The sequence below is a fragment of the Salvelinus fontinalis genome, unplaced genomic scaffold (assembly GCF_029448725.1).
Source record: "Salvelinus fontinalis isolate EN_2023a unplaced genomic scaffold, ASM2944872v1 scaffold_0001, whole genome shotgun sequence".
Lineage (NCBI taxonomy): Eukaryota > Metazoa > Chordata > Actinopteri > Salmoniformes > Salmonidae > Salvelinus > Salvelinus fontinalis.
Window position 1 is genome coordinate 2523978 of NW_026600210.1, and position 72089 is coordinate 2596066.

The 72089-nt window shown below is 43.1% G+C and overlaps 1 protein-coding gene across 5 annotated transcripts; it reads left to right on the top strand.

Moving 5' to 3' along the window:
- Positions 1 to 17674: 17674 nt before the first annotated feature.
- dnaja (DnaJ heat shock protein family (Hsp40) member A) lies at positions 17675 to 57135 on the top strand. 5 transcript variants are annotated; one of them, XM_055910089.1, is made up of 8 exons: positions 17675 to 17946; positions 18266 to 18411; positions 22091 to 22268; positions 22485 to 22589; positions 32482 to 32709; positions 53768 to 53998; positions 54572 to 54672; positions 56264 to 57135. In XM_055910089.1, the coding sequence occupies exons 2-8, from the start codon at positions 18280 to 18282 to the stop codon at positions 56492 to 56494; spliced, it is 1206 nt and encodes a 401-aa protein (XP_055766064.1). In that variant the 5' UTR covers positions 17675 to 17946; positions 18266 to 18279; the 3' UTR covers positions 56495 to 57135. The 5 variants fall into 5 exon arrangements, with proteins under 5 accessions (XP_055766064.1, XP_055766063.1, XP_055766065.1 ...); XM_055910088.1 differs by having other exon boundaries at positions 17676 to 17946; positions 18257 to 18411; XM_055910090.1 differs by having other exon boundaries at positions 17820 to 17909; positions 18257 to 18411.
- The last annotated feature ends 14954 nt before the right edge of the window (positions 57136 to 72089 follow it).

Genomic DNA, 72089 nt, shown 5'->3' on the forward strand with positions numbered 1-72089 from the left:
CCCTCTACAGACTCCTACCCTCTACAGACTCCTACCCTCTACAGACTCCTACCCTCTACAGACCCCTACCCTCTACAGACCCCTACCCTCTACAGACCCCTACCCTCTACAGACTCCTACCCTCTACAGACTCCTACCCTCTACAGACCCCTACCCTCTACAGACCCCTACCCTCTACAGACCCCTACCCTCTACAGACCCCTACCCTCTACAGACCCCTACCCTCTACAGACCCCTACCCTCTACAGACTCCTACCCTCTACAGACTCCTACCCTCTACAGACTCCTACCCTCTACAGACCCCTACCCTCTACAGACCCCTACCCTCTACAGACCCCTACCCTCTACAGACCCCTACCCTCTACAGACCCCTACCCTCTACAGACCCCTACCCTCTACAGACCCCTACCCTCTACAGACTCCTACCCTCTACAGACTCCTACCCTCTACAGACTCCTACCCTCTACAGACTCCTACCCTCTACAGACCCCTACCCTCTACAGACTCCTACCCTCTACAGACTCCTACCGACTCCTACCCTCTACAGACTCCTACCCTCTACAGACCCCTACCCTCTACAGACCCCTACCCTCTACAGACCTCTACCCTCTACAGACCTCTACCCTCTACAGACCTCTACCCTCTACAGACCTCTACCCTCTACAGACTCCTACCCTCTACAGACTCCTACCCTCTACAGACTCCTACCCTCTACAGACTCCTACCCTCTACAGACTCCTACCCTCTACAGACTCCTACCCTCTACAGACTCCTACCCTCTACAGACTCCTACCCTCTACCGACGTCTACCCTCTACAGACCCCTACCCTCTACAGACCCCTACCCTCTACAGACCCCTACCCTCTACAGACCCCTACCCTCTACAGACCCCTACCCTCTACAGACCCCTACCCTCTACAGACCCCTACCCTCTACAGACTCCTACCGACTCCTACCCTCTACAGACTCCTACCCTCTACAGACTCCTACCCTCTACAGACTCCTACCCTCTACAGACTCCTACCCTCTACAGACCTCTACCCTCTACAGACCTCTACCCTCTACAGACTCCTACCCTCTACAGACTCCTACCCTCTACAGACTCCTACCCTCTACAGACCCCTACCCTCTACAGACCCCTACCCTCTACAGACCCCTACCCTCTACAGACCCCTACCCTCTACAGACTCCTACCCTCTACAGACTCCTACCCTCTACAGACCCCTACCCTCTACAGACCCCTACCCTCTACAGACCCCTACCCTCTACAGACCCCTACCCTCTACAGACTCCTACCCTCTACAGACTCCTACCCTCTACAGACTCCTACCCTCTACAGACTCCTACCCTCTACAGACCCCTACCCTCTACAGACCCCTACCCTCTACAGACCCCTACCCTCTACAGACCCCTACCCTCTACAGACCCCTACCCTCTACAGACCCCTACCCTCTACAGACTCCTACCCTCTACAGACTCCTACCCTCTACAGACCCCTACCCTCTACAGACTCCTACCCTCTACAGACTCCTACCGACTCCTACCCTCTCCTACCCTCTACAGACTCCTACCCTCTACAGACTCCTACCCTCTACAGACCTCTACCCTCTACAGACCTCTACCCTCTACAGACTCCTACCCTCTACAGACTCCTACCCTCTACAGACTCCTACCCTCTACAGACTCCTACCCTCTACAGACTCCTACCCTCTACAGACTCCTACCCTCTACAGACTCCTACCCTCTACAGACTCCTACCCTCTACCGACGTCTACCCTCTACAGACTCCTACCCTCTACAGACCCCTACCCTCTACAGACCCCTACCCTCTACAGACCCCTACCCTCTACAGACCCCTACCCTCTACAGACCCCTACCCTCTACAGACCCCTACCCTCTACAGACCCCTACCCTATACAGAACCCTACCCTCTACAGACCCCTACCCTCTACAGACTCCTACCCTCTACAGACCCCTACCCTCTACAGACTCCTACCGACTCCTACCCTCTACAGACTCCTACCCTCTACAGACTCCTACCCTCTACAGACTCCTACCCTCTACAGACCTCTACCCTCTACAGACCTCTACCCTCTACAGACCTCTACCCTCTACAGACCCCTACCCTCTACAGACTCCTACCCTCTACAGACTCCTACCCTCTACAGACTCCTACCCTCTACAGACTCCTACCCTCTACAGACTCCTACCCTCTACAGACTCCTACCCTCTACAGACTCCTACCCTCTACAGACTCCTACCCTCTACAGACTCCTACCCTCTACAGACCCCTACCCTCTACAGACCCCTACCCTCTACAGACCCCTACCCTCTACAGACTCCTACCCTCTACAGACTCCTACCCTCTACAGACTCCTACCCTCTACAGACTCCTACCCTCTACAGACTCCTACCCTCTACAGACCCCTACCCTCTACAGACCCCTACCCTCTACAGACCCCTACCCTCTACAGACTCCTACCCTCTACAGACCTCTACCCTCTACAGACCTCTACCCTCTACAGACTCCTACCCTCTACCGAATCCTACCCTCTACCGACGTCTACCCTCTACCGACTCCTACCCTCTACCGACGTCTACCCTCTACAGACTCCTACCCTCTACAGACCCCTACCCTCTACAGACCCCTACCCTCTACAGACCCCTACCCTCTACAGACCCCTACCCTCTACAGACCCCTACCCTCTACAGACCCCTACCCTCTACAGACCCCTACCCTCTACAGACCCCTACCCTCTACAGACTCCTACCCTCTACAGACCCCTACCCTCTACAGACTCCTACCGACTCCTACCCTCTACAGACTCCTACCCTCTACAGACTCCTACCCTCTACAGACTCCTACCCTCTACAGACTTCTACCCTCTACAGACCTCTACCCTCTACAGACCTCTACCCTCTACAGACTCCTACCCTCTACAGACTCCTACCCTCTACAGACTCCTACCCTCTACAGACTCCTACCCTCTACAGACTCCTACCCTCTACAGACTCCTACCCTCTACAGACTCCTACCCTCTACAGACTCCTACCCTCTACAGACTCCTACCCTCTACAGACTCCTACCCTCTACAGACCCCTACCCTCTACCGACTCCTACCCTCTACAGACTCCTACCCTCTACAGACTCCTACCCTCTACAGACTCCTACCCTCTACAGACTCCTACCCTCTACAGACTCCTACCCTCTACAGACTCCTACCCTCTACAGACTCCTACCCTCTACAGACTCCTACCCTCTACAGACCCCTACCCTCTACAGACCCCTACCCTCTACAGACCCCTACCCTCTACAGACTCCTACCCTCTACAGACTCCTACCCTCTACAGACTCCTACCCTCTACAGACTCCTACCCTCTACAGACCCCTACCCTCTACAGACCCCTACCCTCTACAGACCTCTACCCTCTACCGAATCCTACCCTCTACCGACGTCTACCCTCTACAGACGTCTACCCTCAATTGTTTGTTATAATCAATTTGCAGGGGCCTCCCGAGTGGCGCAGCGGTCTAAGGTACTGCATCGCAGTCTGAGGCGTCACTAGAGACCCGCGTTCGATCCCAGGCTGTGTCACAGCTGGCCAGCGTCATCCGGGATAGGAGAGGGAGGCGGAGATTAACATGCGCTCTAGTGACTCCTGTGGCGGGCCGGGCGCATGGCCCCTGACACGGTCGCCAGGTGTATGGTGTTTCATCAGAACATTGGTGCGGCTGGCTTCCGGGTTAAGCGGGCATTGTGTCAAGAAGCAGTGCTGCTTGGCTGAGTCGTGTTTCGTGGGACGCACGGCTCTCAACCTTCGCCTCTCCCGAGTCCATACGGGAGTTGCAGCGATGGGACAAAACTACCTACCAATTGAAAACCACAAAATTGGGGAGAAAAAAAGGGGTAAAAAAAAGATAATTAATTTTTATGTCTACAGACTTCTACCTTCTACAGACTTCTACAGACTTCTACCTTCTACAGACGTCTACAGACTTCTCCCTTCTACAGACTTCTCCCTTCCACAGACTTCTCCCTTCTACAGACTTCTCCCTTCTACAGACTTCTCCCTTCTACAGACTTCTCCCTTCTACAGACTTCTACCTACTACAGACTTCTACCTACTACAGACGTCTACAGACTTCTCCCTTCTACAGACTTCTCCCTTCTATAGACTTCTACCTTCCACAGACTTCTCCCTTCTACAGACTTCTACCTTCTACAGACTTCTCCCTTCTACAGACTTCTACCTTCCACAGACTTCTACAGTCTACAGACTTCTCCCTTCTACAGACTTCTCCCTTCTACAGACTTCTACCTTCTACAGACTTCTCCCTTCTACAGACTACTACAGACTTCTCCCCTCCTGAGTGCTATGTAGCCTACAGGGTCCAGTTTCAACCGACTCTGTGGGTTCAGACCCATTGTCTTACATCAGATGACGATTCCCCTTATCGTCGGGTTGAGGGACGCCCGTTGCGTAGGAGTGACGCCACCTGACGTAAGACAATGGGTTCAGACGGGGATCCATATCGACACCATAAGGTGTTTACTGTGTTCACTATGCACAGTGCTGTGTGTCGGTGATGCTGAGCCATGCTGCTATTACAATACAACGGAGTAACTTGTTAAAACTAGCAACATTATCAAAGCTTTTCCATATTTCACTACTTCGTCATTGATGGGGAAGTGTTTGTGTCCCATGTTTTATTATGCCGGCATTGGGCGTGCTGCTTATCTAGTGGATTAAGTCTGCACAGCTTGGTTTGATCGAGTCGTTTCTACTTGTTTTGATACCATTAATAACGCTGGCAGTACATGGAAAATACTATCTGGCATTAAAATGACTAATAAACAGGCGGAATTGTTCCAGACCTTTCTATTTATGCAGTTTTTTGGTTGTTGGATAGACTCACAGGTCAGGTGATCACACACACACACACCGCTACAACCTGCTTATTAACTAGCTCAGTCGGCCCTGTTGTGGCGAAGAATAGTGTTTCTCAGTTCTCATACTGTATGAATGAATTACATTTTATGTTTGTGTCGACTCGCCGATTGACAACCCTATCGGATTCTCGGGAACAGGCCCCAAATCCCCATCATTTGCGTGGAGAAAAAGGGGGTGGAGGTTGGGCTGCCTTCTGAGAAAACCCCCAAAGCCATCCGGCTCTATTGGCCAATGTACAATCGTTGGAAAATAATATCGATGACCTACGATCAAGATTATCCTACCGATGGGACATTTAACAGTAATATCTTATGTTTCACCGAGTCGTGGCTGAACGACGACACGGATAATAAAGAGCTGGTGGGATTTTCCATGCACCGGCAGAACAGAGAAACTACGTCTGGGAAGACGAGGGGTGTGTGTCTATTTGTCAATAACACCTGGTGCTGTGATGTCTAATATTAAATAAGTCTCGAGGTATTGCTCGCCTGAGGTAGAGTAACTGATACAGTTTGGAATACGGAGCATAACCATCTTAGCGTTTGTTCTTCCTAGAGCTCTACTTCCTGATTCGGCCAGGGCAGATGTTCTGGATAGAAAAGGTCATATGTTCATCAGTAAAAAAGATCCAAGTATTTATAAACTCCAGAACTTCTTCACGAAAAAAGAAAAATGAAAAACACTTCTCTTAGCACCTGTTTTTTCTAAAATGCATTATCTGTGTTTTTGTCTGGTTGATCATGAGTCTCCATCTTTTACACCAAGTCATTATCTGTGTTTTAGTCTGGTTGATCATGAGTCTCCATCTTTTATACCAAGTCATTATCTGTGTTTTAGTCTGGTTGATCTTGAGTCTCCATCTTTTATACCAAGTCATTATCTGTGTTTTAGTCTGGTTGATCATGAGTCTCCATCTTTTATACCAAGTCATTATCTGTGTTTTAGTCTGGTTGATCATGAGTCTCCATCTTTTATACCAAGTCATTATGTGTGTTTTAGTCTGGTTGATCATGAGTCTCCATCTTTTATACCAAGTCATTATGTGTGTTTTAGTCTGGTTGATCATGAGTCTCCATCTTTTATACCAAGTCATTATGTGTTTTAGTCTGGTTAATCATGAGTCTCCATCTTTTATACCAAGTCATTATGTGTTTTAGTCTGGTTGATCTTGAGTCTCCATCTTTTATACCAAGTCATTATCTGTGTTTTTGTCTGGTTGATCATGAGTCTCCATCTTTTATACCAAGTCATTATCTGTGTTTTAGTCTGGTTGATCTTGAGTCTCCATCTTTTATACCAAGTCATTATGTGTTTTAGTCTGGTTGATCATGAGTCTCCATCTTTTATACCAAGTCATTATGTGTGTTTTAGTCTGGTTGATCATGAGTCTCCATCTTTTATACCAAGTCATTATCTGTGTTTTAGTCTGGTTGATCATGAGTCTCCATCTTTTATACCAAGTCATTATCTGTGTTTTAGTCTGGTTGATCATGAGTCTCCATCTTTTATACCAAGTCATTATGTGTGTTTTAGTCTGGTTGATCATGAGTCTCCATCTTTTATACCAAGTCATTATCTGTGTTTTAGTCTGGTTAATCATGAGTCTCCATCTTTTATACCAAGTCATTATGTGTGTTTTAGTCTGGTTGATCATGAGTCTCCATCTTTTATACCAAGTCATTATGTGTGTTTTAGTCTGGTTGATCATGAGTCTCCATCTTTTACACCAAGTCATTATGTGTGTTTTAGTCTGGTTGATCATGAGTCTCCATCTTTTATACCAAGTCATTATGTGTGTTTTAGTCTGGTTGATCATGAGTCTCCATCTTTTATACCAAGTCATTATCTGTGTTTTAGTCTGGTTGATCATGAGTCTCCATCTTTTATACCAAGTCATTATGTGTGTTTTAGTCTGGTTGATCATGAGTCTCCATCTTTTATACCAAGTCATTATGTGTGTTTTAGTCTGATCATGAGTCTCCATCTTTTATACCAAGTCATTATGTGTGTTTTAGTCTGGTTGATCATGAGTCTCCATCTTTTATACCAAGTCATTATGTGTGTTTTAGTCTGGTTGATCATGAGTCTCCATCTTTTATACCAAGTCATTATCTGTGTTTTAGTCTGGTTGATCATGAGTCTCCATCTTTTATACCAAGTCATTATGTGTTTTAGTCTGGTTGATCTTGAGTCTCCATCTTTTATACCAAGTCATTATCTGTGTTTTAGTCTGGTTGATCATGAGTCTCCATCTTTTATACCAAGTCATTATGTGTTTTAGTCTGGTTGATCATGAGTCTCCATCTTTTATACCAAGTCATTATCTGTGTTTTAGTCTGGTTGATCATGAGTCTCCATCTTTTATACCAAGTCATTATGTGTGTTTTAGTCTGGTTGATCATGAGTCTCCATCTTTTATACCAAGTCATTATGTGTTTTAGTCTGGTTGATCTTGAGTCTCCATCTTTTATACCAAGTCATTATGTGTGTTTTAGTCTGGTTGATCTTGAGTCTCCATCTTTTATACCAAGTCATTATCTGTGTTTTAGTCTGGTTAATCATGAGTCTCCATCTTTTATACCAAGTCATTATGTGTGTTTTAGTCTGGTTGATCATGAGTCTCCATCTTTTATACCAAGTCATTATCTGTGTTTTAGTCTGATCATGAGTCTCCATCTTTTATACCAAGTCATTATCTGTGTTTTAGTCTGGTTGATCATGAGTCTCCATCTTTTATACCAAGTCATTATGTGTGTTTTAGTCTGGTTAATCATGAGTCTCCATCTTTTATACCAAGTCATTATCTGTGTTTTAGTCTGGTTGATCATGAGTCTCCATCTTTTATACCAAGTCATTATCTGTGTTTTAGTCTGATCATGAGTCTCCATCTTTTATACCAAGTCATTATCTGTGTTTTAGTCTGGTTGATCATGAGTCTCCATCTTTTATACCAAGTCATTATGTGTGTTTTAGTCTGGTTAATCATGAGTCTCCATCTTTTATACCAAGTCATTATCTGTGTTTTAGTCTGGTTGATCTTGAGTCTCCATCTTTTATACCAAGTCATTATCTGTGTTTTAGTCTGGTTAATCACGAGTCTCCATCTTTTATACCAAGTCATTATGTGTTTTAGTCTGATCATGAGTCTCCATCTTTTATACCAAGTCATTATCTGTGTTTTAGTCTGGTTGATCATGAGTCTCCATCTTTTATACCAAGTCATTATGTGTTTTAGTCTGGTTGATCATGAGTCTCCATCTTTTATACCAAGTCATTATCTGTGTTTTAGTCTGGTTGATCATGAGTCTCCATCTTTTATACCAAGTCATTATCTGTGTTTTAGTCTGGTTAATCACGAGTCTCCATCTTTTATACCAAGTCATTATCTGTGTTTTAGTCTGGTTGATCACGAGTCTCCATCTTTTACACCAAGTCATTATCTGTGTTTTAGTCTGATCATGAGTCTCCATCTTTTATACCAAGTCATTATCTGTGTTTTAGTCTGATCATGAGTCTCCATCTTTTACACCAAGTCATTATCTGTGTTTTAGTCTGGTTGATCATGAGTCTCCATCTTTTATACCAAGTCATTATGTGTGTTTTAGTCTGGTTGATCATGAGTCTCCATCTTTTATACCAAGTCATTATGTGTGTTTTAGTCTGGTTGATCATGAGTCTCCATCTTTTATACCAAGTCATTATCTGTGTTTTAGTCTGGTTAATCACGAGTCTCCATCTTTTATACCAAGTCATTATCTGTGTTTTAGTCTGGTTGATCATGAGTCTCCATCTTTTATACCAAGTCATTATCTGTGTTTTAGTCTGGTTGATCACGAGTCTCCATCTTTTACACCAAGTCATTATCTGTGTTTTAGTCTGGTTGATCATGAGTCTCCATCTTTTATACCAAGTCATTATGTGTTTTAGTCTGGTTGATCACGAGTCTCCATCTTTTATACCAAGTCATTATCTGTGTTTTAGTCTGGTTAATCATGAGTCTCCATCTTTTATACCAAGTCATTATCTGTGTTTTAGTCTGGTTGATCACGAGTCTCCATCTTTTATACCAAGTCATTATCTGTGTTTTAGTCTGGTTGATCATGAGTCTCCATCTTTTATACCAAGTCATTATCTGTGTTTTAGTCTGGTTAATCATGAGTCTCCATCTTTTATACCAAGTCATTATCTGTGTTTTAGTCTGGTTGATCACGAGTCTCCATCTTTTATACCAAGTCATTATCTGTGTTTTAGTCTGGTTGATCATGAGTCTCCATCTTTTATACCAAGTCATTATGTGTGTTTTAGTCTGGTTAATCATGAGTCTCCATCTTTTATACCAAGTCATTATGTGTGTTTTAGTCTGGTTGATCATGAGTCTCCATCTTTTATACCAAGTCATTATGTGTTTTAGTCTGGTTGATCATGAGTCTCCATCTTTTATACCAAGTCATTATGTGTGTTTTAGTCTGGTTGATCATGAGTCTCCATCTTTTATACCAAGTCATTATGTGTGTTTTAGTCTGGTTGATCATGAGTCTCCATCTTTTATACCAAGTCATTATGTGTGTTTTAGTCTGGTTGATCATGAGTCTCCATCTTTTATACCAAGTCATTATCTGTGTTTTAGTCTGGTTAATCATGAGTCTCCATCTTTTATACCAAGTCATTATCTGTGTTTTAGTCTGGTTAATCATGAGTCTCCATCTTTTATACCAAGTCATTATGTGTGTTTTAGTCTGGTTAATCATGAGTCTCCATCTTTTATACCAAGTCATTATGTGTGTTTTAGTCTGGTTAATCATGAGTCTCCATCTTTTATACCAAGTCATTATCTGTGTTTTAGTCTGGTTAATCATGAGTCTCCATCTTTTATACCAAGTCATTATGTGTGTTTTAGTCTGGTTGATCATGAGTCTCCATCTTTTATACCAAGTCATTATGTGTGTTTTAGTCTGGTTGATCATGAGTCTCCATCTTTTATACCAAGTCATTATGTGTGTTTTAGTCTGGTTGATCATGAGTCTCCATCTTTTATACCAAGTCATTATGTGTGTTTTAGTCTGGTTGATCATGAGTCTCCATCTTTTATACCAAGTCATTATGTGTTTTAGTCTGGTTGATCTTGAGTCTCCATCTTTTATACCAAGTCATTATCTGTGTTTTAGTCTGGTTGATCACGAGTCTCCATCTTTTATACCAAGTCATTATCTGTGTTTTAGTCTGGTTGATCTTGAGTCTCCATCTTTTATACCAAGTCATTATGTGTTTTAGTCTGGTTGATCATGAGTCTCCATCTTTTATACCAAGTCATTATGTGTTTTAGTCTGGTTGATCATGAGTCTCCATCTTTTATACCAAGTCATTATGTGTGTTTTAGTCTGGTTGATCATGAGTCTCCATCTTTTATACCAAGTCATTATCTGTGTTTTAGTCTGGTTGATCATGAGTCTCCATCTTTTATACCAAGTCATTATCTGTGTTTTAGTCTGGTTAATCACGAGTCTCCATCTTTTATACCAAGTCATTATGTGTTTTAGTCTGGTTGATCATGAGTCTCCATCTTTTATACCAAGTCATTATGTGTGTTTTAGTCTGGTTGATCATGAGTCTCCATCTTTTATACCAAGTCATGGTGTGTTTTAGTCTGGTTGATCATGAGTCTCCATCTTTTATACCAAGTCATGGTGTGTTTTAGTCTGGTTGATCTTGAGTCTCCATCTTTTATACCAAGTCATGGTGTGTTTTAGTCTGGTTGATCATGATTCTCCATCTTTTATACCAAGTCATTATGTGTTTTAGTCTGGTTGATCATGAGTCTCCATCTTTTATACCAAGTCATGGTGTGTTTTAGTCTGGTTGATCACGAGTCTCCATCTTTTATACCAAGTCATTATCTGTGTTTTAGTCTGGTTGATCATGAGTCTCCATCTTTTATACCAAGTCATTATGTGTGTTTTAGTCTGGTTGATCATGAGTCTCCATCTTTTATACCAAGTCATTATGTGTTTTAGTCTGGTTGATCACGAGTCTCCATCTTTTATACCAAGTCATTATCTGTGTTTTAGTCTGGTTGATCATGAGTCTCCATCTTTTATACCAAGTCATTATGTGTGTTTTAGTCTGGTTGATCATGAGTCTCCATCTTTTATACCAAGTCATTATCTGTGTTTTAGTCTGGTTGATCATGAGTCTCCATCTTTTATACCAAGTCATTATGTGTTTTAGTCTGGTTGATCTTGAGTCTCCATCTTTTATACCAAGTCATTATCTGTGTTTTAGTCTGGTTAATCATGAGTCTCCATCTTTTATACCAAGTCATTATGTGTGTTTTAGTCTGGTTGATCATGAGTCTCCATCTTTTATACCAAGTCATTATCTGTGTTTTAGTCTGGTTGATCATGAGTCTCCATCTTTTATACCAAGTCATTATCTGTGTTTTAGTCTGGTTAATCATGAGTCTCCATCTTTTATACCAAGTCATTATCTGTGTTTTAGTCTGGTTGATCATGAGTCTCCATCTTTTATACCAAGTCATTATCTGTGTTTTAGTCTGGTTGATCTTGAGTCTCCATCTTTTATACCAAGTCATTATCTGTGTTTTAGTCTGGTTAATCATGAGTCTCCATCTTTTATACCAAGTCATTATCTGTGTTTTAGTCTGGTTGATCATGAGTCTCCATCTTTTATACCAAGTCATTATCTGTGTTTTTGTCTGGTTGATCACGAGTCTCCATCTTTTATACCAAGTCATTATCTGTGTTTTAGTCTGGTTGATCACGAGTCTCCATCTTTTATACCAAGTCATTATCTGTGTTTTAGTCTGGTTGATCTTGAGTCTCCATCTTTTATACCAAGTCATTATGTGTTTTAGTCTGGTTGATCATGAGTCTCCATCTTTTATACCAAGTCATTATGTGTTTTAGTCTGGTTGATCATGAGTCTCCATCTTTTATACCAAGTCATTATGTGTGTTTTAGTCTGGTTGATCATGAGTCTCCATCTTTTATACCAAGTCATTATCTGTGTTTTAGTCTGGTTGATCATGAGTCTCCATCTTTTATACCAAGTCATTATCTGTGTTTTAGTCTGGTTGATCATGAGTCTCCATCTTTTATACCAAGTCATTATCTGTGTTTTAGTCTGGTTAATCACGAGTCTCCATCTTTTATACCAAGTCATTATGTGTTTTAGTCTGGTTGATCATGAGTCTCCATCTTTTATACCAAGTCATTATGTGTTTTAGTCTGGTTGATCTTGAGTCTCCATCTTTTATACCAAGTCATGGTGTGTTTTAGTCTGGTTGATCATGAGTCTCCATCTTTTATACCAAGTCATGGTGTGTTTTAGTCTGGTTGATCTTGAGTCTCCATCTTTTATACCAAGTCATGGTGTGTTTTAGTCTGGTTGATCATGAGTCTCCATCTTTTATACCAAGTCATTATGTGTTTTAGTCTGGTTGATCATGAGTCTCCATCTTTTATACCAAGTCATGGTGTGTTTTAGTCTGGTTGATCACGAGTCTCCATCTTTTATACCAAGTCATTATCTGTGTTTTAGTCTGGTTGATCATGAGTCTCCATCTTTTATACCAAGTCATTATGTGTTTTAGTCTGGTTGATCACGAGTCTCCATCTTTTATACCAAGTCATTTTCTGTGTTTTAGTCTGGTTGATCATGAGTCTCCATCTTTTATACCAAGTCATTATGTGTGTTTTAGTCTGGTTGATCATGAGTCTCCATCTTTTATACCAAGTCATTATCTGTGTTTTAGTCTGGTTGATCATGAGTCTCCATCTTTTATACCAAGTCATTATGTGTTTTAGTCTGGTTGATCTTGAGTCTCCATCTTTTATACCAAGTCATTATCTGTGTTTTAGTCTGGTTAATCATGAGTCTCCATCTTTTATACCAAGTCATTATGTGTGTTTTAGTCTGGTTGATCATGAGTCTCCATCTTTTATACCAAGTCATTATCTGTGTTTTAGTCTGGTTGATCATGAGTCTCCATCTTTTATACCAAGTCATTATCTGTGTTTTAGTCTGGTTAATCATGAGTCTCCATCTTTTATACCAAGTCATTATCTGTGTTTTAGTCTGGTTGATCATGAGTCTCCATCTTTTATACCAAGTCATTATCTGTGTTTTAGTCTGGTTGATCTTGAGTCTCCATCTTTTATACCAAGTCATTATCTGTGTTTTAGTCTGGTTAATCATGAGTCTCCATCTTTTATACCAAGTCATTATCTGTGTTTTAGTCTGGTTGATCATGAGTCTCCATCTTTTATACCAAGTCATTATCTGTGTTTTTGTCTGGTTGATCACGAGTCTCCATCTTTTATACCAAGTCATTATCTGTGTTTTAGTCTGGTTGATCATGAGTCTCCATCTTTTATACCAAGTCATTATGTGTGTTTTAGTCTGGTTGATCATGAGTCTCCATCTTTTATACCAAGTCATTATCTGTGTTTTAGTCTGGTTGATCACGAGTCTCCATCTTTTATACCAAGTCATGGTGTGTTTTAGTCTGGTTGATCTTGAGTCTCCATCTTTTATACCAAGTCATTATGTGTGTTTTAGTCTGGTTGATCATGAGTCTCCATCTTTTATACCAAGTCATTATGTGTGTTTTAGTCTGGTTGATCATGAGTCTCCATCTTTTATACCAAGTCATTATGTGTGTTTTAGTCTGGTTGATCATGAGTCTCCATCTTTTATACCAAGTCATTATCTGTGTTTTAGTCTGGTTGATCATGAGTCTCCATCTTTTATACCAAGTCATTATGTGTTTTAGTCTGGTTGATCTTGAGTCTCCATCTTTTATACCAAGTCATTATCTGTGTTTTAGTCTGGTTGATCATGAGTCTCCATCTTTTATACCAAGTCATTATGTGTTTTAGTCTGGTTGATCATGAGTCTCCATCTTTTATACCAAGTCATTATCTGTGTTTTAGTCTGGTTGATCATGAGTCTCCATCTTTTATACCAAGTCATTATCTGTGTTTTAGTCTGGTTGATCTTGAGTCTCCATCTTTTATACCAAGTCATTATCTGTGTTTTAGTCTGGTTGATCTTGAGTCTCCATCTTTTATACCAAGTCATTATCTGTGTTTTAGTCTGGTTGATCACGAGTCTCCATCTTTTATACCAAGTCATTATCTGTGTTTTAGTCTGGTTGATCATGAGTCTCCATCTTTTATACCAAGTCATTATGTGTTTTAGTCTGATCATGAGTCTCCATCTTTTATACCAAGTCATTATGTGTGTTTTAGTCTGGTTGATCATGAGTCTCCATCTTTTATACCAAGTCATTATGTGTTTTAGTCTGATCATGAGTCTCCATCTTTTATACCAAGTCATTATGTGTGTTTTAGTCTGGTTGATCATGAGTCTCCATCTTTTATACCAAGTCATTATCTGTGTTTTAGTCTGATCATGAGTCTCCATCTTTTATACCAAGTCATTATCTGTGTTTTAGTCTGGTTAATCACGAGTCTCCATCTTTTATACCAAGTCATTATCTGTGTTTTAGTCTGGTTGATCATGAGTCTCCATCTTTTATACCAAGTCATTATCTGTGTTTTAGTCTGGTTGATCATGAGTCTCCATCTTTTATACCAAGTCATTATCTGTGTTTTAGTCTGGTTGATCATGAGTCTCCATCTTTTATACCAAGTCATTATCTGTGTTTTAGTCTGGTTGATCATGAGTCTCCATCTTTTATACCAAGTCATTATGTGTTTTAGTCTGGTTGATCTTGAGTCTCCATCTTTTATACCAAGTCATTATCTGTGTTTTAGTCTGGTTGATCATGAGTCTCCATCTTTTATACCAAGTCATTATGTGTTTTAGTCTGATCATGAGTCTCCATCTTTTATACCAAGTCATTATGTGTGTTTTAGTCTGGTTGATCATGAGTCTCCATCTTTTATACCAAGTCATTATGTGTGTTTTAGTCTGGTTGATCATGAGTCTCCATCTTTTATACCAAGTCATTATGTGTGTTTTAGTCTGGTTGATCTTGAGTCTCCATCTTTTATACCAAGTCATTATGTGTTTTAGTCTGGTTGATCATGAGTCTCCATCTTTTATACCAAGTCATTATCTGTGTTTTAGTCTGGTTGATCATGAGTCTCCATCTTTTACACCAAGTCATTATGTGTGTTTTAGTCTGGTTGATCATGAGTCTCCATCTTTTATACCAAGTCATTATGTGTGTTTTAGTCTGGTTGATCTTGAGTCTCCATCTTTTATACCAAGTCATTATGTGTGTTTTAGTCTGGTTGATCATGAGTCTCCATCTTTTATACCAAGTCATTATGTGTGTTTTAGTCTGGTTGATCATGAGTCTCCATCTTTTATACCAAGTCATTATGTGTGTTTTAGTCTGGTTGATCATGAGTCTCCATCTTTTATACCAAGTCATTATCTGTGTTTTAGTCTGGTTGATCATGAGTCTCCATCTTTTATACCAAGTCATTATGTGTTTTAGTCTGGTTGATCTTGAGTCTCCATCTTTTATACCAAGTCATTATCTGTGTTTTAGTCTGGTTGATCATGAGTCTCCATCTTTTATACCAAGTCATTATCTGTGTTTTAGTCTGGTTGATCATGAGTCTCCATCTTTTATACCAAGTCATTATGTGTGTTTTAGTCTGGTTGATCATGAGTCTCCATCTTTTATACCAAGTCATTATGTGTGTTTTAGTCTGGTTGATCATGAGTCTCCATCTTTTATACCAAGTCATTATGTGTGTTTTAGTCTGGTTGATCATGAGTCTCCATCTTTTATACCAAGTCATTATCTGTGTTTTAGTCTGATCATGAGTCTCCATCTTTTATACCAAGTCATTATCTGTGTTTTAGTCTGATCGTGAGTCTCCATCTTTTACACCAAGTCATTATCTGTGTTTTAGTCTGATCATGAGTCTCCATCTTTTACACCAAGTCATTATCTGTGTTTTAGGGACAGGAGCTTGCAATCAAGAGAAAATGTTGCTCTGAAAAAGTCTCAACAGAAAGGTGGATAATGAAAATAGAAGTTTCAGGGAAGAATGGATAGAGTATTAGGCTTTCTTACCATATTTCTCTCATGTCAAACCAGAGTGTCTTGTTTGCAACGAAACGGTTGACATTTTTGCTAATAATGAAATATTAGACATCCTTATGAATCTAAGCATGACACTAGATGAAGTTATCTTTCCACCCAGACAGAGGCTCGACCTCACGCAGAAAAGGTTATGCTTCAACTGCTGGCTACTCCTCCATAACCCAACAACAGAAATGCTTCCCTAACAGCTGCCTGGGTTCAAACATCTCCTTTCAGAAAGTGAAAAGCTCAATTAATAGGGACAGAATAGCAAAGTCCATTTGTTTGGTTTCCTCGAATATTGAGGGCAGCTTCAGAATGTCATAAAGACAAATCAATATATCAAAATGGACAAACAGTACTGTAACGACCCTGGGTGTATAAACGCGGATATCAACTCAGTCGATAGCGCGCTGGACTTTGGGCTAGAAGGTCGAGGGTTCGCCTCCTGTTTCATTATAATACTATTGCCGCTTTTTTCTTGTGAAGGTCTTTTAAACACCAAATCAATCGAAAAGTGTATTTTTAAGAGCTTGCACGCGCTGAAAATTGAATTACAATGCACAGTAGACGGGCCCGTGAGTGTCAACGCCATCATGCACTTCAAATTAGAAAGTGTAATAAATACCATTTGAAAATAACACAAGCATATTGCTATTACATTGTTATAACTAACTTCTTTCTAAGCAGGGTTTCTCACACACCCAGAGACAGATGGCTGACACAGAACATTCAGAAACACTGATAAGAAAAGGGTGCAGACACACACACATACTCAAGGACAGAGGGCTGACTACGCACACACAAAATCTCCTGTTTTAGCTGAACATTTTGATAACAAAGAACTTTTGTTGCAAGACTCAGAAGGATGACGCACAGCTCATCCGGACCAATCTGAGAAGACAACAACCTGATCAGGACCAACCAGAAAACCAGATCTACCAGACTCAACCTACTTTCTGTGTTGTATAAAATGTCTATGCATTTCTGTTATCTGGGCTTTTTCTGGAGGTTCTCTATGAGCCGAAGGAACGAGACCGTATACGCTTGTACCAGATATCTTTACTCATAATTAAACTGTCGCTTGTCATACAATTTATCACCTTGTCTGAATCGATCCTTGACCGGCTCGCCCTTCTCCATATCCAATTATCAACAGAAGCAAGTCTATTTTTCTCTTCTGCTGGTAGTAAAGCGAGCGGATAAATTGCCAAAAAATATTGTTTGTGCATTTATGTCTGGAAATGTGTATATTTCGTGTTAAGTTTATCTGCCAGTGCCAATAATACCTATTTGAAAACAGTAACCAGGTGAGAAAGTAAAGCGGTCTGCTACAGAAATAGTGTGGGTCAGCCAGTGCCGGTAAAACATGAGCCTATCACAATAATGAAACAAAATCTAGGCTATTACAGCATTATCTATCATTACCGTATTATTTATCATTACCGTATGTCAGAGGCCTGAAAATGAGCAAAGGGACGTGAAACCTGGTGATATATCTTACGCTCTAAAATGCGATGGGTGTCAACTGAGAACACCGAAATAAATGTTGCCAAGGCAGAGAGGAGTGACCGACACCGAACAGTGCCCCCCCCCCAAAAAAAGCCTAACTGACGTCGAAAACGTCACAAAACGTCCTTCTAATATATGCAGGAACGTCCCGGACGGCGTTCCCCGGGACCTCCCCCCAAGCGGACCAGGCTTTGATGGACAGGCCGCTGTTTCTAGACTCGTCTCGGCCGAGCAACGACACATCTGGCGTCACGACGAGCTCCAGAAAGTTCTCTCACAGTCTGACATATATAAAGACCCAGCCGTCTTCCTCAGAGGCACTATTCAAGCAGGACGTTTACCGGGACTTACGACAACGGTAAAAAGCACGACGTTTACCGGGACTTACGACAACGGTAAAGACACTGTGTTACTATGGAATTGTAATATTTTGTGTTCAATATTAGCCGTTCATTAGAAGAAGCTCTTCGATAAAAGCCAGACGACAGCTAACTAGCGTTGCTAGGCGAGATTCTTGTTTTACTAGGCTAGTTGCCAACTACTATATGTGGCTATTTATTTGAAACATAACATTGTAGCTTGTCGGTATTTAACTATTTGGTAGCCAATATTCGGCTTTTCTTTTCCTTGAGAAGGGGATGGGTTTGTTTACTTGCTTTTAAGCGAACAGTCATTTATTTAGTCTAATTCTCACGTCTCCGTTAGTTACTACAGATCCTGCCACGAAGATGGTTAAAGAGACCGGTTTCTATGACACGTTAGGTGTGAACCCTAAAGCCACACCAGACGAGATTAAAAAAGCATACCGAAAACTGGCACTGAAATACCACCCGGACAAGAACCCGAATGAAGGAGAGAAGGTAAGCTGAGGTCTATTTTTAAACAGCGCACATGGCTAAATGACTTCTAGGACTGACAGGGACATGTGATTAAGGAACCTTCTGGAATGACCTCGGGGGGAAGGCGCTGTGTGGATTGCCAACCAGGTCTCAGAGCATTTCATAGGATTCTGTACGTATAACCCGAGACTAAGGAACCTTCTGGAATGACCTCGGGGGGAAGGCGCTGTGTGGATTGCCAACCAGGTCTCAGAGCATTTCATAGGATACTGTACGTATAACCCGAGACACTTCATTTAGTATGATGGTATGTATTCATTTGTGGGATGTCCATCACCCATTTCGTATGATAATACAACATGTAATTCGTAACTTATTTTACGACTTTGCAAAACGTACACTGTTACGGATTTCCAAATAAGTACAATATGTTACATATTTGCTCAATATATGTTACAAATACTGGCTAGGTGGCTAACATTAGCTAGGCCAGTGGTTAGGGTTAAATTTAAGAGTTAGGTTAGGGGACAGGTCAGCAAACATGCTAAGTAGTTGCAAAATAGCTTAAAAGTTGCTAATTAGCTAAAGTTGTCAGTGATTTGAACTCTCAACCGTTGGGTTACAAGATGTTCGTGTTATCCACCCCAACCAACCAAGCACCCAATTAAGTAACCATCTGCCTTTTGTAACCGTAACGTATACTACACGGAACAAAAATAAACGCAACATGTGACGTGTTGTTCTCATGTTTCTGCTGAAATAAAAGATCCAAGAAATGTTCCGTGTGCACAAAAAGCTGATTTCTCAAATGTTGTGCACAAATTTGTTTAAATCCCTGTTAGAGAGCATTTCTCCTTTGCCAAGATAATCCACCCACGTTACAGGTGTGGCATATCAAGAAGCTGATTAAACAGCCTGATCACCACACAGGTGCACCTTGTGCTGGGGAACAATAAAAGGCCACTCTAAAATGTGCCGTTTTGTCACACAACACAATGCCACAGATGTCTCAAGTTGGGGGGGGGGGGGGGGGGTAATTGGCATGCTGACTGCAGGAATGTCCACCAAATCTGTTGCCGTAAGTTGCCTCCAACATTGTTTTAGAATTTGGCAGTACGTCTGACCGGCCTCACAATCACAGACCACGTACGTGTAAGGCGTTGTGTTGGCGAACAGTTTGCTGACGTCAACGTTATGAACAGAGTGCCCCATGGTGGGATTATGGTATCTATGTGCAGGCATAAGCTATGGACAACAAACACCATTGCATTTTATCGATGGCAATTTGAATGCACAGAGATGCCGTGATGAGATCCTGAGCCCCATTGCCATTCATCTGTATATATCAATGATGTCGCTCTTGCTGCTGGTGAGTCTCTGATCCACCTCTACGCAGACGACAACATTCTGTATACTTCTGGCCCTTCTTTTGACACTGTGTTAACAACCCTCCAGACGAGCTTCAATGCCATACAACTCTCCTTCCGTGGCCTCCAATTGCTCTTAAATACAAGTAAAACTAAATGCATGCTCTTCAACCGATCGCTGCCTGCACCTGCCCTCCTGTCCAACATCACTACCCTGGACGGCTCTGACTTAGAATATGTGGATAACTACAAATACCTAGGTGTCTGGTTAGACTGTAAACTCTCCTTCCAGACTCACATCAAACATTTCCAATCCAAAGTCAAATCTAGAATTGGCTTCCTGTTTTGCAACAAAGCATCCTTCACCTATGCTGCCAAACATACCCTCGTAAAACTGCCCATCCTACCGATCCTCGACGTCGGCGATGTCATTTACAAAATAGCCTCCAACGCTCTACTCAGCAAACTGGATGCAGTCTATCACAGTGCCATCCGTTTTGTCACCAAAGCCTCATATACCACCCACCACTGCGACCTGTATGCTCTAGTTGGCTGGCCCTCGCTTCATACTCGTCGCCAAACCCACTGGCTCCAGGTCATCTACAAGTCTCTGCTAGGTAAAGTCCCCCCTTATCTCAGCTTGCTGGTGACCATAGCAGCACCCACTCGTAGCACGCGCTCCAGCAGGTATATCTCACTGATCACCCCCAAAGCCAATTCCTCGTTTGGCCGCCTCTCCTTCCAGTTCTCTGCTGCCAATGACTGGAACGAACTGCAAAAATCTCTGAAGCTGGAGACTCTTACCTCCCTCACTAGCTTTAAGCACCAGCTGTCAGAGCAGCTCACAGATTGCTGCACCTGTACATAGCCCATCTATAATTTAGCCCAAACAACTACCTCTTCCCCTACTGTATTTATTTATTTATTTTGCTCCTTTGCACCCCCCTATTTCTCTCTACTTTGCACATTCTTCCACTGCAAATCAACCATTCCAGTGTTTTACTTGCTATATTGTATTTACTTCGCCACCATGGCCTTTTTTTGCCTTTACCTCCCTTATCTCACCTCATTTGCTCACATTGTATATACTTTTTCTCTACTGTATTATTGACTGTGTTTGTTTTACTCCATGTGTAACTCTGTGTTGTTGTATGTGTCGAACTGCTTTGCTTTATCTTGACCAGGTCGCAATTGTAAATGAACTTGTTCTCAACTTGCCTACCTAGTTAAATAAAGGTTAAAAAAACAAAAAAAAAGAATCTGCCACTATCTCCTCATGTTTCACCTTTGCCCCCGCACATTGACTCTACCGGTACCCCCTCTATATAGCCTCACTACTGTTATTTTACTGCTGCTCTATCTATCGTATTTTTCTTAACTGCATTGTTGGTTAAGGGATTGTAAGTCAGCATTTCACGGTAAGGTCTGCACTTGTTATATTCGGCCCATGTGACTAAGTTTGATTTGATATACATGTAGGTAGAGTTATTAAAGTGACTATGCATAGATAATAACCAGAGTAGCAGCAGTGTAAAAAAGGGGGTGGGGGACAATGCAAATAGTCTGGGTAGCCATTTTATTTGATTAGCTGTTCAGGAGTCTTATGGCTTGAGGCCATTTTGTCCTAGACTTGGCGCTCCGGTACCGCTTGCCATGCGGTAGCAGAGAGACCAGTCTATGACTAGGCTGGTTGGAGTCTTTGACAATTTTTAAGGCCTTCCTGTGATACTGCCTGGTATGGAGGGCATGTGAAATCCATAGATTAGGTCCTAATGAATTCATTTAAATGAACTGATTTCCTTGTAATGAACTCAGTAAAATCTTTACGATTTTTTTTGCATTTTGTGTTTGTTCCGGGGACACTCAAGTTATACTGAACAAACGTTTACTATGTTACGTCTAGTCTGAGACCAGGGTGGGATTGCAGCGCCACCACCCCTAACTGTAGCCTTAGCTCTGCTCTAGGCTGATTTAAATGTACTCGGTGAACACTGAATATAACACACACCTGTTTTGCTCTTCAGTTGTTCTCTCACTGTAAAATTAGCCTGAAGCCTAAGATGAGTGGAGTTGCATAAGGATTTATTCCTTCAGAGAAGCAAGGATAAATGATTTAACACTGACGAGCTGTTTTTGATATGGTAGTTAAACTGAAAAATAAGGAAGGTCCACGCTAATATTGAAAGGAAAATCTATTCCATCTTTGGTATTGCAGTAAAAGACACAAAATGTTGAAATGTAGTTACAATTGTTATGGAGTTGGCTATTACGGTGTTATAAGCATCAAAAAACCCTTTGGCATGATATTGACATAACGGTCTCTCCCCTCCCAGTTCAAGCTGATATCTCAGGCCTATGAGGTTCTGTCAGAGCCCAAGAAGAGGGACCTCTACGACCAGGGTGGAGAGCAGGCTATCAAGGATGGGGGCATGGGGGGAGGAGGTTCGCCTATGGACATATTCAACATGTTCTTTGGAGGCGGCGGCCGAATGCCTCAGAGGGATAGGAGAGGTAATACTAATGTTACAAATGTACTGTCTCATATTGGGGTTTCCATGACACTGAGGCTTAAACTAGTCCAGGACTAGCAAGACCAGTGGAGAATGTCCATTGAAAACGTTTGTTAGTCCAGGATTAGGCTAATCTGTGTCCAGGAAACTGCCCCATTATCTGTTACTTGTGTTACTGAAATATTATTGTGTAGTGATGATAATGTGTTTGGTCCAGGTAAGAACGTGGTCCATCAGCTCACTGTGACTCTGGAGGAGATGTACAATGGAACCAAGAGGAAATTGGCCCTGCAGAAAAACGTAATCTGTGGAAAATGTGAAGGTATGTTGAGATCCAATATCGAAACAAAGCTCCCCCATTATCAGATCTGAGCCCATATTCACAGATCTATCAGAAGTACTGATCTAGGTTCAGTTTTACCTTTGAAATCATAATGACTAAGAGTGGATACCTGATCCTAGATCAGCACATTTACTCTGAGGATACAGGTCCAGGTCTTCCTTCTGAGTTCCACCAGGTCTGAAGTCCATTACTCTGGCTGTCTTTACTGCAGGGTACGACCCCTAACTCTGGTTGTCTTTACTCCAGGGTACGACCCCTAACTCTGGTTGTCTTTACTGGAGGGTACGACTCCTAACTCTGGTTGTCTTTACTGCAGGGTACGACTCCTAACTCTGGTTGTCTTTACCGGAGGGTACGACTCCTAACTCTGGTTGTCTTTACTGCAGGGTACGACCCCTAACTCTGGTTGTCTTTACTGCAGGGTACGACCCCTAACTCTGGTTGTCTTTACTGGAGGGTACGACTCCTAACTCTGGTTGTCTTTACTGGAGGGTACGACTCCTAACTCTGGTTGTCTTTACTGGAGGGTACGACTCCTAACTCTGGTTGTCTTTACTGCAGGGTACGACCCCTAACTCTGGTTGTCTTTACTGGAGGGTACGACTCCTAACTCTGGTTGTCTTTACTGCAGGGTACGACCCCTAACTCTGGTTGTCTTTACTGCAGGGTACGACCCCTAACTCTGGTTGTCTTTACTGCAGGGTACGACCCCTAACTCTGGTTGTCTTTACTGCAGGGTACGACCCCTAACTCTGGTTGTCTTTACTGCAGGGTACGACCCCTAACTCTGGTTGTCTTTACTGCAGGGTACGACCCCTAACTCTGGTTGTCTTTACTGCAGGGTACGACTCCTAACTCTGGTTGTCTTTACTGCAGGCTACGACCCCTAACTCTGGTTGTCTTTACTGGAGGCTACGACCCCTAACTCTGGTTGTCTTTACTGGAGGGTACGACTCCTAACTCTGGTTGTCTTTACTGCAGGGTACCACCCCTAACTCTGGTTGTCTTTACTGCAGGGTACGACTCCTAACTCTGGTTGTCTTTACTGCAGGGTACCACCCCTAACTCTGGTTGTCTTTACTGCAGGGTACCACCCCTAACTCTGGTTGTCTTTACTGCAGGGTACGACTCCTAACTCTGGTTGTCTTTACTGCAGGGTACGACCCCTAACTCTGGTTGTCTTTACTGGAGGGTACGACCCCTAACTCTGGTTGTCTTTACTGCAGGGTACCACCCCTAACTCTGGTTGTCTTTACTGCAGGGTACCACCCCTAACTCTGGTTGTCTTTACTGCAAGGTACGACCCCTAACTCTGGTTGTCTTTACTGCAGGGTACCACCCCTAACTCTGGTTGTCTTTACTGCAGGGTACCACCCCTAACTCTGGTTGTCTTTACTGCAGGGTACCACCCCTAACTCTGGTTGTCTTTACTGCAGGGTACCACCCCTAACTCTGGTTGTCTTTACTGCAGGGTACGACTCCTAACTCTGGTTGTCTTTACTGCAGGGTACGACTCCTAACTCTGGTTGTCTTTACTGGAGGGTACGACTCCTAACTCTGGTTGTCTTTACTGCAGGGTACGACTCCTAACTCTGGTTGTCTTTACCGGAGGGTACGACTCCTAACTCTGGTTGTCTTTACAGGAGGGTACGACTCCTAACTCTGGTTGTCTTTACCGGAGGGTACGACTCCTAACTCTGGTTGTCTTTACTGGAGGGTACCACCCCTAACTCTGGTTGTCTTTACTGCAGGGTACGACTCCTAACTCTGGTTGTCTTTACTGCAGGGTACGACCCCTAACTCTGGTTGTCTTTACTGCAGGGTACGACTCCTAACTCTGGTTGTCTTTACTGCAGGGTACGACCCCTAACTCTGGTTGTCTTTACCGGAGGGTACGACCCCTAACTCTGGTTGTCTTTACTGCAGGGTACGACTCCTAACTCTGGTTGTCTTTACTGGAGGGTACGACCCCTAACTCTGGTTGTCTTTACTGCAGGGTACGACCCCTAACTCTGGTTGTCTTTACTGCAGGGTACGACCCCTAACTCTGGTTGTCTTTACTGGAGGGTACGACCCCTAACTCTGGTTGTCTTTACTGCAGGGTACCACCCCTAACTCTGGTTGTCTTTACTGCAAGGTACGACCCCTAACTCTGGTTGTCTTTACTGCAGGGTACCACCCCTAACTCTGGTTGTCTTTACTGCAGGGTACCACCCCTAACTCTGGTTGTCTTTACTGCAGGGTACCACCCCTAACTCTGGTTGTCTTTACTGCAGGGTACCACCCCTAACTCTGGTTGTCTTTACTGCAGGGTACGACTCCTAACTCTGGTTGTCTTTACTGCAGGGTACGACTCCTAACTCTGGTTGTCTTTACTGGAGGGTACGACCCCTAACTCTGGTTGTCTTTACTGGAGGGTACGACCCCTAACTCTGGTTGTCTTTACTGCAGGGTACGACTCCTAACTCTGGTTGTCTTTACTGGAGGGTACGACCCCTAACTCTGGTTGTCTTTACTGGAGGGTACGACTCCTAACTCTGGTTGTCTTTACTGCAGGGTACGACCCCTAACTCTGGTTGTCTTTACTGGAGGGTACGACTCCTAACTCTGGTTGTCTTTACTGCAGGGTACGACCCCTAACTCTGGTTGTCTTTACTGCAGGGTACGACTCCTAACTCTGGTTGTCTTTACTGCAGGGTACGACTCCTAACTCTGGTTGTCTTTACTGGAGGGTACGACCCCTAACTCTGGTTGTCTTTACTGCAGGGTACGACCCCTAACTCTGGTTGTCTTTACTGCAGGCTACGACCCATAACTCTGGTTGTCTTTACTGCAGGGTACGACCCCTAACTCTGGTTGTCTTTACTCCAGGGTACGACCCCTAACTCTGGTTGTCTTTACTGCAGGGTACGACTCCTAACTCTGGTTGTCTTTACTGCAGGGTACGACTCCTAACTCTGGTTGTCTTTACTGGAGGGTACGACTCCTAACTCTGGTTGTCTTTACTGGAGGGTACGACCCCTAACTCTGGTTGTCTTTACCGGAGGTTACGACCCCTAACTCTGGTTGTCTTTACTGCAGGGTACCACCCCTAACTCTGGTTGTCTTTACTGGAGGGTACGACCCCTAACTCTGGTTGTCTTTACCGGAGGGTACGACTCCTAACTCTGGTTGTCTTTACCGGAGGTTACGACCCCTAACTCTGGTTGTCTTTACTGGAGGGTACGACTCCTAACTCTGGTTGTCTTTACTGCAGGGTACGACCCCTAACTCTGGTTGTCTTTACTGGAGGGTACGACCCCTAACTCTGGTTGTCTTTACTGCAAGGTACGACCCCTAACTCTGGTTGTCTTTACTGGAGGGTACGACCCCTAACTCTGGTTGTCTTTACTGGAGGGTACGACTCCTAACTCTGGTTGTCTTTACTGGAGGGTACGACCCCTAACTCTGGTTGTCTTTACTGCAGGGTACGACCCCTAACTCTGGTTGTCTTTACTGCAGGGTACGACCCCTAACTCTGGTTGTCTTTACTGCAGGGTACGACCCCTAACTCTGGTTGTCTTTACTGCAGGGTACGACCCCTAACTCTGGTTGTCTTTACTGCAGGGTACGACTCCTAACTCTGGTTGTCTTTACTGCAGGCTACGACCCCTAACTCTGGTTGTCTTTACTGGAGGCTACGACCCCTAACTCTGGTTGTCTTTACTGGAGGGTACGACTCCTAACTCTGGTTGTCTTTACTGCAGGGTACCACCCCTAACTCTGGTTGTCTTTACTGCAGGGTACGACTCCTAACTCTGGTTGTCTTTACTGCAGGGTACCACCCCTAACTCTGGTTGTCTTTACTGGAGGGTACGACCCCTAACTCTGGTTGTCTTTACTGCAGGGTACCACCCCTAACTCTGGTTGTCTTTACTGCAGGGTACCACCCCTAACTCTGGTTGTCTTTACTGCAAGGTACGACCCCTAACTCTGGTTGTCTTTACTGCAGGGTACCACCCCTAACTCTGGTTGTCTTTACTGCAGGGTACCACCCCTAACTCTGGTTGTCTTTACTGCAGGGTACCACCCCTAACTCTGGTTGTCTTTACTGCAGGGTACCACCCCTAACTCTGGTTGTCTTTACTGCAGGGTACGACTCCTAACTCTGGTTGTCTTTACTGCAGGGTACGACTCCTAACTCTGGTTGTCTTTACCGGAGGGTACGACTCCTAACTCTGGTTGTCTTTACAGGAGGGTACGACTCCTAACTCTGGTTGTCTTTACCGGAGGGTACGACTCCTAACTCTGGTTGTCTTTACTGGAGGGTACCACCCCTAACTCTGGTTGTCTTTACTGCAGGGTACGACTCCTAACTCTGGTTGTCTTTACTGCAGGGTACGACCCCTAACTCTGGTTGTCTTTACTGCAGGGTACGACTCCTAACTCTGGTTGTCTTTACTGCAGGGTACGACCCCTAACTCTGGTTGTCTTTACCGGAGGGTACGACCCCTAACTCTGGTTGTCTTTACTGCAGGGTACGACTCCTAACTCTGGTTGTCTTTACTGGAGGGTACGACCCCTAACTCTGGTTGTCTTTACTGCAGGGTACGACCCCTAACTCTGGTTGTCTTTACTGCAGGGTACGACCCCTAACTCTGGTTGTCTTTACTGGAGGGTACGACCCCTAACTCTGGTTGTCTTTACTGCAGGGTACCACCCCTAACTCTGGTTGTCTTTACTGCAAGGTACGACCCCTAACTCTGGTTGTCTTTACTGCAGGGTACCACCCCTAACTCTGGTTGTCTTTACTGCAGGGTACCACCCCTAACTCTGGTTGTCTTTACTGCAGGGTACCACCCCTAACTCTGGTTGTCTTTACTGCAGGGTACCACCCCTAACTCTGGTTGTCTTTACTGCAGGGTACGACTCCTAACTCTGGTTGTCTTTACTGCAGGGTACGACTCCTAACTCTGGTTGTCTTTACTGGAGGGTACGACCCCTAACTCTGGTTGTCTTTACTGGAGGGTACGACCCCTAACTCTGGTTGTCTTTACTGCAGGGTACGACTCCTAACTCTGGTTGTCTTTACTGGAGGGTACGACCCCTAACTCTGGTTGTCTTTACTGGAGGGTACGACTCCTAACTCTGGTTGTCTTTACTGCAGGGTACGACCCCTAACTCTGGTTGTCTTTACTGGAGGGTACGACTCCTAACTCTGGTTGTCTTTACTGCAGGGTACGACCCCTAACTCTGGTTGTCTTTACTGCAGGGTACGACTCCTAACTCTGGTTGTCTTTACTGCAGGGTACGACTCCTAACTCTGGTTGTCTTTACTGGAGGGTACGACCCCTAACTCTGGTTGTCTTTACTGCAGGGTACGACCCCTAACTCTGGTTGTCTTTACTGCAGGCTACGACCCATAACTCTGGTTGTCTTTACTGCAGGGTACGACCCCTAACTCTGGTTGTCTTTACTCCAGGGTACGACCCCTAACTCTGGTTGTCTTTACTGCAGGGTACGACTCCTAACTCTGGTTGTCTTTACTGCAGGGTACGACTCCTAACTCTGGTTGTCTTTACTGGAGGGTACGACTCCTAACTCTGGTTGTCTTTACTGGAGGGTACGACCCCTAACTCTGGTTGTCTTTACCGGAGGTTACGACCCCTAACTCTGGTTGTCTTTACTGCAGGGTACCACCCCTAACTCTGGTTGTCTTTACTGGAGGGTACGACCCCTAACTCTGGTTGTCTTTACCGGAGGGTACGACTCCTAACTCTGGTTGTCTTTACCGGAGGTTACGACCCCTAACTCTGGTTGTCTTTACTGGAGGGTACGACTCCTAACTCTGGTTGTCTTTACTGCAGGGTACGACCCCTAACTCTGGTTGTCTTTACTGGAGGGTACGACCCCTAACTCTGGTTGTCTTTACTGCAAGGTACGACCCCTAACTCTGGTTGTCTTTACTGGAGGGTACGACCCCTAACTCTGGTTGTCTTTACTGGAGGGTACGACTCCTAACTCTGGTTGTCTTTACTGGAGGGTACGACCCCTAACTCTGGTTGTCTTTACTGCAGGGTACGACCCCTAACTCTGGTTGTCTTTACTGCAGGGTACGACCCCTAACTCTGGTTGTCTTTACTGCAGGGTACGACCCCTAACTCTGGTTGTCTTTACTGCAGGGTACGACCCCTAACTCTGGTTGTCTTTACTGCAGGGTACGACTCCTAACTCTGGTTGTCTTTACTGCAGGCTACGACCCCTAACTCTGGTTGTCTTTACTGGAGGCTACGACCCCTAACTCTGGTTGTCTTTACTGGAGGGTACGACTCCTAACTCTGGTTGTCTTTACTGCAGGGTACCACCCCTAACTCTGGTTGTCTTTACTGCAGGGTACGACTCCTAACTCTGGTTGTCTTTACTGCAGGGTACCACCCCTAACTCTGGTTGTCTTTACTGCAGGGTACCACCCCTAACTCTGGTTGTCTTTACTGCAGGGTACGACTCCTAACTCTGGTTGTCTTTACTGCAGGGTACGACCCCTAACTCTGGTTGTCTTTACTGGAGGGTACGACCCCTAACTCTGGTTGTCTTTACTGCAGGGTACCACCCCTAACTCTGGTTGTCTTTACTGCAAGGTACGACCCCTAACTCTGGTTGTCTTTACTGCAGGGTACCACCCCTAACTCTGGTTGTCTTTACTGCAGGGTACCACCCCTAACTTTGGTTGTCTTTACTGCAGGGTACCACCCCTAACTCTGGTTGTCTTTACTGCAGGGTACCACCCCTAACTCTGGTTGTCTTTACTGCAGGGTACGACTCCTAACTCTGGTTGTCTTTACTGCAGGGTACGACTCCTAACTCTGGTTGTCTTTACCGGAGGGTACGACTCCTAACTCTGGTTGTCTTTACCGCAGGGTACGACTCCTAACTCTGGTTGTCTTTACCGGAGGGTACGACTCCTAACTCTGGTTGTCTTTACCGGAGGGTACGACCCCTAACTCTGGTTGTCTTTACTGCAGGGTACGACCCCTAACTCTGGTTGTCTTTACTGCAGGGTACGACCCCTAACTCTGGTTGTCTTTACTGCAGGGTACGACCCCTAACTCTGGTTGTCTTTACTGGAGGGTACGACCCCTAACTCTGGTTGTCTTTACTGCAGGGTACGACTCCTAACTCTGGTTGTCTTTACTGGAGGGTACGACCCCTAACTCTGGTTGTCTTTACTGGAGGGTACGACCCCTAACTCTGGTTGTCTTTACTGCAGGCTACGACCCATAACTCTGGTTGTCTTTACTGCAGGGTACGACCCCTAACTCTGGTTGTCTTTACTCCAGGGTACGACCCCTAACTCTGGTTGTCTTTACTGCAGGGTACGACCCCTAACTCTGGTTGTCTTTACTGGAGGGTACGACCCCTAACTCTGGTTGTCTTTACTGGAGGGTACGACCCCTAACTCTGGTTGTCTTTACCGGAGGTTACGACCCCTAACTCTGGTTGTCTTTACTGCAGGGTACCACCCCTAACTCTGGTTGTCTTTACTGGAGGGTACGACCCCTAACTCTGGTTGTCTTTACTGGAGGGTACGACTCCTAACTCTGGTTGTCTTTACCGGAGGTTACGACCCCTAACTCTGGTTGTCTTTACTGGAGGGTACGACTCCTAACTCTGGTTGTCTTTACTGCAGGGTACGACCCCTAACTCTTGTTGTCTTTACTGGAGGGTACGACCCCTAACTCTGGTTGTCTTTACTGGAGGGTACGACTCCTAACTCTGGTTGTCTTTACCGGAGGTTACGACCCCTAACTCTGGTTGTCTTTACTGCAGGGTACCACCCCTAACTCTGGTTGTCTTTACTGCAGGGTACCACCCCTAACTCTGGTTGTCTTTACTGCAGGGTACCACCCCTAACTCTGGTTGTCTTTACTGCAGGGTACGACCCCTAACTCTGGTTGTCTTTACTGCAGGGTACGACCCCTAACTCTGGTTGTCTTTACTGCAGGGTACGACCCCTAACTCTGGTTGTCTTTACTGGAGGTTACGACCCCTAACTCTGGTTGTCTTTACCGGAGGGTACGACCCCTAACTCTGGTTGTCTTTACCGGAGGTTACGACCCCTAACTCTGGTTGTCTTTACCGGAGGTTACGACCCCTAACTCTGGTTGTCTTTACCGGAGGTTACGACCCCTAACTCTGGTTGTCTTTACCGGAGGTTACGACCCCTAACTCTGGTTGTCTTTACCGGAGGTTACGACCCCTAACTCTGGTTGTCTTTACCGGAGGTTACGACCCCTAACTCTGGTTGTCTTTACCGGAGGTTACGACCCCTAACTCTGGTTGTCTTTACCGGAGGTTACGACCCCTAACTCTGGTTGTCTTTACCGGAGGGTACGACCCCTAACTCTGGTTGTCTTTACCGGAGGTTACGACCCCTAACTCTGGTTGTCTTTACCGGAGGTTACGACCCCTAACTCTGGTTGTCTTTACCGGAGGTTACGACCCCTAACTCTGGTTGTCTTTACTGGAGGGTACGACCCCTAACTCTGGTTGTCTTTACTGGAGGGTACGACCCCTAACTCTGGTTGTCTTTACTGCAGGGTACGACCCCTAACTCTGGTTGTCTTTACTGCAGGCTACGACCCATAACTCTGGTTGTCTTTACTGCAGGGTACGACCCCTAACTCTGGTTGTCTTTACTCCAGGGTACGACCCCTAACTCTGGTTGTCTTTACTGCAGGGTACGACCCCTAACTCTGGTTGTCTTTACTGGAGGGTACGACTCCTAACTCTGGTTGTCTTTACTGGAGGGTACGACTCCTAACTCTGGTTGTCTTTACCGGAGGGTACGACCCCTAACTCTGGTTGTCTTTACCGGAGGTTACGACCCCTAACTCTGGTTGTCTTTACTGCAGGGTACCACCCCTAACTCTGGTTGTCTTTACTGGAGGGTACGACCCCTAACTCTGGTTGTCTTTACCGGAGGTTACGACCCCTAACTCTGGTTGTCTTTACTGGAGGGTACGACTCCTAACTCTGGTTGTCTTTACTGCAGGGTACGACCCCTAACTCTGGTTGTCTTTACTGGAGGGTACGACCCCTAACTCTGGTTGTCTTTACTGGAGGGTACGACTCCTAACTCTGGTTGTCTTTACCGGAGGTTACGACCCCTAACTCTGGTTGTCTTTACTGCAGGGTACCACCCCTAACTCTGGTTGTCTTTACTGCAGGGTACCACCCCTAACTCTGGTTGTCTTTACTGCAGGGTACCACCCCTAACTCTGGTTGTCTTTACTGCAGGGTACGACCCCTAACTCTGGTTGTCTTTACTGCAGGGTACGACCCCTAACTCTGGTTGTCTTTACTGCAGGGTACGACCCCTAACTCTGGTTGTCTTTACTGGAGGGTACGACCCCTAACTCTGGTTGTCTTTACCGGAGGTTACGACCCCTAACTCTGGTTGTCTTTACTGGAGGGTACGACTCCTAACTCTGGTTGTCTTTACTGCAGGGTACGACCCCTAACTCTGGTTGTCTTTACTGGAGGGTACGACTCCTAACTCTGGTTGTCTTTACCGGAGGTTACGACCCCTAACTCTGGTTGTCTTTACTGCAGGGTACGACCCCTAACTCTGGTTGTCTTTACTGGAGGGTACGACTCCTAACTCTGGTTGTCTTTACCGGAGGTTACGACCCCTAACTCTGGTTGTCTTTACTGGAGGGTACGACTCCTAACTCTGGTTGTCTTTACTGGAGGGTACGACTCCTAACTCTGGTTGTCTTTACTGCAGGGTACGACTCCTAACTCTGGTTGTCTTTACTGCAGGGTACCACCCCTAACTCTGGTTGTCTTTACTGCAGGGTACGACTCCTAACTCTGGTTGTCTTTACCGCAGGCTACGGCGGTAAGAAGGGTGCCTTGCAGACGTGTGGTTCTTGTAAAGGCAGAGGAGTGGAGATCAAGGTGCAGCAGATCGGGCCAGGAATGATACAGCAGATCCAGACCATGTGTGCAGAGTGCCAGGGAGAGGGAGAACGCTTCAACTCTAAAGACCGATGCAAGACCTGCAACGGACACAAAGTAGAACGCAAGAAGAAGATTCTCGAGGTTCACATTGACAAAGGTTTGTTTGAGGTCATCTTCCCTTGTTGTGATGTTTAAAATAAGTAATTTACTGTACAATACTAAGAAGATAGAAAACCCCCAAATGGGAAATTGATTTCCTCAAAAATCCCTAGAGCTTGAATATCAGAAGTTTCAACTTGCTGTAAATAATAGCAAGGGCGCCCTCTAGTGTCTAAAACTCCCGTCAGCTGTAGGCAGCCATCAGAAAGGAACAGGTACCAGTGAACTAACCAAGACACTATTACTGTATATCCTGTAGGTAGGAACTAACCAAGACACTATTACTGAATATCCTGTAGGTAGGAACTAACCGAGACACTATGACTGTATATCCCGTAGGTAGGAACTAACCAAGACACTATTACTGTATATCCTGTAGGTAGGAACTAACCAAGACACTATTACTGTATATCCCGTAGGTAGGAACTAACCCAGACACTATTACTGTATATCCTGTAGGTAGGAACTAACCAAGACACTATTACTGTATATCCTGTAGGTAGGAACTAACCAAGACACTATGACTGTATATCCTGTAGGTAGGAACTAACCAAGACACTATGACTGTATATCCTGTAGGTAGGAACTAACCAAGACACTATGACTGTATATCCTGTAGGTAGGAACTAACCAAGACACTATGACTGTATATCCTGTAGGTAGGAACTAACCAAGACACTATGACTGTATATCCTGTAGGTAGGAACTAACCAAGACACTATGACTGTATATCCTGTAGGTAGGAACTAACCAAGACACTATGACTGTATATCCTGTAGGTAGGAACTAACCAAGACACTATGACTGTATATCCTGTAGGTAGGAACTAACCAAGACACTATGACTGTATATCCTGTAGGTAGGAACTAACCAAGACACTATGACTGTATATCCTGTAGGTAGGAACTAACCAAGACACTATTACTGTATATCCTGTAGGTAGGAACTAACCAAGACACTATTACTGTATATCCCGTAGGTAGGAACTAACCAAGACACTATGACTGTATATCCCGTAGGTAGGAACTAACCAAGACACTATGACTGTATATCCTGTAGGTAGGAACTAACCAAGACACTATGACTGTATATCCTGTAGGTAGGAACTAACCAAGACACTATGACTGTATATCCTGTAGGTAGGAACTAACCAAGACACTATGACTGTATATCCTGTAGGTAGGAACTAACCAAGACACTATGACTGTATATCCTGTAGGTAGGAACTAACCAAGACACTATGACTGTATATCCTGTAGGTAGGAACTAACCAAGACACTATTACTGTATATCCTGTAGGTAGGAACTAACCAAGACACTATTACTGTATATCCTGTAGGTAGGAACTAACCAAGACACTATTACTGTATATCCTGTAGGTAGGAACTAACCGAGACACTATTACTGTATATCCCGTAGGTAGGAACTAACCGAGACACTATTACTGTATATCCCGTAGGTAGGAACTAACCGAGACACTGTTACTGTATATCCTGTAGGTAGGAACTAACCGAGACACTGTTACTGTATATCCTGTAGGTAGGAACTAACCGAGACACTGTTACTGTATATCCTGTAGGTAGGAACTAACCACTATTACTGTATATCCTGTAGGTAGGAACTAACCAAGACACTATTACTGTAGGTATGAACTAACCCAGACACTATGACTGTATATCCTGTAGGTATGAACTAACCGAGACACTATGACTGTATATCCTGTAGGTAGGAACTAACCGAGACACTGTTACTGTATATCCCGTAGGTAGGAACTAACCGAGACACTATGACTGTATATCCCGTAGGTAGGAACTAACCGAGACACTATGACTGTATATCCCGTAGGTAGGAACTAACCGAGACACTATGACTGTATATCCCGTAGGTAGGAACTAACCGAGACACTGTTACTGTATATCCCGTAGGTAGGAACTAACAGAGACACTATTACTGTATATCCTGTAGGTAGGAACTAACCGAGACACTATTACTGTATATCCCGTAGGTAGGAACTAACCGAGACACTATGACAGTATATCCCGTAGGTAGGAACTAACCGAGACACTATGACTGTGTATCCTGTAGGTATGAACTAACCAAGACACTATTACTGTAGGTAGGAACTAACCGAGACACTATGATTGTAGGTAGGAACTAACCAAGACACTATTACTGTAGGTAGGAACTAACCAAGACACTTACTGTAGGTAGGAACTAACCAAGACACTATTACTGTAGGTAGGAACTAACCGAGACACTATGACTGTATATCCTGTAGGTAGGAACTAACCAAGACACTATGACTGTAGGTAGGAACTAACCAAGACACTATGACTGTATATCCCGTAGGTAGGAATTAACCGAGACACTATTACTGTATATCCCGTAGGTAGGAACTAACCAAGACACTATTACTGTAGGTAGGAACTAACCAAGACACTATGACTGTATAACCTGTAGGTAGGAACTAACCGAGACACTATTACTGTATATCCTGTAGGTAGGAACTAACCGAGACACTATTACTGTATATCCTGTAGGTAGGAACTAACCGAGACACTATGACAGTATATCCCGTAGGTAGGAACTAACCAAGACACTATGACTGTGTATCCTGTAGGTATGAACTAACCAAGACACTATTACTGTAGGTAGGAACTAACCGAGACACTATGATTGTAGGTAGGAACTAACCAAGACACTATTACTGTAGGTAGGAACTAACCAAGACACTTACTGTAGGTAGGAACTAACCAAGACACTATTACTGTAGGTAGGAACTAACCGAGACACTATGACTGTATATCCTGTAGGTAGGAACTAACCAAGACACTATGACTGTAGGTAGGAACTAACCAAGACACTATGACTGTATATCCCGTAGGTAGGAATTAACCGAGACACTATTACTGTATATCCCGTAGGTAGGAACTAACCAAGACACTATTACTGTAGGTAGGAACTAACCAAGACACTATGACTGTATAACCTGTAGGTAGGAACTAACCGAGACACTATTACTGTATATCCTGTAGGTAGGAACTAACCAAGACACTATTACTGTATATCCTGTAGGTAGGAACTAACCGAGACACTATGACAGTATATCCCGTAGGTAGGAACTAACCAAGACACTATTACTGTAGGTAGGAACTAACCAAGACACTATGACTGTATATCCCGTAGGTAGGAACTAACCAAGACACTATTACTGTAGGTAGGAACTAACCAAGACACTATTACTGTAGGTAGGAACTAACCAAGACACTATGACTGTATATCCCGTAGGTAGGAACTAACCAAGACACTATTACTGTATATCCCGTAGGTAGGAACTAACCAAGACACTATGACTGTATATCCTGTAGGTAGGAACTAACCAAGACACTATGACTGTATATCCCGTAGGTAGGAACTAACCAAGACACTATTACTGTAGGTAGGAACTAACCGAGACACTATGACTGTATATCCTGTAGGTAGGAACTAACCAAGACACTATTACTGTAGGTAGGAACTAACCAAGACACTATTACTGTATATCCCGTAGGTAAGAACTAACCGAGACACTATGACTGTATATCCCGTAGGTAGGAACTAACCGAGACACTATGACTGTATATCCTGTAGGTAGGAACTAACCAAGACACTATGACTGTATATCCTGTAGGTAGGAACTAACCAAGACACTATTACTGTAGGTAGGAACTAACCAAGACACTATGACTGTATATCCCGTAGGTAGGAACTAACCAAGACACTATGACTGTATATCCTGTAGGTAGGAACTAACCCAGACACTATGACTGTATATCCCGTAGGTAGGAACTAACCAAGACACTATTACTGTAGGTAGGAACTAACCAAGACACTATTACTGTATATCCCGTAGGTAGGAACTAACCGAGACACTATTACTGTATAACCCGTAGGTAGGAACTAACCGAGACACTATTACTGTATATCCCGTAGGTAGGAACTAACCGAGACACTATTACTGTATAACCCGTAGGTAGGAACTAACCGAGACACTATTACTGTATAACCCGTAGGTAGGAACTAACCGAGACACTATTACTGTATAACCCGTAGGTAGGAACTAACCGAGACACTATTACTGTATAACCCGTAGGTAGGAACTAACCGAGACACTATTACTGTAGGTAGGAACTAACCAAGACACTATGACTGTATATCCTGTAGGTAGGAACTAACCAAGACACTATGACTGTATATCCTGTAGGTAGGAACTAACCAAGACACTATTACTGTAGGTAGGAACTAACCAAGACACTATGACTGTATATCCTGTAGGTAGGAACTAACCAAGACACTATTACTGTATATCCCGTAGGTAGGAACTAACCGAGACACTGTTACTGTATATCCCGTAGGTAGGAACTAACCGAGACACTATTACTGTATATCCTGTAGGTAGGAACTAAACGAGACACTATTACTGTATATCCCGTAGGTAGGAACTAACCGAGACACTATTACTGTAGGTAGGAACTAACCGAGACACTATTACTGTATAACCCGTAGGTAGGAACTAACCGAGACACTATTACTGTATAACCCGTAGGTAGGAACTAACCGAGACACTATTACTGTAGGTGTGAACTAACCAAGACACTATGACTGTATATCCCGTAGGTAGGAACTAACCAAGACACTATTACTGTATAACCCGTAGGTAGGAACTAACCGAGACACTATTACTGTAGGTGTGAACTAACCAAGACACTATTACTGTATATCCCGTAGGTAGGAACTAACCAAGACACTATTACTGTATATCCCGTAGGTAGGAACTAACCGAGACACTATTACTGTATATCCTGTAGGTAGGAACTAACCACTATTACTGTATATCCCGTAGGTAGGAACTAACCAAGACACTATTACTGTATATCCCGTAGGTAGGAACTAACCAAGACACTATTACTGTATATCCTGTAGGTAGGAACTAACCAAGACACTATTACTGTATATCCCGTAGGTAGGAACTAACCAAGACACTATTACTGTATATCCCGTAGGTAGGAACTAACCGAGACACTATTACTGTATATCCTGTAGGTAGGAACTAACCACTATTACTGTATATCCCGTAGGTAGGAACTAACCAAGACACTATTACTGTATATCCCGTAGGTAGGAACTAACCCAGACACTATGACTGTATATCCTGTAGGTATGAACTAACCGAGACACTATGACTGTATATCCTGTAGGTAGGAACTAACCAAGACACTATTACTGTATATCCTGTAGGTAGGAACTAACCGAGACACTGTTACTGTATATCCTGTAGGTAGGAACTAACCAAGACACTATTACTGTATATCCCGTAGGTAGGAACTAACCAAGACACTGTTACTGTATATCCTGTAGGTAGGAACTAACCAAGACACTATGACTGTATATCCCGTAGGTAGGAACTAACCGAGACACTATTACTGTATATCCTGTAGGTAGGAACTAACCAAGACACTATGACTGTATATCCCGTAGGTAGGAACTAACCGAGACACTGTTACTGTATATCCTGTAGGTAGGAACTAACCAAGACACTATTACTGTATATCCCGTAGGTAGGAACTAACCAAGACACTGTTACTGTATATCCCGTAGGTAGGAACTAACCATGACACTATGACTGTATATCCTGTAGGTAGGAACTAACCAAGACACTATTACTGTAGGTAGGAACTAACCGAGACACTGTTACTGTATATCCTGTAGGTAGGAACTAACCAAGACACTGTTACTGTATATCCTGTAGGTAGGAACTAACAGAGACACTATGACTGTATATCCCGTAGGTAGGAACTAACCAAGACACTATTACTGTAGGTAGGAACTAACCAAGACACTATGACTGTATATCCCGTAGGTAGGAACTAACCAAGACACTATTACTGTATATCCCGTAGGTAGGAACTAACCAAGACACTATGACTGTATATCCTGTAGGTAGGAACTAACCAAGACACTATGACTGTATATCCCGTAGGTAGGAACTAACCAAGACACTATTACTGTAGGTAGGAACTAACCGAGACACTATGACTGTATATCCTGTAGGTAGGAACTAACCAAGACACTATTACTGTAGGTAGGAACTAACCAAGACACTATTACTGTATATCCCGTAGGTAGGAACTAACCGAGACACTATGACTGTATATCCCGTAGGTAGGAACTAACCGAGACACTATGACTGTATATCCTGTAGGTAGGAACTAACCAAGACACTATGACTGTATATCCTGTAGGTAGGAACTAACCAAGACACTATTACTGTAGGTAGGAACTAACCAAGACACTATGACTGTATATCCCGTAGGTAGGAACTAACCAAGACACTATGACTGTATATCCTGTAGGTAGGAACTAACCCAGACACTATGACTGTATATCCCGTAGGTAGGAACTAACCAAGACACTATTACTGTAGGTAGGAACTAACCAAGACACTATTACTGTATATCCCGTAGGTAGGAACTAACCGAGACACTATTACTGTATAACCCGTAGGTAGGAACTAACCGAGACACTATTACTGTATATCCCGTAGGTAGGAACTAACCGAGACACTATTACTGTATAACCCGTAGGTAGGAACTAACCGAGACACTATTACTGTATAACCCGTAGGTAGGAACTAACCGAGACACTATTACTGTATAACCCGTAGGTAGGAACTAACCGAGACACTATTACTGTAGGTAGGAACTAACCAAGACACTATGACTGTATATCCTGTAGGTAGGAACTAACCAAGACACTATGACTGTATATCCTGTAGGTAGGAACTAACCAAGACACTATTACTGTAGGTAGGAACTAACCAAGACACTATGACTGTATATCCTGTAGGTAGGAACTAACCAAGACACTATTACTGTATATCCCGTAGGTAGGAACTAACCGAGACACTGTTACTGTATATCCCGTAGGTAGGAACTAACCGAGACACTATTACTGTATATCCTGTAGGTAGGAACTAAACGAGACACTATTACTGTATATCCCGTAGGTAGGAACTAACCGAGACACTATTACTGTAGGTAGGAACTAACCGAGACACTATTACTGTATAACCCGTAGGTAGGAACTAACCGAGACACTATTACTGTATAACCCGTAGGTAGGAACTAACCGAGACACTATTACTGTAGGTGTGAACTAACCAAGACACTATGACTGTATATCCCGTAGGTAGGAACTAACCAAGACACTATTACTGTATAACCCGTAGGTAGGAACTAACCGAGACACTATTACTGTAGGTGTGAACTAACCAAGACACTATTACTGTATATCCCGTAGGTAGGAACTAACCAAGACACTATTACTGTATATCCCGTAGGTAGGAACTAACCGAGACACTATTACTGTATATCCTGTAGGTAGGAACTAACCACTATTACTGTATATCCCGTAGGTAGGAACTAACCAAGACACTATTACTGTATATCCCGTAGGTAGGAACTAACCAAGACACTATTACTGTATATCCTGTAGGTAGGAACTAACCAAGACACTATTACTGTATATCCCGTAGGTAGGAACTAACCAAGACACTATTACTGTATATCCCGTAGGTAGGAACTAACCGAGACACTATTACTGTATATCCTGTAGGTAGGAACTAACCACTATTACTGTATATCCCGTAGGTAGGAACTAACCAAGACACTATTACTGTATATCCCGTAGGTAGGAACTAACCCAGACACTATGACTGTATATCCTGTAGGTATGAACTAACCGAGACACTATGACTGTATATCCTGTAGGTAGGAACTAACCAAGACACTATTACTGTATATCCTGTAGGTAGGAACTAACCGAGACACTGTTACTGTATATCCTGTAGGTAGGAACTAACCAAGACACTATTACTGTATATCCCGTAGGTAGGAACTAACCAAGACACTGTTACTGTATATCCTGTAGGTAGGAACTAACCAAGACACTATGACTGTATATCCCGTAGGTAGGAACTAACCGAGACACTATTACTGTATATCCTGTAGGTAGGAACTAACCAAGACACTATGACTGTATATCCCGTAGGTAGGAACTAACCGAGACACTGTTACTGTATATCCTGTAGGTAGGAACTAACCAAGACACTATTACTGTATATCCTGTAGGTAGGAACTAACAGAGACACTATGACTGTATATCCCGTAGGTAGGAACTAACCGAGACACTATGACTGTATATCCTGTAGGTAGGAACTAACCAAGACACTATGACTGTGTATCCTGTAGGTATGAACTAACCAAGACACTATTACTGTAGGTAGGAACTAACCGAGACACTATGACTGTAGGTAGGAACTAACCAAGACACTATTACTGTAGGTAGGAACTAACCAAGACACTATTACTGTAGGTAGGAACTAACCGAGACACTATGACTGTATATCCTGTAGGTAGGAACTAACCAAGACACTATGACTGTAGGTAGGAACTAACCAAGACACTATGACTGTATATCCCGTAGGTAGGAATTAACCGAGACACTATTACTGTATATCCCGTAGGTAGGAACTAACCAAGACACTATTACTGTAGGTAGGAACTAACCAAGACACTATGACTGTATAACCTGTAGGTAGGAACTAACCGAGACACTATTACTGTATATCCTGTAGGTAGGAACTAACCAAGACACTATTACTGTATATCCTGTAGGTAGGAACTAACCGAGACACTATGACAGTATATCCCGTAGGTAGGAACTAACCAAGACACTATTACTGTAGGTAGGAACTAACCAAGACACTATGACTGTATATCCCGTAGGTAGGAACTAACCAAGACACTATTACTGTAGGTAGGAACTAACCAAGACACTATTACTGTAGGTAGGAACTAACCAAGACACTATGACTGTATATCCCGTAGGTAGGAACTAACCAAGACACTATGACTGTATATCCCGTAGGTAGGAACTAACCAAGACACTATTACTGTAGGTAGGAACTTACCGAGACACTATGACTGTATATCCTGTAGGTAGGAACTAACCAAGACACTATTACTGTAGGTAGGAACTAACCAAGACACTATTACTGTATATCCCGTAGGTAGGAACTAACCGAGACACTATGACTGTATATCCCGTAGGTAGGAACTAACCGAGACACTATGACTGTATATCCTGTAGGTAGGAACTAACCAAGACACTATGACTGTATATCCTGTAGGTAGGAACTAACCAATACACTATTACTGTAGGTAGGAACTAACCAAGACACTATGACTGTATATCCCGTAGGTAGGAACTAACCAAGACACTATGACTGTATATCCTGTAGGTAGGAACTAACCCAGACACTATGACTGTATATCCTGTAGGTAGGAACTAACCAAGACACTATTACTGTAGGTAGGAACTAACCAAGACACTATTACTGTATATCCCGTAGGTAGGAACTAACCGAGACACTATTACTGTATAACCCGTAGGTAGGAACTAACCGTGACACTATTACTGTATATCCCGTAGGTAGGAACTAACCGAGACACTATTACTGTATAACCCGTAGGTAGGAACTAACCGAGACACTATTACTGTATAACCCGTAGGTAGGAACTAACCGTGACACTATTACTGTATATCCCGTAGGTAGGAACTAACCGAGACACTATTACTGTATAACCCGTAGGTAGGAACTAACCGAGACACTATTACTGTATAACCCGTAGGTAGGAACTAACCGAGACACTATTACTGTATAACCCGTAGGTAGGAACTAACCGAGACACTATTGCTGTATAACCCGTAGGTAGGAACTAACCGAGACACTATTACTGTATAACCCCTAGGTAGGAACTAACCGAGACACTATTACTGTAGGTAGGAACTAACCAAGACACTATGACTGTATATCCTGTAGGTAGGAACTAACCAAGACACTATGACTGTATATCCTGTAGGTAGGAACTAACCAAGACACTATTACTGTAGGTAGGAACTAACCAAGACACTATGACTGTATATCCTGTAGGTAGGAACTAACCAAGACACTATTACTGTATATCCCGTAGGTAGGAACTAACCGAGACACTGTTACTGTATATCCCGTAGGTAGGAACTAACCGAGACACTATTACTGTATATCCTGTAGGTAGGAACTAAACGAGACACTATTACTGTATATCCCGTAGGTAGGAACTAACCGAGACACTATTACTGTAGGTAGGAACTAACCGAGACACTATTACTGTAGGTAGGAACTAACCGAGACACTATTACTGTATAACCCGTAGGTAGGAACTAACCGAGACACTATTACTGTATAACCCGTAGGTAGGAACTAACCGAGACACTATTACTGTAGGTGTGAACTAACCAAGACACTATGACTGTATATCCCGTAGGTAGGAACTAACCAAGACACTATTACTGTATAACCCGTAGGTAGGAACTAACCGAGACACTATTACTGTAGGTGTGAACTAACCAAGACACTATTACTGTATATCCCGTAGGTAGGAACTAACCGAGACACTATTACTGTATATCCTGTAGGTAGGAACTAACCACTATTACTGTATATCCCGTAGGTAGGAACTAACCAAGACACTATTACTGTATATCCCGTAGGTAGGAACTAACCCAGACACTATGACTGTATATCCTGTAGGTAGGAACTAACCAAGACACTATTACTGTAGGTAGGAACTAACCAAGACACTATGACTGTAGGTAGGAACTAACCAAGACACTATGACTGTAGGTAGGAACTAACCAAGACACTATTACTGTAGGTAGGAACTAACCAAGACACTATGACTGTATATCCTGTAGGTAGGAACTAACCAAGACACTATTACTGTATATCCCGTAGGTAGGAACTAACCAAGACACTATTACTGTATATCCTGTAGGTAGGAACTAACCAAGACACTATTACTGTATATCCCGTAGGTAGGAACTAACCAAGACACTATTACTGTATATCCTGTAGGTAGGAACTAACCAAGACACTATTACTGTATATCCTGTAGGTAGGAACTAACCAAGACACTATTACTGTATATCCCGTAGGTAGGAACTAACCAAGACACTATTACTGTATATCCCGTAGGTAGGAACTAACCAAGACACTATTACTGTATATCCTGTAGGTAGGAACTAACCAAGACACTATTACTGTAGGTAGGAACTAACCAAGACACTATGACTGTATATCCTGTAGGTAGGAACTAACCAAGACACTATTACTGTATATCCCGTAGGTAGGAACTAACCGAGACACTGTTACTGTATATCCCGTAGGTAGGAACTAACCGAGACACTATTACTGTATATCCTGTAGGTAGGAACTAAACGAGACACTATTACTGTATATCCCGTAGGTAGGAACTAACCGAGACACTATTACTGTAGGTAGGAACTAACCGAGACACTATTACTGTATAACCCGTAGGTAGGAACTAACCGAGACACTATTACTGTATAACCCGTAGGTAGGAACTAACCGAGACACTATTACTGTAGGTGTGAACTAACCAAGACACTATGACTGTATATCCCGTAGGTAGGAACTAACCAAGACACTATTACTGTATATCCTGTAGGTAGGAACTAACCGAGACACTATGACTGTATATCCCGTAGGTAGGAACTAACCGAGACACTATTACTGTATATCCCGTAGGTAGGAACTAACAGAGACACTATTACTGTATAACCCGTAGGTAGGAACTAACCAAGACACTATTACTGTATAACCCGTAGGTAGGAACTAACCACTATTACTGTATATCCCGTAGGTAGGAACTAACCAAGACACTATTACTGTATATCCCGTAGGTAGGAACTAACCAAGACACTATTACTGTATATCCCGTAGGTAGGAACTAACCGAGACACTATTACTGTATATCCTGTAGGTAGGAACTAACCACTATTACTGTATATCCCGTAGGTAGGAACTAACCAAGACACTATTACTGTATATCCCGTAGGTAGGAACTAACCCAGACACTATGACTGTATATCCTGTAGGTAGGAACTAACCCAGACACTATGACTGTATATCCTGTAGGTAGGAACTAACCAAGACACTATTACTGAATATCCTGTAGGTAGGAACTAACCAAGACACTGCTACTGTATATCCCGTAGGTAGGAACTAACCAAGACACTATTACTGTATATCCCGTAGGTAGGAACTAACCAAGACACTATTACTGTATATCCTGTAGGTAGGAACTAACCAAGACACTATTACTGTATATCCTGTAGGTAGGAACTAACCCAGACACTATTACTGTATATCCTGTAGGTATGAACTAACCAAGACACTGTTACTGTATATCCCGTAGGTAGGAACTAACCCAGACACTATTACTGTATATCCCGTAGGTAGGAACTAACCGAGACACTATGACTGTATATCCTGTAGGTAGGAACTAACCGAGACACTATGACTGTATATCCCGTAGGTAGGAACTAACCAAGACACTATGACTGTATATCCCGTAGGTAGGAACTAACCAAGACACTATGACTGTATATCCTGTAGGTAGGAACTAACCAAGACACTATGACTGTATATCCTGTAGGTAGGAACTAACCGAGACACTATGACTGTATATCCCGTAGGTAGGAACTAACCAAGACACTATGACTGTGTATCCTGTAGGTAGGAACTAACCGAGACACTATGACTGTATATCCTGTAGGTAGGAACTAACCGAGACACTATTACTGTATATCCTGTAGGTAGGAACAAACCAAGACACTATTACTGTATATCCCGTAGGTAGGAACTAACCAAGACACTATTACTGTATATCCTGTAGGTAGGAACTAACCAAGACACTATGACTGTATATCCCGTAGGTAGGAACTAACCAAGACACTGACTGTATATCCTGTAGGTAGGAACTAACCGAGACACTATGACTGTATATCCTGTAGGTAGGAACTAACCAAGACACTATTACTGTATATCCCGTAGGTAGGAACTAACCCAGACACTATTACTGTATATCCCGTAGGTAGGAACTATTACTGTATATCCTGTAGGTAGGAACTAACCAAGACACTATGACTGTATATCCTGTAGGTAGGAACTAACCCAGACACTATTACTGTATATCCCGTAGGTAGGAACTATTACTGTATATCCTGTAGGTAGGAACCAACCGAGACACTATGACTGTATATCCTGTAGGTAGGAACTAACCGAGACACTATTACTGTATATCCTGTAGGTAGGAACTAACCCAGACACTATTACTGTATATCCCGTAGGTAGGAACTAACCAAGACACTATTACTGTATATCCCGTAGGTAGGAACTAACCCAGACACTATTACTGTATATCCCGTAGGTAGGAACTAACCCAGACACTATTACTGTATATCCCGTAGGTAGGAACTATTACTGTATATCCTGTAGGTAGGAACTAACCAAGACACTATGACTGTATATCCCGTAGGTAGGAACTAACCAAGACACTATTACTGTATATCCCGTAGGTAGGAACTAACCCAGACACTATTACTGTATATCCCGTAGGTAGGAACTAACCCAGACACTATTACTGTATATCCCGTAGGTAGGAACTAACCAAGACACTATGACTGTATATCCTGTAGGTAGGAACTAACCGAGACACTATGACTGTATATCCTGTAGGTAGGAACTAACCGAGACACTATTACTGTAGGTAGGAACTAACCGAGACACTATGACTGTATATCCTGTAGGTAGGAACTAACCCAGACACTATGACTGTATATCCTGTAGGTAGGAACTAACCAAGACACTATTACTGTATATCCCGTAGGTAGGAACTAACCCAGACACTGTTACTGTATATCCTGTAGGTAGGAACTAACCAAGACACTATGACTGTATATCCTGTAGGTAGGAACTAACCCAGACACTATTACTGTATATCCCGTAGGTAGGAACTATTACTGTATATCCTGTAGGTAGGAACTAACCAAGACACTATTACTGTATATCCCGTAGGTAGGAACTAACCCAGACACTATTACTGTATATCCTGTAGGTAGGAACTAACCCAGACACTATTACTGTATATCCCGTAGGTAGGAACTAACCGAGACACTATGACTGTATATCCCGTAGGTAGGAACTAACCAAGACACTATTACTGTATATCCCGTAGGTAGGAACTAACCGAGACACTATTACTGTATATCCCGTAGGTAGGAACTAACCAAGACACTATTACTGTATATCCCGTAGGTAGGAACTAACCGAGACACTATTACTGTATATCCTGTAGGTAGGAACTAACCCAGACACTATTACTGTATATCCCGTAGGTAGGAACTAACCAAGACACTATGACTGTATATCCTGTAGGTAGGAACTAACCAAGACACTATTACTGTATATCCCGTAGGTAGGAACTAACCGAGACACTGTTACTGTATATCCCGTAGGTAGGAACTAACCAAGACACTATGACTGTATATCCTGTAGGTAGGAACTAACCAAGACACTATTACTGTATATCCCGTAGGTAGGAACTAACCACTCTTACTGTATATCCCGTAGGTAGGAACTAACCGAGACACTATGACTGTATATCCTGTAGGTAGGAACTAACCAAGACACTATTACTGTATATCCTGTAGGTAGGAACTAACCCAGACACTATGACTGTATATCCTGTAGGTAGGAACTAACCAAGACACTATGACTGTGTATCCTGTAGGTAGGAACTAACCAAGACACTATGACTGTATATCCCGTAGGTAGGAACTAACCGAGACACTATTACTGTATATCCCTTAGGTAGGAACTAACCACTATTACTGTATATCCTGTAGGTAGGAACTAACCAAGACACTATTACTGTATATCCTGTAGGTAGGAACTAACCAAGACACTATTACTGTATATCCTGTAGGTAGGAACTAACCGAGACACTGTTACTGTATATCCTGTAGGTAGGAACTATTACTGTATATCCTGTAGGTAGGAACTAACCGAGACACTATGACTGTATATCCTGTAGGTAGGAACTAACCAAGACACTGTTACTGTATATCCTGTAGGTAGGAACTATTACTGTATATCCTGTAGGTAGGAACTAACCGAGACACTATGACTGTATATCCTGTAGGTAGGAACTAACCAAGACACTATGACTGTATATCCTGTAGGTAGGAACTATTACTGTATATCCTGTAGGTAGGAACTAACCGAGACACTATGACTGTATATCCTGTAGGTAGGAACTAACCGAGACACTATTACTGTATATCCTGTAGGTAGGAACTAACCGAGACACTATGACTGTATATCCTGTAGGTAGGAACTAACCAAGACACTATGACTGTATATCCTGTAGGTAGGAACTAACCAAGACACTATTACTGTAGGTAGGAACTAACCCAGACACTATTACTGTATATCCTGTAGGTAGGAACTAACCAAGACACTATTACTGTATATCCTGTAGGTAGGAACTAACCAAGACACTATGACTGTATATCCTGTAGGTAGGAACTAACCAAGACACTATTACTGTAGGTATGAACTAACCCAGACACTATTACTGTATATCCTGTAGGTAGGAACTAACCAAGACACTATTACTGTATATCCTGTAGGTAGGAACTAACCAAGACACTATGACTGTATATCCTGTAGGTAGGAACTAACCAAGACACTATTACTGTATATCCTGTAGGTAGGAACTAACCAAGACACTATTACTGTATATCCCGTAGGTAGGAACTAACCAAGACACTATGACTGTATATCCTGTAGTTAGGAACTAACCCAGACACTATTACTGTATATCCTGTAGGTAGGAACTAACCGAGACACTATGACTGTATATCCTGTAGGTAGGAACTAACCAAGACACTATTACTGTATATCCTGTAGGTAGGAACTATTACTGTATATCCCGTAGGTAGGAACTAACCGAGACACTATTACTGTATATCCTGTAGGTAGGAACTAACCAAGACACTATGACTGTATATCCCGTAGGTAGGAACTAACCGAGACACTATGACTGTATATCCTGTAGGTAGGAACTAACCGAGACACTATGACTGTATATCCTGTAGGTAGGAACTAACCAAGACACTATTACTGTATATCCCGTAGGTAGGAACTAACCAAGACACTATTACTGTAGGTAGGAACTAACCAAGACACTATTACTGTAGGTAGGAACTAACCAAGACACTATTACTGTATATCCTGTAGGTAGGAACTAACCAAGACACTATGACTGTATATCCTGTAGGTAGGAACTAACCCAGACACTATTACTGTATATCCCGTAGGTAGGAACTAACCGAGACACTATGACTGTATATCCCGTAGGTAGGAACTAACCCAGACACTATTACTGTATATCCTGTAGGTAGGAACTAACCAAGACACTATTACTGTATATCCTGTAGGTAGGAACTAACCAAGACACTATGACTGTATATCCTGTAGGTAGGAACTAACCAAGACACTATTACTGTAGGTAGGAACTAACCGAGACACTATGACTGTATATCCCGTAGGTAGGAACTAACCCAGACACTATTACTGTATATCCTGTAGGTAGGAACTAACCAAGACACTATTACTGTATATCCTGTAGGTAGGAACTAACCAAGACACTATGACTGTATATCCTGTAGGTAGGAACTAACCAAGACACTATTACTGTAGGTAGGAACTAACCCAGACACTATTACTGTATATCCTGTAGGTAGGAACTAACCAAGACACTATTACTGTATATCCTGTAGGTAGGAACTAACCAAGACACTATGACTGTATATCCTGTAGGTAGGAACTAACCAAGACACTATTACTGTATATCCTGTAGGTAGGAACTAACCAAGACACTATTACTGTATATCCCGTAGGTAGGAACTAACCAAGACACTATGACTGTATATCCTGTAGTTAGGAACTAACCAAGACACTATTACTGTATATCCTGTAGGTAGGAACTATTACTGTATATCCCGTAGGTAGGAACTAACCGAGACACTATTACTGTATATCCTGTAGGTAGGAACTAACCAAGACACTATGACTGTATATCCTGTAGGTAGGAACTAACCAAGACACTATTACTGTATATCCTGTAGGTAGGAACTATTACTGTATATCCCGTAGGTAGGAACTAACCGAGACACTATTACTGTATATCCTGTAGGTAGGAACTAACCAAGACACTATGACTGTATATCCCGTAGGTAGGAACTAACCGAGACACTATGACTGTATATCCTGTAGGTAGGAACTAACCGAGACACTATGACTGTATATCCTGTAGGTAGGAACTAACCAAGACACTATTACTGTATATCCCGTAGGTAGGAACTAACCAAGACACTATTACTGTAGGTAGGAACTAACCAAGACACTATTACTGTAGGTAGGAACTAACCAAGACACTATTACTGTATATCCCGTAGGTAGGAACTAACCAAGACACTATTACTGTATATCCTGTAGGTAGGAACTAACCAAGACACTATGACTGTATATCCTGTAGGTAGGAACTAACCCAGACACTATTACTGTATATCCCGTAGGTAGGAACTAACCGAGACACTATGACTGTATATCCCGTAGGTAGGAACTAACCCAGACACTATTACTGTATATCCTGTAGGTAGGAACTAACCCAGACACTATTACTGTATATCCTGTAGGTAGGAACCAGCCAAGACACTATTACTGTATATCCTGTAGGTAGGAACTAACCAAGACACTATGACTGTATATCCTGTAGGTAGGAACTAACCAAGACACTATTACTGTAGGTAGGAACTAACCAAGACACTATTACTGTATATCCTGTAGGTAGGAACTAACCAAGACACTATGACTGTATATCCTGTAGGTAGGAACTAACCAAGACACTATTACTGTATATCCTGTAGGTAGGAACTAACCAAGACACTATTACTGTATATCCCGTAGGTAGGAACTAACCAAGACACTATGACTGTATATCCTGTAGTTAGGAACTAACCCAGACACTATTACTGTATATCCCGTAGGTAGGAACTAACCCAGACACTATTACTGTATATCCTGTAGGTAGGAACTAACCGAGACACTATGACTGTATATCCTGTAGGTAGGAACTAACCGAGACACTATGACTGTATATCCTGTAGGTAGGAACTAACCAAGACACTATGACTGTATATCCTGTAGGTAGGAACTAACCAAGACACTATGACTGTATATCCTGTAGGTAGGAACTAACCAAGACACTATGACTGTATATCCTGTAGGTAGGAACTAACCAAGACACTATTACTGTATATCCTGTAGGTAGGAACTAACCAAGACACTATGACTGTATATCCTGTAGGTAGGAACTAACCGAGACACTATGACTGTATATCCTGTAGGTAGGAACTAACCAAGACACTATTACTGTATATCCTGTAGGTATGAACTATTACTGTATATCCCGTAGGTAGGAACTAACCACTCTTACTGTATATCCCGTAGGTAGGAACTAACCAAGACACTATTACTGTATATCCTGTAGGTAGGAACTAACCGAGACACTATTACTGTATATCCCGTAGGTAGGAACTAACCGAGACACTATTACTGTATAACCCGTAGGTAGGAACTAACCAAGACACTATTACTGTATATCCTGTAGGTAGGAACTAACCGAGACACTATTACTGTATATCCCGTAGGTAGGAACTAACCGAGACACTATTACTGTATATCCCGTAGGTAGGAACTAACCAAGACACTATTACTGTATATCCTGTAGGTAGGAACTAACCGAGACACTATGACTGTATATCCTGTAGGTAGGAACTTATCGAGACACTATGACTGTATATCCTGTAGGTAGGAACTAACCAAGACACTATGACTGTATATCCCGTAGGTAGGAACTAACCAAGACACTATGACTGTATATCCTGTAGGTAGGAACTAACCAAGACACTATTACTGTATATCCCGTAGGTAGGAACTAACCAAGACACTATTACTGTAGGTAGGAACTAACCAAGACACTATTACTGTAGGTAGGAACTAACCAAGACACTATTACTGTATATCCCGTAGGTAGGAACTAACCAAGACACTATTACTGTATATCCTGTAGGTAGGAACTAACCAAGACACTATTACTGTATATCCCGTAGGTAGGAACTAACCAAGACACTATTACTGTATATCCCGTAGGTAGGAACTAACCAAGACACTATTACAGTATATCCCGTAGGTAGGAACTAACCGAGACACTATGACAGTATATCCCGTAGGTAGGAACTAACCAAGACACTATTACTGTATATCCCGTAGGTAGGAACTAACCAAGACACTATTACTGTATATCCTGTAGGTAGAAACTAACCAAGACACTATTACTGTAGGTAGGAACTAACCAAGACACTATTACTGTAGGTAGGAACTAACCAAGACACTATTACTGTATATCCCGTAGGTAGGAACTAACCAAGACACTATGACTGTATATCCTGTAGGTAGGAACTAACCGAGACACTATGACTGTATATCCTGTAGGTAGGAACTAACCCAGACACTATTACTGTATATCCTGTAGGTAGGAACTAACCGAGACACTATGACTGTATATCCCGTAGGTAGGAACTATTACTGTATATCCCGTAGGTAGGAACTAACCAAGACACTATTACTGTATATCCCGTAGGTAGGAACTAACCAAGACACTATTACTGTATATCCCGTAGGTAGGAACTAACCCAGACACTATTACTGTATATCCTGTAGGTAGGAACTAACCAAGACACTATTACTGTATATCCTGTAGGTAGGAACTAACCAAGACACTATTACTGTAGGTAGGAACTAACCAAGACACTATTACTGTAGGTAGGAACTAACCAAGACACTATTACTGTATATCCCGTAGGTAGGAACTAACCAAGACACTATGACTGTATATCCTGTAGGTAGGAACTAACCAAGACACTATGACTGTATATCCTGTAGGTAGGAACTAACCAAGACACTATTACTGTATATCCTGTAGGTAGGAACTATTACTGTATATCCTGTAGGTAGGAACTAACCAAGACACTATTACTGTAGGTAGGAACTAACCAAGACACTATTACTGTATATCCTGTAGTTAGGAACTAACCAAGACACTATGACTGTATATCCTGTAGGTAGGAACTAACCAAGACACTATTACTGTATATCCTGTAGGTAGGAACTAACCAAGACACTATTACTGTATATCCCGTAGGTAGGAACTAACCAAGACACTATGACTGTATATCCTGTAGGTAGGAACTAACCGAGACACTATGACTGTATATCCTGTAGGTAGGAACTAACCAAGACACTATTACTGTATATCCTGTAGGTATGAACTATTACTGTATATCCCGTAGGTAGGAACTAACCACTCTTACTGTATATCCCGTAGGTAGGAACTAACCGAGACACTATGACTGTATATCCTGTAGGTAGGAACTAACCAAGACACTATGACTGTATATCCTGTAGGTAGGAACTAACCAAGACACTATGACTGTATATCCTGTAGGTAGGAACTAACCGAGACACTATGACTGTATATCCCGTAGGTAGGAACTAACCGAGACACTATGACTGTATATCCCGTAGGTAGGAACTAACCGAGACACTATGACTGTATATCCCGTAGGTAGGAACTAACCAAGACACTATGACTGTATATCCCGTAGGTAGGAACTAACCAAGACACTATGACTGTATATCCCGTAGGTAGGAACTAACCAAGACACTATGACTGTATATCCCGTAGGTAGGAACTAACCGAGACACTATGACTGTATATCCTGTAGGTAGGAACTAACCAAGACACTATGACTGTATATCCTGTAGGTAGGAACTAACCAAGACACTATTACTGTATATCCTGTAGGTAGGAACTAACCGAGACACTATGACTGTATATCCTGTAGGTAGGAACTAACCGAGACACTATGACTGTATATCCTGTAGGTAGGAACTAACCAAGACACTATGACTGTATGTCCTGTAGGTATGAAAGGGGGTCAGAAGATACCATTCCACGGGGAGGGCGACCAGGAGCCTGGTCTGGAACCAGGCGACGTGGTGATCGTGCTGGACCAGCAGGACCACCCAGTGTACCAGAGGCAGGAGGACGACCTGCACATGAAGATGAACATCAAACTGGTTGAGGCCCTCTGTGGCTTCAAGAAGACCATCCGTACGCTAGATGGCCGGGTGCTCATCATCACCTCTCCACCAGGTAATACATTAGTGTGGCTGTTATAAGATTTCACTCCCATTTGGTACAGCCTTATTCTAAAATGGATTAAATCATTTTTTTCCCGTCATCAATCCAGACGCAATTACACATAAGGCAAAAAAAATGTTTTTTTAGTATTGTTTTGGTGGTTTTTTGTATACAGACCCTTTCGATAAATATTCCAAATTGAGCTCAGATGAGGTAGGGGTTTGTTACGACACGATAAATGACAATATCAAACCGGACCTTTGCAACCTAGGAAATGTGTGTGACTGGACCGTCTCAAGTAGTACTTGAGTAGTTCTGTTATTTCACTTTGTGAATCCCAGCAACTTTTGTGATTTGGTTAAGCACATTCATACTCCTGAACGTATTTGGGCCATAACAGGTGAATACAACTATTTTTAAAATTAATTTATCAATTTGTAGAATTGTCTTTTTTACCTTGACATTATGGAATAGTTAGTGTAGTAGAATCAAAGACAGTATCACCATTTTAATAATTTCATTCCCACTTTTGTAACGCACCAAAATGTGCGATAATGCGTGATCGTGTGATCTTTCTGTTTCCAGGTAAAGTAGTGAAGGCCAACGATGTGAGGTGTGTCCATAATGAAGGCATGCCCATCCACAAAGACCCTTACGACAGAGGGCAGCTCATTATTCAATTCCAGGTTAGTAAGCTCTATTGGTCTGCCTAAACTAATACATGAGATATATATATATATATGGCTACACAGTACGATTGAACTTAATACATGATAGATAGTAGTGTTATCAAGGTACCAACATTTTTCAAACGATACCAGGCCAAGTATCCCGATACCGAGTAGTATCGCGGTACCACAGTGAAAACATTGCCCCGTCCCCCGGACACTTGTTCACGTTTTCTAAAAACCTCTCACTGAAATTCACAATTCTACTCAATACAACACATTAACTTCACACGGTTCACTGTGTAAAAGAATCCTGATTTGATCATATTTGCAAAGACCTGTGATTTGTCTGGAGGACTGGGAGTGGACATGCAGAATGATCTGCATGTCAGTAAGGGGAAAACACTACATGAAACCTTCAGTTCACGCGCCCCTCTCTCGCCGGTTGGCGCGCCCCTCTCTCGCCGGTTGGCGCGCCCCTCTCTCGCCGGTTGGCGCGCCCCTCTCTCGCCGGTTGGCGCACCCCTCTCTCGCCGGTTGGCGCGCCCCTCTCTCGCCGGTTGGCGCGCCCCTCTCTCGCCGGTTGGCGCGCCCCTCTCTCGCCGGTTGGCGCGCCCCTCTCTCGCCGGTTGGCGCGCCCCTCTCTCGCCGGTTGGCGCGCCCCTCTCTCGCCGGTTGGCGCGCCCCTCTCTCGCCGGTTGGCGTGTTACTACACTGAACCGTTTATACTAGAGACCGGACCTCTGGTAACGCGGGTCGGGTTGAGCCGTTTAGGCTAGAGACCGGACCTCTGGTAACGCGGGTCGGGTTGAGCCGTTTGGGCTAGAGACCGGACCTCTGGTAACGCGGGTCGGGTTGAGCCGTTTGGGCTAGAGACCGGACCTCTGGTAACGCGGGTCGGGTTGAACCGTTTGGGCTAGAGACCGGACCTCTGGTAACGCGGGTCGGGTTGAACCGTTTGGGCTAGAGACCGGACCTCTGGTAACGCGGGTCGGGTTGAACCGTGTAAGCTAGAGACCGGACCTCTGGTAACGCGGGTCGGGTTGAGCCGTTTGGGCCAGAGACCGGACCTCTGGTAACGCGGGTCGGGTTGAGCCGTTTGGGCTAGAGACCGGACCTCTGGTAACGCGGGTCGGGTTGAGCCGTTTGGGCCAGAGACCGGACCTCTGGTAACGCGGGTCGGGTTGAGCCGTTTGGGCCAGAGACCGGACCTCTGGTAACGCGGGTCGGGTTGAGCCGTTTGGGCCAAAGACCGGACCTCTAACGCGGGTCGGGTTGAGCCGTTTGGGCCAGAGACCGGACCTCTGGTAACGTGGGTCAGGTTTAACGAGACGAGACGTTTTCTTTAAAAAGGGGTTCACATACTTTTTCCAACCTGTGACTGTTTAAATGATGTATTCAGTATAGACAAGAAAAATACAATCATTTGTATTAGTTTAAGCAGACGGTGTTTGTCTCTTGTTGTGACCTAGATGAAGATCAGATCAAATTAAGACCAATTTATGCAGAAATCCAGGTATTTTCGAAAGCGTTCATACTTTTGCCACTGTATATAGGGAATAGAACCTATCCTACCCATAACCCATTTCTCTACGTTCCTCCCCACCAGGTGGAGTTCCCAGATAAACACTGGCTGCCAGAGCACCTGCTCCCCCGGCTGGAGGCCCTCCTCCCCCCCAGAGACGAGCTGCTGGTCTCAGACGACATGGAGGAGGTAGACCTGAAGGAGATGGATCACAGCTACTCTCAACAGAGGAGCAGTGGAGGAGGGAAGCCAAGCTTTGAGGATATTGACGATGATGAGGGGGGAGGCCATGGCGTGCAGTGCCAGCAGCAGTAGAATATAGAAACTCATGATGCATTGAATGTAGAGTTTGTCCAATTCTTCTGTTTTTACAATCTATGTATAGAAAATCACGTCGAACTCAGTTCCTGAAGGACTGGGTTTGACAAAAAGCCTTATTCATTAGAGTTCAAAGTCCACTGTTATCAAGCGCTGCACTGACATGCCTACTTTCAGAGCAATGTGATGTTTTAGGCCGTACATCCGAGCCATATCAGCAGCTGTTTTCCTCCAGATACTATTCAACACGTCTGTTTACCTTTTATACTGAGGGTTAGGAGAATTAGGTTCACCTACGTTAGGGAAAGGGTTGGCTACAAAGATGTTGTCCTCGACATGACCACTAGCTGGAGGTGTGGACCTACTCCCATCTTGCCACAATGGTAGAGTGATGCTCTGTTTACATTTCTATCTAACATTACACTGTTTTTCTCCATGTGTGTGTGTTTTATTTCATATGGATCTGTTCATGAGCGATATACTAGGAGGCACAGAAAACAGACCTGTTGCATTTCAACTATAGACTTGGGTCCATAACTCACCAGAGGAACCTGTATGCTTTCTATGAAGGTCAAGTTACCTTCTCACCCACTCTTGAAATGGATTGATTATTTCACAAATAAAACCTCTCAAGAATGCCTTCTCGTTTTTTTTTTTTAAAACAAAGTTTATTCAATTTAATCTGGTTCACATCTGCAGTTGTCAAATATCAGCATATGCAGTATTATCAGGCCGATATCAGTTAATAAAACATGACAATTCATCTTGGATAAAAGTGGTAGACTATTGGAAGTAGGACACCTGATGCAGCAAGACTTTTATTCTGAAAAGTGGACTGATGGCAAAAAGATCAGCTATGTCATTTTACTATTCCTCATTTTTACATGATTTTTGGGAAGGTAAGCATTTCACTGTTCTCCTGAAGCATGTGATGAATAAAATGTTTACGTTCAAAACAAGATGAGGATGTTTCACATTCATTGCAACCAATGAAAAGTTCAGACGTTGATCAGTAATGTCATCGATCCATGGTATGATGTCAGTGTTCAACATCCGCTTCAATGCTGCTTCCTCGTGAATGAGCAAAACAACAGACAGGAAGTCATTGAACAGTTCCACTTCCTTTATTCTACTGCTTTTAATAATCATGAAATCTGTTTTAGACCACAGGGAAATGACAGAACAGTTCTACTCTGCTCCTGACTGGGTGGTCTTGTTTCCAGGAAGTGTTCTACTCTGCTCCTGACTGGGTGGTCTTGTTTCCAGGAAGTGTTCTACACTGCTCCTGACTGGGTGGTCTTGTTTCCAGGAAGTGTTCTACTCTGCTCCTGACTGGGTGGTCTTGTTTCCAGGAAGTGTTCTACTCTGCTCCTGACTGGGTGGTCTTGTTTCCAGGAAGTGTTATACTCTGCTCCTGACTGGGTGGTCTTGTTTCCAGGAAGTGTTCTACACTGCTCCTGACTGGGTGGTCTTGTTTCCAGGAAGTGTTCTACTCTGCTCCTGACTGGGTGGTCTTGTTTCCAGGAAGTGTTCTACACTGCTCCTGACTTTTGCTGCTGGTAAAAGTTAGCGATCGTAACAAACCAGCAAAAGATATATAATTTTTGACTAACCTTGATAAGCTTCATCAGATGACAGTCCTATAACATCAGGTTTTACATACACTTATGTTTTGTTCGAAAATGTGCATATTTAGAGCTGAAATCAGTGGTTATACATTGTGCTAACGTAGCATCTTTTTCCCATTATGTCCGGATATTTTTATGACAATCACCTATTCTGACCAAATAACTATACATAAACGTTACTAAAAAATACATGTTGTATAGGAAATGATAGATACACTAGTTCTTAATGCAATCGGCGTGTTAGAATTCTAAAAATAACTTCATTACGAAATCCAGCTTACGTTATAGCGAGAGAGTGCCCAAAATCTGGGCGCAAACTACTAGTACACATGTATGACAGATATATGAAATAACATCATAAAATGGGTCCTACTTTTGATGATCTTCCATCAGAATGTTGTACAAGGGGTCCTTTGTCGGGAACAATCGTTGTTTGGTTTTAGAATGGCATTTTTCCCTCTTGAATTAGCAAGCACACTAGCTAAGTGGCGCGAAGCTCTCCATCGTCAACAAACTCAGACAAAGCAACATGCCTAACATCCCGAAAAAAATTCAATAATCTAATAAAACTATATTGAAAAAACATACTTTACGATGATATTGTCACATGTATCAAATAAAATCAAAGCCGGAGATATTAGTCGTCTATAACGACAGCTTTTCAGAAGGCAATACCAGGTCCCTTCTCGCGCGCTCCAGAAAACAGGAAACTGGTGACACGTCATGCCAAGAGCTTTGATTCTACCCCAGATCAAGTTATACACTCCACTTCTTCTCTCACTGCCTGTCGACATCTAGTGGAAGACGTATGAAGTGCATGTATACTAATAAATATCAAGGACATTTATAGGCAGGTCCTAGAACAGAGCATCGATTTCAGATTTTCCACTTCCTATCAGGAAGTTTGCTGCAAAATGAGTTCTGTTTTACTCACAGATATAATTCAAACGGTTTTAGAAACTAGAGAGTGTTTTTTATCCAATAGTAATAATAATATGCATATTGTACGAGCAAGAATTGAGTACGAGGCCGTTTGAAATGGGCACCTTTTATCCAGGCTACTCAATACTGCCCCTGCAGCCCAAAGAAGTCAAACTGATATAAACTGATATAACTCGGTTTAAAATAACTACATTATGATGTTTTTAACACATATCAAATTAAATCAGAGCCGGAGATATCTAACTTATAAAACGAAAGCTTTTCAGAGCGCGATGGAGAGGTCCTTCCTGCGTCAGGTCAAACCAGGAAAAGACCGGTCCTTCCGTTCCAACATGTCTTGTTCCGCCTCAGATCTAGCTACCTAGACACTCCATTCCAATTCTCACTGCTTGCTGACATCTAGGGGAAGGCGTATGCAGTGCATGTCGACCCATAGATCACATGCAGATTTATAAACTGACCCTGGAACAGAGCCCCAGTTTTCAGATTTTTCAGTTCCTGACAGGAAGTTTGCTGCAAAATGAGTTCTGTTTTACTTACAGAAATAATTCAAACGGTTTTATAAACTAGAGTGTTTTCTATCCGATAGTAATAATAATATGCATATTGTACGAGCAAGAATTGAGTACGAGGCAGTTTAATTTGGGAACGAATTTTTACAAAAGGTTTTAAATAACGACTTGGTGCTAGCCATTGTGAATTCAGAGTCACTCGCCCCAACAGTGCGTGTGTGCTGGAGGAGAGTGAAAGCTCGGGAGAGGGAGTGTGGCGGAGGTACTTTCACCAGACAGGGGGAGACAGGCCAGGAAAGACAGTGAACAGATCACCCGCTGGAATCCAAGCAGCAGTGCAACAGGCAACGGTCACACTCACTTGGGAGAAGCTTTTTTCGGGAGGCTTGTTCCTTGTAGAAAATCCCAGCCAGCTAGCTAACATAGCTAGCAAGTCTCGGTCCGTCTTTTCCACGAGGAAAAGGAGGTCGTTAGCTAGCTATATCTTTTCAGTATCGACGAATGGTCCTTCACATCTCTCACTTCACACTTCAGTGCTAATTTCAGTCAGATTCGTTCCTAGCAGCTTGGTAGCTTAGTAGCCTTATTTATTAAGCTTTATATAACAAAATGACCTAGAGATTATTGTCTCTTACTTTTTGGCTTCAGAAAGTAGGTTCAGACTGAACAGTACTCACTCAGTTTTGTGTTGGATGGTATTTCCAGGATCTGCTGTGTTTCTTCTGCATGTTTTGGCTTGTTAGAAGTTTTTTTCTTGACAATCCTTGCTAGTCCATTCAGGTTATTTTGTCCAAAATCAAGGTTTTAGGTTTGGAATTGTGATTTGGAATGGTTTTGACGCTGAGGTTAGCACACCTTGCAAGAAAATTCAAGTTTATCAACATTTATCCAACTCTTATTGTATATTTTTGCAGAAGAACTCAGGAGCCCATGCTCTGTGTCTATTCACTCTCTCTGCTGCCTGTCATGGCCGATGCTGGAAGAAGTGGACCAAGGTGCAGCGTGGTGAGCGTACATAATCCTTTTGATTTGAATGTCGCCAACAAAACAATAAACAATAAAAAACAACCGTGAAGCTTAAGGCTATGACGCCTCTAACAAAGTTAACTACCCACTCCGAAAGGAGGGAAAAGGGCTACCTAAGTATGGTTCCCAATCAGAGACAACGATAGACAGCTATCCCTGATTGAGAACCATACCCGGCCAAAACATAGAAATACAAAATCATAGAAAACAAAACATAGAATGCCCACCCCAAATCACACCCTGACCAAACCAAATAGAGACATAAAAAGGATCTCCAAGGTCAGGGTGTGACACTGCCAAAAGTAACAGTTAGACAAGTAGACAATATTGACCTGTGATATAGTAAGAACCAGAGTTCTACTGGGAAGAGAGACCAGAACACTACTCCTCTAACCAGAGTTCTACTGGGAAGAGAGACCAGAACATTACTCCTCTAACCAGAGTTATACTGGGAAGAGAGACCAGAACACTACTCCTCTAACCAGAGTTCTACTGGGAAGAGAGACCAGAACACTACTCCTCTAACCAGAGTTATACTGGGAAGAGAGACCAGAACATTACTCCTCTAACCCGAGTTCTACTGGGAAGAGAGACCAGAACATTACTCCTCTAACCAGAGTTCTACTGGGAAGAGAGACCAGAACACTACTCCTCTAACCAGAGTTCTACTGGGAAGAGAGACCAGAACACTACTCCTCTAGCCAGAGTTCTACTGGGAAGAGAGACCAGAACACTACTCCTCTAACCAGAGTTCTACTGGGAAGAGAGACCAGAACACTACTCCTCTAACCAGAGTTCTACTGGGAAGAGAGACCAGAACATTACTCCTCTAACCAGAGTTCTACTGGGAAGAGAGACCAGAACATTACTCCTCTAACCAGAGTTCTACTGGGAAGAGAGACCAGAACATTACTCCTCTAGCCAGAGTTCTACTGGGAAGAGAGACCAGAACATTACTCCTCTAACCAGAGTTCTACTGGGAAGAGAGACCAGAACACTACTCCTCTAACCAGAGTTCTACTGGGAAGAGAGACCAGAACATTACTCCTCTAACCAGAAATCTACTGGGAAGAGAGACCAGAACATTACTCCTCTAACCAGAGTTCTACTGGGAAGAGAGACCAGAACACTACTCCTCTAACCAGAGTTCTACTGGGAAGAGAGACCAGAACACTACTCCTCTAACCAGAGTTCTACTGGGAAGAGAGACCAGAACATTACTCCTCTAACCAGAGTTCTACTGGGAAGAGAGACCAGAACACTACTCCTCTAACCAGAGTTCTACTGGGAAGAGAGACCAGAACACTACTCCTCTAACCAGAGTTCTACTGGGAAGAGAGACCAGAACATTACTCCTCTAACCCGAGTTCTACTGGGAAGAGAGACCAGAACACTACTCCTCTAACCAGAGTTCTACTGGGAAGAGAGACCAGAACACTACTCCTCTAACCCGAGTTCTACTAGAAGAGAGACCAGAACACTACTCCTCTAACCAGAGTTCTACTGGGAAGAGAGACCAGAACACTACTCCTCTAACCAGAGTTCTAACTGGGAAGAGAGACCAGAACACTACTCCTCTCCCTCCTCCTCCTCTCCCTCTTCCTCCACCTTTGTCCTCTACTTCCTCCTCCTCCTCTACCCCCTTCTCCTCTCCCTCCTACTACTCTCCCTCCTCCACCTCCTCCTTTGTCCTCTACCTCCTCCTCCTCTACCCACTTATCCTCTACCTCCTCCTCCACCTTTGTCCTCTACCCCCTCCTCCTCTACCCCTCCTCCTCTACCCCCTCCTCCTCTACCTCCTCCTCCTCTACCCCCTTCTCCTCTACCTCCTCTACCCCCTCCTCCTCTACCCCCTTCTCCTCTACCTCCTCCTCCTCTACCTCCTCCTCCACCTTTGTCCTCTACCTCCTCCTCCTCCTCCTCTACCCCCTTCTCCTCTACCTCCTCCTCCTCTACCTCCTCCTCCACCTTTGTCCTCTACCTCCTCCTCCTCCTCTTCTACCCCCTCCTCCTCTACCCCCTCCTCCTCTACCTCCTCCTCCTCTACCCCCTTCTCCTCTACCTCCTCCTCCTCTACCCCCTCCTCCTACCTCCTCCTCCTCTACCCCCTCCTCCTCTACCTCCTCCTCTACCCCCTCCTCCTCTACCTCCTCCTCCTCTACCTCCTCCTCCTCTACCCCCTTCTCCTCTACCTCCTCCTCTTCTACCTCCTCCTCCTCTACCCCCTCCTCCTACCTCCTCCTCCTCTACCCCCTCCTCCTCTACCTCCTCCTCTACCCCCTCCTCCTCTACCTCCTCCTCCTCTACCTCCTCCTCCTCTACCCCCTTCTCCTCTACCTCCTCCTCCTCTACCTCCTCCTCCTCTACCTTTGTCTTCTACCTCCTCCTCTGTGTCTCCCACTGTCCCACTAGGTGAGCCAGTAGCCCTAAACACCATCAATCCACGACGTGTTTGACAGGTACAGGTATGGGTAGGAACAGACGTTGTATAGGCAGGGCTACCTTTCCACTGAAACATCACACTTCCAAACATCTACCCTCCTCTTCTCGGATGCTACATTCCAGGTGTTCCGTTTCAGACAAAGAAACTCCTTGATTGGCACCATGCCAGTTAAAATGGTTTGGAAATACTGGAAGAGTTGGACAAATATTTAACTTTTATTTAACTAGGTAAGTCAGTTAAGAACAAATTCTTATTTACAATGACGGCCTACCAAAAGGCAAAAGGCCTCCTGTGGTGACGGGGGTTGGGATTAAAAATAAATAATAAATACAACACAAGGATATGACTCAATGTTTGATGTTCTTTGATGTAAAAGCTAGAGTAACATTACAACCTTGATTGGCTGATTACCAGGTTACTGTGAGCATACATCGTTTATTGAGGATGTCCTCCCTGACTGACGTACTTTGTAACTTCATTGCAACCCCCTCAATGAACTGGGCTTCACTAATGCGCTGACATCAACGTGTGCGTGTATATTTATCTGGCAGGGGAGACATCTTCATCACCAAAGAGGTTCACCCAAGGCGAGGCTTGGCCATTACACTCTGCCAGTGCTGACCCCTGAGAATAACAAATACATTCATAAATAACTACAAAAGGACATTTACTGAAGGACATGTGGTGTGCTTGCTAGTCCTGAAGTACTTCTGGACGTAAAATAGTAGTAGTAGTAGTAATGGTAGAAGTAGTAGTAGTAGTAATGGTAGAAGTAGTAGTAGTAGTAATGGTAGAAGTAGTAGTAGTAATGGTAGTAGTAGTAATGGTAGAAGTAGTAGTAGTAGTAATGGTAGTAGTAGTAATGGTAGAAGTAGTAGTAGTAGTAATGGTAGAAGTAGTAGTAGTAATGGTAGTAGTAGTAATGGTAGTAATAGTAGTAGTAATGGTAGTAGTAATGGTAGTAGTAGTAGTAGTAGTAATGGTAGTAATGGTAGAAGTAGTAGTAGTAATGGTGGTAGTAGTAGTAGTAGTAGTAGTAGTAGTAATGGTAGAAGTAGTAGAAGTAGTAGTAGTAGTAGTAGTAGTAATGGTAGAAGTAGTAGTAGTAGTAGTAGTAATGGTAGAAGTAGTAGTAGTAGTAGTAGTAATGGTAGAAGTAGTAGTAGGAGTAGTAGTAATGGTAGAAGTAGTAGTAGTAGTAGTAGTAATGGTAGAAGTAGTAGTAGTAGTAGTAATGGTAGAAGTAGTAGTAGTAGTAGTAATGGTAGTAGTAGTGGTAGTGATAGTAGTAGTAATGGTAGTAGTAGTAGTAGTAATGGTAGCAGTAGTAGTAGTAGTAGTAGTAGTAATGGTAGTAGTAGTAGTAGTAGTAGTAATGGTAGCAGTAGTAGTGATAGTAGTAGTAATGGTAGCGATATTAGTAGTAATGGTAGTGGTAGTAGTAGTAGTAATGGTAGTAGTAGTAGTAGTAATGGTAGTAGTAATGGTAGTGGTAGTAGTAGTAATGGTAGTAGTAGTAGTAGTAGTAGTAGTAGTAATGGTAGTAGTAGTAGTAGTAGTAGTAGTAATGGTAGTAGTAGTAGTAATGGTAGTAGTAATGGTAGTAGTAGTAGTAATGGTAGTAGTAGTAGTAATGGTAGTAGTAGTAGTAATGGTAGTAGTAGTAGTAATGGTAGTGGTAGTAGTAGTAGTAGTAGTAATGGTAGTAGTAGTAGTAATGGTAGTAGTAGTAGTAATGGTAGTAGTAGTAATGGTAGTAGTAGTAGTAGTAGTAATGGTAGTAGTAGTAGTAGTAGTAATGGTAGTAGTAGTAGTAATGGTAGTAGTAGTAGTAATGGTAGTGATATTAGTAGTAATGGTAGTGGTAGTAGTAGTAGTAGTAGTAATGGTAGTAGTAGTAGTAATGGTAGTGGTAGTAGTAGTAATGGTAGTAGTAGTAGTAGTAGTAATGGTAGTAGTAGTAATGGTAGTAGTAGTAGTAGTAGCAGTAGTAATGGTAGTAGTAGTAGTAATGGTAGTAGTAGTAGTAATGGCAGTGGTAGTAGTAGTAATGGTAGTGGTAGTAATGGTAGTAGTAGTAGTAATGGTAGTAGTAGTAGTAGTAATGGTAGTGATATTGGTAGTAATGGTAGTCATAGTAGTAGTAATGGTAGTAGTAGTAGTAGTAGTAGTAGTAGTAATGGTAGTAGTAGTAGTAGTAATGGTAGTAGTAGTAATATTAGTAGTAATGGTTGTGGTAGTGATATTAGTAGTAATGGTTGTGATATTAGTAGTAATGGTAGTGATAGTAGTAGTAGTGGTAGTGACAGCAGCAGTAATGGTAGTAGTAGTAATGGTATTGGTAGTAGTAGTATTAGTAGTAATGGTAGTAGTAGTAATGGTATTGGTAGTAGTAGTATTAGTAGTAATGGTAGTAGTAGTAATGGTATTGGTAATAGTAGTAGTAGTAATGGTAGTGGTAGTAATGGTATTGGTAATAGTAGTAGTAGTAATGGTAGTGGTAGTAGTAGTAGTAGTAATAGTAGTGTGTGTGTCTTGTCCTGTCCCATGTAAGTATCGGTTTTAAATATCGGTATTTCGTATATATTTTAATCTCACTTTCCATCTACAGCCTGAATATACTCTCCTGCAACCTGCCTCACCCAATGTGGTACGGATCTGCTATTTTTATACTTTAGAACCGGAACCCCATCAGAAGCTAGCTAGTAGTCAGTTAGCCACTGCTAGCGGTCTTCACCGTTAACTCGGACACCAGCCAGCCTCAGCTCGGTCAATACCTGACATTTCTCTACCACATCTCTGGATTCTTACCGCAAGCTTTGAACCTTTACACCTGGATCATCACAGCTAGCTAGCTGCAATACGAGTGGCTACTCCTGGCTAACGTCTCTGTTCCGAAACAAGCACCAGTTAGCCTTGAGCTATCTCCCGGCTAGCCGAAGAGGTCCACCAGCCAATTATGGGGCTACATCACCTCTTTTTGCCATTTGGCCTGGACCCTTTACTGCCGACACGGCGCCCCGACGATCCGTCACAACAGGTCTGCCGACATAATCGTCCGAGGTGGTTTCCACAGGCTCTTCCGTTGCGATGTCGCTGGAGGCCCATCTGCTTGCCCGCTAGCTGTCTGAATCGCCGTGTCTCCAGCTCGCCTAGTGTAGTAGCGACTACTGAATCGGCTCCCTGACTCATCTATTGCTACTCATTGGACTCATTGTCTATTGCTGTTTTGGTTTGTGATTATTGTCCTATTTCACTGTAGAGCCCCCAGCCCTGCCCAATATACCTTAGATAGCCCTTTCGTTCCATCCCCCATACATGTGGTGACCTCACCTGGCTTAACTGGTGCCTCCAGAGACAAAACTTCTCTTATCGCCAGTCAATGCCTAGGTTTACTACCATATCCTTGTCTGTACATTATGCATTGAATCTATTCTTCCACGTCCAGAAATCAGCTTCTTTTACTCTCTGTTCCGAACGCACTTGACGACCAGTTCTTATAGCCTTTAGCCATACCTTTATTCTACTTTTTCTGTTCCTCTGGTGATGTAGAGGTTAACCCAGGCCCTGCAGCCCCCAGCACCACTCCCATTCCTCGGGAGCTCTCATTTGTTGACTTCTGTAACCGTAAAAGCCTTGGTTTCATGCATGTTATTAACAATAGAAGCCTCCTCCCTAAGTTTGTTTTATTTACTGCTTTATCAGACTCCGCCAACCCTGATGTCCTAGCCGTGTCTGAATCCTGGCTTAGGAAGGCTGCCAAAAATCCTGAAATTTCCATCCCCAACTACAACATTTTCCAACAAGATAGAACTGCCAACGGAGGCGGAGCTACAATCTACTGCAGAGTTCTGTCATACTATCCAGGTTTGTGCCCAAACTATTCGAGTTTAAAAAAATTCAACTTTCCAGAAATAAGTCTCTCACTGTTGCAGCCTGTTATCGACCACCCTCAGCCCCCATCTGTGCCCTGGACAACATATGTGAATTGATTGCCCCCCATCTATCTTCAGAGTTCATACTGCTAGGTGACCTACACTGGGATATGCTTAACACCCCGGCCGTCCTACAATCTAAACTAGATGCCCTCAATCTCACACAAATTATCAAGGATCCTACCAGGTATGACCATAAATCCGTAACCATGGGTACCCTCTTAGATATCATCCTGACCAACTTGCCCTCTAAATACACCTCTGCTGTCTTCAACCAGGATCTCAGCGATCACTGCCTCATTGCCTGCATCCGTAATGAGTCCGCGGTCAAACGACCACCCCCATCACTGTCAAACGCTCCCTAAAACACTTCAGCGAGCAGGCCTTTCTAATCGACCTGGCCCTGGTATCCTGGAAGGATATTGACCTCATTCCGTCAGTAGAGGATGACTGGTTGCTCTTTAAAAGTGTTTTCCTCGCCATCTTAAATAAGCATGCCCCATTCCAAAAAACTTGGAACAGATGTAGTCCTTGGTTCACCCCAGACTTGACTGCCCTTGACCAGTATTAGCATCGAATAGCCCCCGCGATATGCAACTTTTCAGGGAAGTCAGGAACAAATATACACAGGCAGTTAGGAAAGCTGAGGCTAGCTTTTTCAAACAGAAATTTGCATCCTGTAGCACTAATTCCAAAAAGTTTAGGGACACTGTAAAGTCCATGGAGAATAAGAGCACCTCCTCCCAGCAGCCCAAGTCCAGATAGCTGATGTTCTGAAAGAGCTGCAAAATCCGGATCCCTACAAATCAGCCGGGCTAGATAATCTGGACCCTCTCTGTCTAAAACTATCTGCCGAAAATTGTTGCAACAACTATTACTAGCCTGTTCAAACTCTCTTTCGTATCGTCTGAGATCCAAAAAAATTGGAAAGCGGCCGAGGTCATCCCCCTCTTCAATGGGGGAGACACTCTAGACCCAAACTGCTACAGACCTATATCTATCCTACCCTGTCTTTCTAAGGTCTTTGAAAGCCAAGTTAACAAACAGATTACCGACCATTTCCAATCCCAACGTACCTTCCTCACTATGCAATCTTGTTTCTGAGCTGGTCATGGGTGCACCTCAACCACTCTCAAGGTCCTAAACAATTCATAACCGTCATCGATGAAAGACAGTACTGTGCAGCTGTCTATCATCGACCTGGCCAAATATTTCGAAACTGTCAATCACTGCATTCTTATAAACAGACTCAATAGCCTTGACTTCTCAAATGACTGCCTCGCCTGGTTCACCAACTACTTCTCAGATAGAGTTCAGTGTGTCAAATCGGAGGGCCTGTTGTCCGGACCTCTGGCAGTCTCTATGGGGGTGCCACAGGGTTCAATTCTATTGTTTGCACAGATGAACGCGGTACCTTCAGACATTTGGAAATTGCTCCCAGGGATGACCAAGACTTGTGGAGGTCCACCATTTTTTTCTGAGGTCTTCGCTGATTTCTTTTTCATTTTCCCAAGATGTCATACTATATATTATGTGTATGTATGTATATATTATGTGTATGTATGTATATATTATGTGTATATTTATGTTGTATCATACAGGGTGTATTTGTAAAAGAGACCTCGGTCTCAATATGCCTTCCCTGGTACACACACATATACACTACCGGTCAAAAGAACACCTACTCATTCATTTTTTTTTTTTACTGTTTTCTACCTTGTAGAATAATAGTGAAGACATCAACACTATGAAATAACACATATGGAATCATGTAGTAACCAAAAAAAATGTTAAACAAAATTTGTCACTGTCACACACTGATCGGTTTCACCTACCTGTCTTTGTGCTTGTCTCCACCCCCTCCAGGTGTCACCCATCTTCTCCATTATCCCCTGTGCATTTATATCTTTGTTCTGTTTGTCTGTTGCCAGTTTGTCTTGTCTTCCCGTTTCTCAAGTGTTTGTTTCCTAGTTTTCCAGGTTCTGACCATTCTCCCTGCCTGCTGTCCTGTACTTGCCTGACTCTGACCTGATATCAAACCTCTGCCTGTCCTCAACCTGCCCTTTGCCCCGTGTTATAATAAATGATTGAGAACTGTACTATCCGCCTCCTGTGTCAGTATCTAGGTCATATGCTGAGTCGTGAATGCTTCACAGAGTTCAAGTAACAGACACATCACAACATCAACTGTTCAGAGGAGACTGCGTGAATCAGGCCTTCATGGTTGAATTGCTGCAAAGAAACCATTACACCAATAATAATAAGAGACTTGCTTGGCCCAAGAAACACGAGCATTAGACAGGTGGAAATTTGTCCTTCGGTCTGGAGTCCAAATTTGAGATTTTTGGTTCCAACCACCGTGTCTTTGTGAGACGCAGTGTGGGTGAACGGATGATCTCCGCATGTGTATTTTCCACTTTTGAGCATGGAGGAGGAGGTGTGATGGTGTGGGGGTGCTTTGCTGGTGACACTGTCTGTGATTTATTTAGAATTCAAAGCGCACTTAACCAGCATGGCTACCACAGCATTCTGCAGCGATATGCCATCCCATCTGGTTTGTGTGGGACAATTATTTGTTTTTCAACAGGACAATGACCCAACACACCTCCAGGCGGTGTAAGGAATATTTTTCCAAGAAGGACAGTGATGGAGTGCTGCATCAGATGACCTGGCCTCCACAATCCCCCGACCTCAACCAAATTGAGATGGTTTGGGATGAGTCGGACCGCAGAGTGAAGGAAAAGCAGCCAACAAGTGCTCAGCATATGTGGGAACTCCTTCAAGACTGTTGGAAATAGTGAAGACATCAAAACTATGAAATAACACATATGGAGTAACCAAACAAGTGTTAAACAAATCAAAATATATTATTATTTGAGATTCTTCAAAGTAGCCACTCTTTGCCTTGATGACAGCTTTGCACACTCTTGGCATTTTCTCAACCAGCTTCATTAGGTAGCCAGCTGTAATGCATTTCAATTAACAGATGTGCCTTGTTAAAAGTTAATTTGTGGAATTTCTTTCCTTCTTAATGCCTTTGAGTCAATCAGTTGTGTTGTGATAAGGTAGGGGTGCTATACAGAAGAACGCACTGAACAAAAATTAAATGCAACATGTAAAGTGTTGGTCCCATGTTTCATGAGCTGAAATAAAAGATTGCAGAAATGTTCCATACACACAAAAAGCTGATTTCGCTTGCAGATTAATGCTGACTAAACAGATCATTACACAGGTGCACCTTGTGCTGGGGACAACAAAAGGCCACTCTAAAATGTGCAGTTTTGTTAAACAATACAATGCCACAGATGTCTCAAGTTTTGAGGGAGCGTGCAATTGCCATGCTTACTACAGGAATGTCCACCACAGCTGTTGCCAGAGAACTAAAAGTGAATTTCTCTACCATAAGCCACCTCCAATGTCATTTTAGAGAATTTGGCAGTAAGTCCAACCGGCGTCCCAACCGCATGCATCGTGTGGGCGAGCGGTTTGTTGATGTCAACGTTGTGAACAGAGTGCCCCATGGTGACGGTGGGGTTATGGTATGGGGCAGGCATATGCTACGGACAATGAACACAATTGCAGATGGCAATTTGATGCACAGAGATACCGTGACGAGATCCTGAGGCCCATTGTCGTGCCATTCATCCGCTGCCATCACCTCATGTTTCAGCATGATAACGCATGGCGGATCTGCTCACAAGGATCTGTGAACAATTCCTGGAAGCTGAAAATGTTTTAGTTCTTCCATGGCCTGCATACTCACCAGACATGTCACCCATTGAGCATGTTTGGGATGTTCTGGATAGACGCGTACGACAGCGTGTTCCAGTTCCTGCCAATATCCAGCAACTTCGCACAGAAGTGGAGTAGGACAACATTGCCACAATCAACAGCCTGTGTCCCGATTCAGGAAACTAGGCGTATGTCGCAAGTCACGACTTCACAGGAGAGCCATTTGAACGTTAAAAATATATATTTTTGGCAGAAATGCCTTCTCAAACATGTGACCTTTCATGTGCCTTAATAACAAACTCGTATGCCATCTGTAAATACATTATATTATGGTCATTATGGTATTATTATTATACAGTGTATTATGTAAATACACTGTACATATAAATACAATTGTTGAATAACGAGCCTTGTTGGTTAAGGCTGTCGACAACTTCCGGTTAAATTGGAGTGCGCGCAATTCAAATAAATAATCCCAAAAATGATGGATATTAAACATTTTATATCGGTTAAAAGCGTCTTTTATCGGTTAACTTTTACCGCCTCAGAAACCCGGATCCGGGATCACCCCCCACCCCCCCACACTGATTAGCATCGCTAGCATAGCGTCACAATTAAATAGTAGCATCTAAATATCATTAAATCACAAGTCCAAGACACCAAATGAAAGATACAGATCTTGTGAATAAAGCCACCATTTCAGATTTTTAAAATGTTTTACAGGGAAGACAAAATATGTAAATCTATTAGCTAAACACGTTAGCAAAAGACACCATTTTCTTACTCCAACAGTTTCTTACTCCATCAGGTGCTATCACCAATTCGGCCAAATAAAGATATTGATAGCCACTAACCAAGAAAAAACCATCAGATGACAGTCTGATAACATATTTATTGTATAGCATAGGTTTTGTTAGAAAAATTTGCATATTTCAGGTATAAATCATAGTTTGCAATTGCAGCCACCATCACAAATCTCCCCAAAGCGACTAGAATTACTACAGAGAGCAACGTGTATGACCAATTTACTCATCATAAAACATTTCTTAAAAATACACAGCTCACAGCAATGGAAAGACACAGATCTTGCGAATTCAGACAATATTTCAGATTTTCAAAGTGTCTTACAGCGAAAACTTATATTAGCATACCACATTTGCAAACGTTACCCGAGCATTGATTCAAGGCAAAATGGGCTATAGCGTTATCATCACCAAAATACATAAATTTTTTCACTAACCTTCTCAGAATTCTTCCGATGACACTCCTGTAACATCATATTACACAATCCATATAGAGTTTGATCGAAAATGTGCATATTTAGCGGCACAAATCGTGCTTACACAATGGAAATAGTGTCCAACTACTCAAGCA

Bases quoted from the DNA above. Each gene is read 5' to 3' on its own strand.
- dnaja (XM_055910089.1), top strand. From the start codon at position 18,280: ATGGTTAAAGAGACCGGTTTCTATGACACGTTAGGTGTGAACCCTAAA. The intron at 22,269-22,484 runs GTAATACTAATG...TGTTTGGTCCAG, and splicing joins GCCTCAGAGGGATAGGAGAG to GTAAGAACGTGGTCCATCAG. The intron at 32,710-53,767 runs GTTTGTTTGAGG...TATGTCCTGTAG, and splicing joins CGAGGTTCACATTGACAAAG to GTATGAAAGGGGGTCAGAAG.